The 69631-nt window shown below is 45.7% G+C and overlaps 3 protein-coding genes across 4 annotated transcripts; 2 read left to right on the top strand and 1 right to left on the bottom strand.

Moving 5' to 3' along the window:
- Positions 1-17326: 17326 nt before the first annotated feature.
- HIF1AN (hypoxia inducible factor 1 subunit alpha inhibitor) lies at positions 17327-26916 on the bottom strand. The gene is made up of 8 exons (XM_077183132.1): positions 26631-26916; positions 25436-25686; positions 24064-24212; positions 22254-22399; positions 21663-21769; positions 21202-21265; positions 20865-20975; positions 17327-19740 (listed from the first exon to the last, which is right to left on the bottom strand). The coding sequence occupies exons 1-8, from the start codon at positions 26859-26861 to the stop codon at positions 19696-19698; spliced, it is 1104 nt and encodes a 367-aa protein (XP_077039247.1). The 5' UTR covers positions 26862-26916; the 3' UTR covers positions 17327-19695.
- Positions 26917-28857: 1941 nt separating this feature from the next.
- Positions 28858-31564, top strand: NDUFB8 (NADH:ubiquinone oxidoreductase subunit B8). Its single transcript, XM_054637071.2, has 5 exons — positions 28858-29015; positions 29185-29311; positions 29937-30036; positions 30494-30649; positions 31339-31564. The coding sequence occupies exons 1-5, from the start codon at positions 28916-28918 to the stop codon at positions 31429-31431; spliced, it is 576 nt and encodes a 191-aa protein (XP_054493046.2). The 5' UTR covers positions 28858-28915; the 3' UTR covers positions 31432-31564.
- Positions 31565-33599: 2035 nt separating this feature from the next.
- On the top strand, positions 33600-67599 carry SEC31B (SEC31 homolog B, COPII component). Of its 2 annotated transcripts, XM_077183131.1 has the most exons (27): positions 33600-33699; positions 37996-38084; positions 40076-40199; positions 40983-41178; positions 41925-42020; positions 43099-43239; positions 43726-43868; positions 44105-44204; positions 46117-46278; positions 48097-48249; positions 48987-49217; positions 50639-50713; positions 51259-51339; positions 52269-52377; positions 52762-52940; positions 53588-53714; positions 54781-54926; positions 55258-55431; positions 56054-56236; positions 56942-57158; positions 57528-57851; positions 58892-58930; positions 61755-61810; positions 63035-63181; positions 63601-63717; positions 65120-65191; positions 65731-67599. In XM_077183131.1, exons 2-27 carry the CDS (start codon positions 38006-38008, stop codon positions 65908-65910), a joined length of 3651 nt encoding a protein of 1216 aa, XP_077039246.1. In that variant the 5' UTR covers positions 33600-33699; positions 37996-38005; the 3' UTR covers positions 65911-67599. The 2 variants fall into 2 exon arrangements, with proteins under 2 accessions (XP_077039246.1, XP_054493296.1); XM_054637321.2 differs by lacking the exon at positions 58892-58930.
- Positions 67600-69631: the final 2032 nt, after the last annotated feature.

Here is a 69631-nt window from a genome sequence, read left to right as displayed (position 1 = left end):
GTTATGCTGGCAATCTGGTCATATCATCAAAAAATATTTTGTGAGCTTAAACTGAATAAACAACTTAGCACCCCTCAGCTTATTTTTAAGCAGGAGGTTTCTTTTTAAAAATTTGGGGAAGGGAGAATAAAAATCCTCATGAATTGAGTATTTTTTCTTATTACAGAAAATGAAAGAAAACCAGGTGAAAATTTTGTAGAAGCAGAGGGATCTGGAGCAAAAAGAATGCCAGGATCTGGGGCAGAGCAAAGCAGAGGGCTCGCTGCTGGTTGGGGCTGGTGGGGTTCTCCCCCAGCACCGTGAGCCTTTGGGGAAGGAGCTGCTCAGGCTCCATGGAGAATCCTCCCTTGCTGATTTCCAGCTGAGCAGCTTTCCACACTCAATGGCCGTCCCTGCTGCTTTCATGCAGGGATGTACTGTAGCTCGGAAGAGAGTGGTTCTGTTTAGATAGCCCCCAATCCTAGCTTTACCTCATCCCTTCCAGCAGAGTCACTGTAATTAAGATTTGTTAAGGTTTGGAAGAAATCTCATTAATCAGATAAGATCTGAACTTTATTTTCTTTTTAAAGACCCAATTTGATCTCTCTTGCTTGTGGTAATTGCTCTCCTCTTCTGACATGGAAATTCATTTTCCAGGCACATAAAACACAATAGATTTCCATTGTCAACAGCAGCAACCCCAGGAGACTTGAAAATATTCCTCCAAAGGCTAAAAAGAGTATTGGGAGCAAATCCAGACACAGGCGGGGAGAGGGAACATGAGGCAGGGTGCTGTCAGAGAGATTTGGGGCAGAAGAAAGGGGTTTGTATGGCCCAAACAGGACAAGGGATACACCAGGGGCAGGAGGGCAGCAGGACCCCCCCTGTGACCCTCCGTAAGTCAGGCTGAGCTGGCAGGTCCTACCAAGGGACCTGCACAGAGAGGAGAAAAGTTGTTCCCCCTCCTGGTTCCTGACCTGGGTTGGTAAAAGCACCTTTCTCCTGAGTTTATCAGAAACTCAGTACTTCAAAGAGCGATCAGAAAAGCCTCCTGGACGGCTGACATTTCACATGAGGCAGCACCAGGATAAATGACACAGTGTGAAATATACTCCACCACATCAAATCCTATCCATCAGCAGGATTCCTGGTTTCTAAATGTCAGGTATAGAACGGGAACTCCTCAGGAACATCTGAATCAGAGGGTGGATTCCTTCCCTGCCACCTACTCCCCAGCTCCCCAACTTCTCTTGGCCTCTACCATGCTTTGGTGGGCTCTGCCTTCCCATCCAGGCCAAGCCCAGGCAGCCGGGTGCTGCTGCCAGGCTGGGAGATGTGTATGGATAAGGCACACACCCTGAACAGGGCTGGGTGTACAGGTAGCACTTCTCACTTGGGAGACTGCAGTCCTCAGGAGAGACAGCACAGGGGCACATGGCAGCCTGCTGCCAAATCCTTCAGCTGGGCACAGCATGTCAGCCCAGTGTGTGGCCATCAAAACTGGCATCACCATTTTCCCCCTGCCCGGGGCCCTGTACCCTGCTGCCCCTCTGTCACACTGGTCCCCCCCAGACCATGCCCTGCTATCTCCGACTTTGACCTGGAGCAGGAGGGGCTGAGCCCCAGCTGCACACTGAGCCCAGTGGCTACAAGCAGCCTCCCTTGCCCTGAACTCTCACGGTGAGAATAAAGCTGAGCCACAGTTTTCCAGCACTTTCAGGGGGCCACAAAATCCTGCAGCAGCAGCAGTCCCTGTCACAGCTCAGCCTGGCCACCTTCCGGAGATGCTGAAACTTTGGTGGAGCACACAGAGACAGAAACCACTACCAGGCACATTGTGGACTCCCAGAAATGGGCAGTCCTGGGCAGCTGGCTCACAAGGATGGCTGTGGGTGACCAGGGTGGCCAGAGCAGGGAGAATCCCCTGCACTGCTCCTGCACATGGAGGCAGAGCCTGGGCACGGTGAGTGCTTGCAGAGGTACTAATAGAGACCTAGGGCGAGCGTCCCAGCCCTGCCTGCCTCTCTCATTCTCTTTGCAGAGAGAATCTGCAAACATATTAATCTCATCTCACACACAAACCCTCCGTCCTGATCCCAGAATCCATATATTAGGAGATTTACATAAATTACCAGCTATCAATAGGGCACATGAGGTGCAGGGGCTGAGAGCCAGCACCCTTGCCAAGAATACAGTACAAGAGGATTGGAAAGAAAGGAATGGGAGGGGGCTCCAGAGGAGGGCTAGAAGCACAGACCTGGTGAGCAGAGGTCTGGAGTGGCAGTGTCTGGCTGTGCTCTCTGGGTCTCTGAGTCACACACTGCAGCCACTGTATGGCTTGGCTGCAGTGGTAGGTACATAACTAGCAGGGGGAAAGCTATGAGCTCTTCACAGCATTGCTTTGCTTTATTCAGAGCTTTGCATTTGTAGCCTAGGTCAGAGCTCACCTTAGCTACTGGCATCCCCAGGTCTCAGGAGCATTGGGGACTCAGAGCTGTGTGGCTCACTGCAGAATTCAGCAGAACTCCCTTGTTTCCACCTGAGGGGTTTTTCCTCTGCCGAGAGAGGAGGAAGGTGTGAGTTCAGCCCCTGACCACACTACCTGGCCAGAGTCAGAATGCTCTCTCCTTAGTTGCACTGAAAACAGCATTCAGGCGTCTCTGAGCCCTGAGAAATACAGATGATCCTTGGTGAGCATTGTGAGAGCTCTGGCATGCAGATGCAGAGAAAACCACCAAAACAGATTTCCTTCCAATGTGTTTCCTGGGACAGACCTCCTCTGCACAGGAGGTGATGGCCAAGCATAGGGCAGACCCAGAAGTGCTCCAGCTGGCACCAGGGTGAGGACACAGCCGTGTAATGCTGTGCTTTTCTAGATCCATCGCCTTGGCATCTGCCTGGGGCACAGCCCCATTCCCATGACCCGAAGTCTCAGACCCTGGGGGGAGCCCTGGTTCCAGGAGGTGGATCCTTTCTTCCCCAGACAGGCAGCGTGCCTAACCTGTTCCGCAGCATCTTCTGAGCGTCCCAGGCAGCAGTCCCGGACCCCCCTGCCTGTGAGGAGCCCCGAGTCGGGTCCCTTTTGTCCCCAGCCCGGGGACACCTCGGGCTGAGCCCGCTTCTCCCGCAGTGTTCTGCTGCCCTCGTGGGTCCAGAGCGCTCATTGCAGCCCCGCACCCGCACCGGCCCCGCGGCTCCCCCCCGCACCTTCCCTGCGGAGAGCCAAGGCACAGGTTGTTCCCTTCCCTGGCAGGAGGAAGAGCAAGGCGAAAAAGGCAGGCAGCTCCCCGTTTTGGGTCTGGACCGAGGGAGGTGGGACGGGGAGCACTGAGAGGGGCCCCAGGACCCGGTCCCAATCCTGCTGGTGGTGTAAAACAGGGTGCACAACAAGAACCCCCTGCACCGGCAACAGTGATCACAGTAGTCAGAGCAACACCTCTTCGGAAGGGGCATCGTGTGTCATCTGTCCCTCCACCTTTCCTGTGGACAGACAGACATCACAGCTGAGGCCAGGGTACCCACAGGCTGCTGGGCTGTTCCATAGCTGTGAGTACAGAGACATACTGGAAGCTTCTTCTAAGCTGAGGTGAGGTACACCCCAGTGTTATTTCCAGTGCACAGAAAGATAGAAAAGTAGCCAGTGGGGCAAAGAAAAAAGCAATGCAAGCCATGGAAAACAGGTCTGGATTTGATTTATCTGCTAGAGAATCGGATTAAACTGGGGGGAATTTGTCTTTTGTTTTAAGATAGTGGGGCAGGGGGGGTGGAATGAGGAAAATGGGAGTAACCAAAATTAGAGTTCACATATACCAAAATTAGAGTTCATATATACAAGATCTCCTGGCAGTGTGACTAGAGTACACACAGACCTCAGCAGGTTTGTTTTGTGTTGGTATATGACAACATATGTGGCACAATGAAAATATGACTTGCACCATATGCTTGTACTTGTACAGCATCTAGCACAGCAGACAGCATCCTTCCTAATGCCAGTGTTCAGTGTAGGCGCCTGGTCTCATGTACATCCGCAGAAACTCTAGGTATGGTCGAGAAGAGGCAAGTCCAACCCAGGTCTATCAGATAGGTTCCAAACTGAGGCTGAAACTGTATTCAGATTCATGCCTGGTGTATCTGACGCGAGGGCTCTGTGCCAGAGATGAATATTTCCATGGGAAAAATGCTCCTAAGGTCTCTCAGCTCAGAATTAGGTTTTTGACCCTGCTGACGGCTCAGGTGCAGCCCCTGCAGCCCCTCCGCAGGCCGGGAGCATCCCCGCTGCCGCTGGCGCGGTGCCCGCGGCAGCCCCGGCAGCGCCGCGCGGAGCGCGGGCTCCACGCCGTGGCCGCGCCGGGCAGCGCACGGCGGCTCCAGCGGCCCTGCCCGGCCGGCGGCTCCGGCTGTGCCCGCGGGTCACTGTCCCACCGCGCGTCACTGCCACGTGCCCCTAGAGCCGCCCGTTCCCATCCCTGCCCTCGCCGTCTTTTCTTTCCTACAAGGGAAGGGGCTGGTTTTGTCTGTCTGCCTTGCTTTTAGCCGGGCCTTTTCATTGCTCTCCCCCTGCACTTAGACGCCTTCCTCAACACCATTGTCCCCGAATTAGATCACAGTCCATACACTTCAAAACCCGGCCCCTTTGGGTCTGAGCTCTCCTCTTCCTGGCGCACAGGATGGCTCTCAATATATTCACCAGCCGATTATTTGTCTGCCTTAAAGCACTTGAAAAACACTGCCACTGTCAGATCCCAGGGCTTTCATTTTCCACCACAGCCACCCCCTTTCACTGTAACCGTCGTGCAGGGCCATAACACATAAGGGAATTTGCTTACCCACCGCTGCTTTTTTGTAGTCTCAGTGTGAATGGGCACTTGCAGACACATCCAGCATCAGGTAGATACACTTTGAACAGTGCCTGGAAATGGCTGGGCAGTGTTTGTCTGGCTGTGCCTTGGATGCAAGATCAGTATTTGACAGAACCTTTCACGGGCAACATCTAATATACCAGCAACCACCATCCAGTCTCTTGGATGCAGGAGGCAATCCCAGCATCAGCAGGCATCAGCACCAGCTCTGTCCTGCTGGGGAAGGAGCAAGGGAGTTTGAGAGCTGTACAGCAACTGCCAGAGGTGACAGCAATGCCTTGGCCGCTGCACCAAGAGAGAGCTCATCACAGCTGCTCCTGAGGAGCAGAGTCCTCCCTTGCAGACCTGGAGAGTCACTTTGGGAAAGCAGGTTGTCATCACAGCATCAGGGACTGCAGGTATGGAAAAGGCAGGAGCTGGCCTGATGGCAAATTCTCCTGCAGGACAGGCCAGGCCAACCAGCAAGGTGCAGCTGCTGATCAGCAAGGGCATCTGCAGCCCAAATAAACCAAAAATCAGTGCAGCAGCTGGAGCAGCACTCAGAGGTCAAAGGCAGCTTGAGTATTGGGGGCCAGGGGAGTGTAACCCTTTCCATACAAGTTTCAGATGCTGACAGAAAAAAAAAAGGACCTACAGTAAATGCAGACAAATTTCAGTCAAAAATTCCCATTTTCAGTGATGGGTTTTATATGAAGTGATGGGAGCCTTTCACCTCTGCAGCAAAGTCTTCAGAGCAACAGTACATTTTCTGTCCCAGTGCCTTCAAACCCTGACAGGAACCCCTTTGGGAAGGAGGGGTTTAGACAAAAGAAACAAGGAGAATTCCCTCAGTTATCTACCAGCTTACACCAAGTGACTGAACAGCTGCTTTTTGACTTAAAAATCTCTCCCTGGCTGTGCTTGAGCTGCACAGCTCTTTCAGGTGTGACAGGCAGACCTGCCTCAAGTACCATAGCCTCCATGTGGGTGGGGACAGTGGGACAAGTGACTCAGGTGGTTTCATAATCTGTCATATCAATAGCCAGCACATGCACTCTATCAACCCTACCATCTCTAGTTTGCCTGTTGTGCATCAAACCACCTGCTACAGCAAGCAAGTAAAGTTTGCTGAGGAGTATTTTTCTGTTCTTGACCTGCGTTAAGGGCACACCATCAGTTGCCTGTCTCAGAGAGGTGTTTGAGTCACAGGAACAGTGAAGGTGACTGTACCTACTCAAAGAGAGCAGTCTTCTGCTTCAGCAGCTAATTAGAAATTCTCTCACACAACTGCCATGAGACACAAAAGTCTCATGGACTTTCTCCCCTCCTGGGGTCATAAGACAGAAGGCAGATCCATGTGTCATTCTTCAAAGGACCTTCACCAGGGTGACAGCAACAGTACTGTAATCCTTGGGCACAGAAGCAGCTGCCAGTGCAGGTAGGACCTTCAGGGTGAGGGCAGATACCAGCTGCCCACAGGGAACCATAAAGCCCTCCCTCTCTTGGTATTCCTCAGAAGAACCTCCCCTTGTAAAGCAGCTCAGCAAAGGCTCTCCCGACTAAGCCAACATTTTCCCAGCAATTCCCTGGGGAAACTGGTGCACATCAGCTCACAAGTGCGGGGTCCTGCCTCAGCCTGTAGTTCATTTGCTCATGCTGAAGGGAAGTTCCATGACTGAGAGCTCACCTAGAAGCCTCCTCTGATGCCAGAGACCTCTATCTAGGCCAAGGCATGCCTCAGACAAACACACCATAATAAATACTTCCAAGAAAATCCAGCCATCACACATTTACTTCCATCTGCACTGGAATCTGCTCAACCCTGGATCACAGCTCTGTTTCCTTCATCCAGAGGCTTCATGCCTGATCTGACCCCAGGGCAGGATGAGTGAAATTACCTCTGATGCATCTGAAATCCATCTGAAGCAGACACTAACCAGAGTGGGGAGCTTTGAGTAGTCCACAGATCCTGAGGATGAGTTTTTATCTAGCACCATGCATGCAAGGTTCACAAGAGGATTTATGGGTGGACAGAGAAGAGGGCAGAGAGTAGCAGGGTCTCATGATACCAGTGTACCCAGAAAGGGAAAGCCTTACTGTTCTTTAGTCCTGCCCTTCCCTGTGGAAATTGGGTGTTAGATCTGCACCCAAAAGCCAGCAGATGTGATCCTCTCTCTCAGCTGCAGGGGGTAAGAGCTGCTGTTCTCAGCAGAAAGCTGACGTAGGTAGGTAGGTAAAGACTTTGTTGCTCTGGACACCACAGGTACATGGTCTAGGAGACCTCTGCCTCCAGATCTGTGCAGACTGATGACATCAAGCTGGCAAAGGACAGGGATTAGTAACCTTTCATCTGAGGGAGGGAGGGAGGGAGGGAGGGAGGGAGACTCAAATCCACTGGGTTTAGTGCTGCAGGAGCATGGAAACACCCAGAGAAAATAGGAAGGTAGCAACAAGCTACAGCCCATAGGTAATAAAGCAGAGAGTAGAACAGGCAGGGAGCTAGTTCATGCAAATGCAGAGCCTTTGAAAAGAGACAAGTCTTGAGAAAAATTTCACATTCAAAACTGACCACAGCAGAGAACTTTGTGAGTTTCCTGGACAATCTTTGGAGGGCTGGCTTCATCTGGTTGTTATAAAGACAGGGGAATTCTGTAGGTAAATGTATCTGTACTCAGTAGTGCTAGACATGCCTCATCAGCTTGATTTCCTAGTTGTACAACCTCCCTATGGTACTTATATATCAGAAAGAACAAGAATGCTTAGAGATGTAAACACCACAACTGCCTAAACCAGCAGGTGACACAAGGCAAGAAATACAAGCTTTCTTTCTAATATACCACATTTAAAGAGATTAGATTAAAAGCAAGAATTTCTTAAATAGATAAAAACATATACTGAAAATAAACTTTATTTAATAACAATTCATTAAAAGCTTCTCCCACCATTATTTTCACCAATTTTATACAGAGTTGAATATGCAAGTGAGGCAGGCATGTTGTCTTACCAAAATCCAGCCCTAGGCAGTCTGTTGGATGAAGCTGAGGACACCATCACATGCCTGCCTGTAATCTCACCAAAGTTACACTATGTTAATGATCCAGGTACTTGGGTCTCCATTTCCAGGATTGAATACAGGAAAAGGCATGTTCTCAGGGTGATATATGAACCAGTCTGAAAATTTAAGAACCTGTGCAGAAACCTGAAGAGAACCTACTGCTCTACTTGCAACAGCTTTGGGCCCCACTGTGTTCCTTGAATTCCTGGAAAGCAGCCACTTATGGTCAAGAAACACTGATTTTGTTTATTTTTATTTCACTTGGGCAGATCTTACTCACAGGTTAGTTTGAGAAGATTTCTCCCCAGAGAGCATTGGAATCAGCCAGGCTTTGCTGGGCCAAACTGCCAATAGCCTTCGTTTTCCTAGCTGGTGCCCTCTTTACTCTTTCAGAAGCTGTTCTCCCATTAACTGCTGTGCAGTTTTGTCTCCCAGATCCAGGATCTCAAGGCAGTCAGTAGAGCCATCAAAACTATATTCCTTCTAGTATTCAAGCTACTTTCCTATGTCCTTTGGGAAAGGTACAGCCAAGTGACACTGGCAAAGTGCTTTCCTCCCCCTACTCACAGGTAACTTTTTTCCTGTGAGAAAAAGGGGAGTCAGCATATGGCAAGAAAAGAAAAACACCTTTCTGGTACTCCTGTCACTCAGGAAAAAATCATTTTCACAGGCTGGCATGTTCACTGTAAGTGGTAGGATCAAAGCAACGGGTTTGGAGACAGACACCTTGCTCAGGCAGTGATTCCCATGGTTTTAGATGTGCAAGATCCAAGTGCAGTTCCAGCAGATGACAGAGCTCCTTGGCAAGGTGCAAAATAGTTGCCCTGAGGAAGGATTTGGGCTGCTGTGTTTTCTGCAGTAGCTGGAAAGGTGCTATCCTGGGCAGCAAAAGCAGATGGAGCCTGAAGGCACAGGAGATGAACAAGACCCAGCTCTCCCTTTCTGGGAGGCCAAGGCAGCCACTGACCTGCAGTGCCTTCACAGCTCCCAACCTGAGCCAGGCCTGATCCACCTCGCCCATCAGTTCTGCCTCATTGACCACACACAAGCTCTTCCAAATGCTGCTGTAAACAGCAGGCTCTTGGAGGGGGCTGGAAGGTGGCAATGGTAAGGTTCATGAGCCACCTCCTGGCTCTCTCCTCTCCAAGCACAGCCACATTGCCATGTGGAGGAAACCTTTGGCAGCTGTTTTGTGCTGGGAGACAGGGCTTGTTGAGCTTGGCTGAGTAATCCCAGCCACTCCCGTCACTGCAGCTGCATGCATCCTTGTTCTCCCAACCCAAGGATCGCTGCCTCGCTGAATCACCCCATTAAATTGCTAATATCTTATTGTTCTTTAAGATTTTGAAACTTGCTGCGAAACGTTTACAGATAATTTTTTTTTTGCCTGCAGTCACTGTGCCTAATGCCCAGTCATTGAGTGCCATATGTGTTTATATGCACTGCAATTTTCCACTTGATTACATTTTACCACAAACACTTTCATCCACTCCGCAAAGACAGCAGCAACACATCCATAATGTTCAGAGCAGCCCAGACAGACAGAGCTCAGACACAAATGTCTCCACTGGATGGACACTGCAAAATGTGAGATTCTTAAAACCAACTGACCCGGTCTCCAATTTTGAAGTCTCCAAGGGCACAAACACCTCAGTCACCTAAGAGAATGTGCAAAGTTAACGTCATGCTCCAGCTTTCCCATTAAGCAGCAGGTGCTGCTTGTAAGTCTGGAACAGCTACACAACATGGACATGCTTGCCAATACCCAAGGATATCTCAGATTTTCCAGGAGACAGAGGATGACCCAGGCTGCTACAAGGTTGATTAGCACCTGAACCTGAAAAAAATCCATTGGGACAGCAACAGCACAGCATGCAGCACAGACAAGTTCTGAAATTAGATCCCGAACCCCGAAAAGTGAAGGCAAGTTCTCATTTAGTCTTCAACTAACTGGACATAGTCCAGCTTGTCTTATTGTGGGGGATTTCAACTCCTGATGGCTAAACCTTCCCATTTGCAACTAGGCAAGTCACATTGTCAACCAGGTCAGTCTTCCAGGAGAGGAGAGGCAACATGATCTACACAGCAACACTGGCATCCCCATGTGAGCTTGTTCTTTTCACCAGTTCAGCACAGCACAGAGCAGAGAATGCTGGCTCAGCTGCAGCAGTGAGCCAAGCCTCAATACTGTGCTGGTGTGGCAATAGTGCTTTTGCTTCTACAGTCCTTGCCCTGCAATGTCCCACCCTTTCCACTGCCTGGTGTGGACACTCACTGTGGGGAAGTGGCAAACATCTGTCATGATCAACAGCTCTCATTCCATCACCATCTGCCTGAGCTGGCACTGCTGACCAGCTCTGCTGACAGACATAAGGCTAGTTTGGTGAGGAAGCTCTTCATGACTCTGGAGACCAAAGAACATAGCCTACAACATCCACAAAAGATTTTACATAGAGAAATAGAATCACCTGATACTTCCCTTACATCCTGGGTTATCTGGGATAACATCTGCCTTCCGATCTATGTTCTGCCTTCAGACTGTTTCTTGTGTTATGCCCAAGAAAGAAATGTTACTACCTCTTACTGGATGCAAACTGAGCAGGGACGGGGCAGTTTGCATGTCTGCTGCTAATGAACATCCTTGACTGAACTCATGGGAGCAAACATAACCACCCTACACAGGAGAAGAGGCACTAAAGCTGTTAGTGGTCACTAGTCAGGCAGTCCAAAGCCAGCGTTCCTCACCCTGGACCCATGAGCACAAGTGTGCAGAAAACAAGGCAAATGAGAGAGTCTAGCTGCCAAGAAGGGCCACCACTGTTCTGCCAAGCATTTACAGCCTCTCTTTCAACAACACTGATTAGCACCACCAGCACAAAATCAATATTTACTTGAGAGAAATGCTGGTTGAGAGAAACCCAGCAGTGACCCTGGCAGAGGCCACTCCCAAGACATGGGGCAGCATGTCTGTCAGAGGGAGCACACACTGCCTGCTGGAAAATGCCTGTTAACTCCTCTTTTGTTGGAGACTTCCTACCTTCCAGACATCTGATGCAGTCAGCCCTCAAGGGGCACAGGTGTTTATTCCAGATGAGTTCATTGCCCTCCCTTGGGACTCAGGTTGTATCAGTTTTTAGGTCTGTACCTAAAAGGCAACTTTTTTGAGGAGGAAACAAACAACAAGAGGTGTAGGAGCGAGATTGTGTTTTTTTCCTTGGCTGCTTCACTGAGCCCATTCAGCCTGCTGCTAGAACTCTCATGCCTTTCATGTAGGGCAAGAACTCAAGCTCACATGGCAAATAGTAAGAGGGTCTGAGCTTCCTAGACTCAGTTGGGAGCTATCACCTGCCTGGCTGCATCTCACGAAGGAGAAGCTGCATTGAGCTTTGGGGTTTGGCCCTGTGTTGTTGCCTCCCTCTCACTGCAAGATGTGGCAACTTGAAAGCACAGCTCATTCTATCCACCATGCTCCTTGGTCTAATAGAGTTGGAGCAGTCTCATGCTAGAGCCTTTTATCTGGGATAAGACTATTAACTCTCTTCTAAGCTCAACTCAAGGCTTATTTACTGTTTTAATGCACGAAGCCAGAGAGGATCCCTTGAGTCTCTGTATTCAGTCTCCCACCTTATGATACTTGACCACCTTGTCCTAGATCTTTACATCACATTCCATCTGACCTCTAGCACATCACCTACATCTTCTTTCTCTCCTTCACAACCTCTTCTGTAAATGTTAGTTACAGTCCAGTGCCCTGCACAAAGGGGCCCTAGAGATCCCCAGAGCCCCTAAGGAGAATGGTTATTATTACTTCTCATTCACACTGTGGAGGATATCAGCTTTCATCCATGAGAGGGAAGAGAATTCTATATGTATAGCATTCCTCGGTTCCATGCTGATGGGACAGTGGGTACTGTAAAGCTTGGTAACAGCAGATGATAAAATCCTTTTGGGACTATCACACATCTGATGTACCCCATTTTCATCCTAGTTAGGTGACAGGGCATTTGCAAGAGCAGGTACTGTGGCCCAAGAGGTTCTCAGGCTGCAGGTGAATAGAAAGCATCCTTATGACAACATGACAAGTCCAGGTGAACCATGACAGAGACTCAGAAGCAACTTCCTTCCTGCACATGACAAAAGGGAGTTTCCCAGGAAGACTTCCACATCCATCTGCAAAATCATCCTCATTCTTTTTCTCTTGATGATCTCTGCCTGCTCTTCTTTCTCTTCTGACAGCTTTTCCCTCCAGCCACTCTGTTGGAGGCTGATATGTTCCTGAGAAGCCCAATTTCTTCTCAACTGCCTTTGCACTGAAACCAAGATTTGAAGGGGAGCCTCAGGAGAGGGAGGGAGCAAGTATGACATATTCAAGCTATAGTGAAATGACATATTCATCACAGCTAATGGGGGCCCACATGGCACCCCAACTGGATGCTGCCCCACTGCCCATTTCCCAGCTGACCCTGCTGGAGTTTCCCCCCTGCTCCCCTCTCCATGTTCCTGACGGAGTCACTCCAAGCGAAGTGGCTGATCTGATTGGCAAGGGAACACGAGGGGTGGCAGAGAAGGTGCTCACAGACATTTCTTGGCTGCCTCAAGGAAATAAAGGCCATCGCTGAGCCTGTCAAAATGATTAATCGCTTACAGAGAATGAGGGGGAGGAGGGAGGGAAAAGGAACGGGAGGAAGGAGAAGAGAAAGACAGATGGGATGGGGAGAGCTATAAACAAATAGCAAAAGCAGGAGACACAGGATTGCTTCTGTGCTGGGGAGGAATTGGAAGCAAGAGGCCCCAGGCTGTGCTTGGAGTGAACTGGTGGCAGATGAATGGGTCCTTCACAGCCCCCAATTCCACTTGGAGATTTCTTCCTCAGGTGTGCACCACTCCCAAACACAGGCTCAAAGAGCACTAAGGCCTGCTCCACCAGAGCAGTGTCAGACCTGACAGCCCAAGTAACATGGTCCTGTGACACCTCAGTTCTACAAACCTCTGCAGTTCCCGTGAGCTGACAGACCAGAAGCTTATTACCTCAAACACCAAGCAAGGCCTTGCCTCCAGCTCCACAGCCTGTATTGACTGGCATTTGACCCAAATACCACCAGCACCAGTAATTCTTTGCTGCCAGAAGGATTTTAACCCAATGAAACACAGATGGTTGGGAGCAGCTTCGAAATATCAGAGGTCCTGGCAAGGGAACTTGCAGCAGAATCAGCCCATTGCCGGTGCTACTAATCTCTTCTACAGAAACTATCCCCTTGGATGCTATTATCAGCCCATGTGCCCTCTCTGTGGACATGGAGAATGTCCTTTTATAGAAGCAAACTATTTGACCTCACCCCTTTAGCTGCTTTCAGCTCAGCTTGAGCCCTCACACAGCTCACTGCATGAGGCCAGTACTGCTTAAGCAGCTCAAGGGGCACAGAGCATGCAGCAGATCTGGTAACACAGATTACCTACACACAGGAGAGCCTCCCTTCCTGGCTTCCCAAGAGGTTAAGTCACATCCAAAGGTCCTCCCCATCAAGGCATTCAATGGCAAATCCTGACTATTCAGGAAAAAAAAACCAAAAACACAGCTGACACTGGGACAAAAGTCACACTTGTGCTCCTGCCATCCAGTAGAGTGACATTTCTTACAGAAAGGGCAATGCCCTGCCATGTCAAAGTCTGATTGCTCAGGGTTTACTGCAAGTTTGTTAAGTGAATTCTGACCCTGCTACCTACTACAGCACAACCTACCTTCCCCCTCTACAAAGAGCACAAGGTGCACTCCAAATGTAAGCACACATTAAAAGTGTTGTAAATGAGGAGCAGCCTTCCTCTTGTGTTCAAGAGGGAATAAAAGTCACTACCTGACATATCTTCCTATCGTAAGCAATGTGACCAGTGATTCTCCTAACTGCTGTCATGATGAGCTCTGGATGAAAAACCCTGTTAGATCATTGCTTGATCCTGTCCTGAGATCTACTGTTCTCTCTTTCATTTGAGTTCCTGTGGTGAACACTAGCCATGGGAAGAGGTTGAAAATCTAAGCTGCTCTCATTTGTCTGAGCTCAGAGCCAGCAGGGAATGAGACAACATGGCTTCAGCTCTCCCCTTTTGTTCTGGTTTAGGGCAAATTTGGGAGAAAACCTCTAAAGGGGTTCCTCTAGAAAGCAGATTCAAGCAAGCCCCTCCCCTAACTGGTCTGGGAAAATAGTTCCTTGGAGAAAAGTGGAAAAAAACTGTTTATTTAGCAAGCAAAGCATTCACCAGCACAAAAATGAACAATACTAAACAACAAAACCTCTTGCTGCTCGGAAGAGATGACAAATTCGGAAAGTCCTCTTTGTGGGTTGTAGCTCAGCTCACTCAGTCTGTTATCAGTCCCTCTCTGCTGGAATGCAGCGTCCTGGGCCCAGTGGGCCACAGGTATGAGCTCCCACTGTTTTGCCTTTGTATCTGCTTTGATTTCCAGTCGCAGAAAGAATAATCACCCTGATGGAGACCTTCACCTCAAGTAAATGACCCAGCCTTGCAAAGACAGGAACTGCCACTGAAATCAATGGATCCAGTAAGCTTAAGTGTTCAGATGAACCAACCAACACTGTATGCCACAAACGGTCTGTCATGCCCCCTCCCAGGTTAGAACTGCTGATTTAATCAGAGGCAATGCCTCTTCATGCAAACTACACCAAAGTGTTTAACCTGACAAGACCATGAATGACAGCTGTAGGAAAACCAGGTAACATAGATTCCATATGTATGATAATTTGATCAAAGCCAACAAAACCCAAACAAAAGCATATAGTGGATTGTGCATGAGTGGATGATGAGGCAAGACAGCAAATGACAGACACAGAGAAGTCACCACTGCCTTCTTTTCTTTACCTGTCATGCAGTCCATCAGGTTCTTCATTGCTCTTGTAGAAAATGACATTATCAGGAAAAGAGCCTGAGACTGCTTTCATGTTGCCTATCCTAAGCTTGCTGCATGCCAGTCAAGGCCCCTGCCTGCTCTCTTCCACACCACAAACTGCATGCAAAATGTGGAGAAAGGAGACAGAAAATTTAAGACCTTGTTTCTGTGGTTTTTGCTGTCAGTTTGTGGCCAGGCATCGAGATGGAAGTGCAAGGTGTCAGTGGGGGAAGGACTGGTCTCCCAGATATGCTCTCTCCCTTACTAAGTAGGACTGGAAGGATATTGCCTCACTGCCTTCCTCCCCAAGCTTTCCAAGCCTCACAAAACCCTCTTTGCTGCTCTGTACCTAGGCAGAGATGGCTCCGTGGAGCAACAGGAGCACTTAGTTATGCATCTTGTGGACTTCACGGTGGCTCTAGTGGCTGCCTCCATTGTTTGTGGGATATTCTCCCCCCCTTCCCTCCTTCTAACAAAGATTCTGATTAATGATCGCTCATTCCTAATTGTCAAATTTCTTTTCCTTCATCCTGTGTCTAATCACCAGTGACAGAAGCCATTACGCAAATGAGAGCAGACGACTTCCCACAACTGTTCTCGTTGGTAAAAGCCTTGTAATTTAAAGCTCTGATTTGTAGAGGAAAGCTGCGTTTCCCCAAGGCGTCCGGGCATCTGTTCCACTTTCACTCCAAGAGCCTCGACTTCCGCTCCCTCCCCCCACAATTAGTCCTCTGCTTGCAACAAATATTTGACTTTTCGAGGCAGTAATTAGAACTTACTTTGCATGTGTTTGTCACAGTAACAGCATCTTTCCCTTTCAGTCTAGGCAGCAGCAATGCAGAGAAGTGCCCAGGGAAGATGGTGGCTTCAGAGCTTCTGAGGACATTGATGGAAGATTGCTTTCTGTTCTGAAACAGCAACAGAAGATGAAGACCAGAAGCAAGAGTGCAAGGAAGCTTCTCACACACACGAGGCAGAAATGCATTTCTCTAAGTGTAGAAACACATGAGCAAAGGCAATACCTCTGCTGCAATTGCTGCTCTGCTTCCAGAGCTGAGACCATGCATTAACAAAGGCCTGCCAGGAGATTACTGAGACCCTGAGAGCACTACCCCCATTCTAGGGCTTTAAAGGACAGTTGGCTGTGTTCAAGGTCAGCTTGGCCATTGATAAGAGCCGTTGCAAACAAAAGAAGTCTCTGCCCAGGCCTGCCCCTCTCTCTCTCTCTCAAGAGCTGCTTTGATGCCAAGGGTGACCCCTTGCCCCCAGCTGAGTCAGAGTGCACTGCAGCTGTGTCTGATACCTCCTCAGCCCAGGCCTGATCCTCACCTCTTGGCTTCGCCTTGGACCTGATTTATCACTCCAAATATACCTAAGCTGAGCATGACCCTGATCAACAAGGGGGTGAACAAGTGGATCAGCTAAAAAATCCATGTGCTTCTCCTTACACAGGAAAGATTCTGCAGCTATGATTTACAAGGATTAAGACTTCTCCTCAGAAGAATCCCTCTTTTCAAGGAACAGGGAAATGAGGAGAAAAAAAAAGGGAGAATAAAGGTATTAAGGAACCTAAGTTAATAAAATAAAACAAGAAAAAGACTATAAGTACAAGTGAAAAATCTTGGCCTCTGACCTAGTTTTCAAATGACACAGTTCTCATCTCAGTTTCCTCTGCTCTTTGCACAACCAAAACATTTCTGAGCTTTATGATGCCACCTGTACGTTATCCAAGAGGCAATGCAGAGCTGAAAGGATCAGACATAGTAGATCACAAAGTTCAGTGGAGCACAAGCAAGGGTGTTCAAAGATGATGATCCCAGCAGGCACAGCAGGGAAGGGTGAGCACCCAGAGTCAGACTTCTGCACTTGGCTTTCCTACTCCCTTCACATTCACCCTGTCCCCCAAGGGTGTGAGGAGAGTGCCATTTGCGGTGGCCCAGGCTGAGGCATCTCGCTCTCCCACAATGCCAACATCCTTCACCTACTATTCGACTCTTCCATATTTTACTACATCTTAGCCATTTGTTCAGAATTAGTCAGCGTTTCACCAATGGTTACATTTCAAGATTGCTGTGGAGTTAATATTACTGTAAAATAACTTCTGTTTACTAGGTAGAGAGGACTCCATCTCCCAAGGCTGCTAACATACAGCACAGGTACACACAATAAGCTTCCCCCCAAAATCTCCAGGACAATTAATTGAGTTCATCAGGCCTGCTTGTGTAGTTTGCTCCATCATCCAGTCAGAGTATGGTGACACCATTCAGGTCAGCAGGGAAGGGAATTTTTCCCTGCCCACCAACACTTCTTGTTGACAGGGTACAAGCACACTATCTTATTCTCAGTTTTCCTTTCAGGCTTCTGGCAGTAGTATGGTGAAAGTTGTGAAGACTCATAATAATGCAATTGGTATTGCTGTTTTGAAGGCAGTTCTGGAGACCAACAGCCTTCACCAGTGAAGAACACAAGTGGAGTTGTCAGACTGAAAGGTAGATTTAGACACACGTCCTTATAGAGCCCTTCTACACAGCCACTCACAAAATAAAAGCCACACCATTCTGTTGTTCAACATTGGTTGTATTTAAGAACTACACTTCAGAAGGTACCATGTGTTTGTCACACCCCACCCCCTGTACACACACCCCTAGCAGAGAACACACAGCTTCCCAATACCATGGCAAGGGGCATTGAAAGCACAAGGTGAAAAGGGAAGGGGGAGGGAGTCAGTCCATCAGTGCATTGTAAATGAGCTTTCACAAAGTCAAGTGCAGCAAAACCTGTTCAGACACTTTAAAAGTTAGACCTTTGGCAAATAAAAGAAAAAAAAAGGATCCTAAAAGTTCTGTAAGTACCATTCTCTCTCCACATGGGATATGAACTCCCACCCTGAGCTTCAAGAGTTGATGGTGTCTAACAAGCAGTACTGAAGACTACCATGTGCTGAATAAATAGCACAGAATGGGATTTAATTTGAGCATCTTTCAACAAAGGGCATGTGCCCAAGATTCCTGGGAAGGCCTTGCTTTTGGCCAGTCAAAAGGTTCTTCCCCAGTTGTCCAAAGGCTGAGCATTGATAAGCATCCAGCTGAGTGACCTTCGTCTGGATCTAACCACAGCTCTGGAGAGCCTGCAACATGGCAGTCAGACTACTCAGTGACACACATTTCTTCAACAAGGACCCTGTAGCTGCCAATTAAACTTCATTTATTCTGACCAGTAAAGCAGCCAGAAAACTTGCCTCAGGACCTCCTGTTTCCTCCTGTTTGAGAAGCCTTTCACTTTTGTGAAAGACAAGCCCACTGCAAGTGGTGCATGAACTGTCCCAGAAAAAGATGGGACCTGAGACCAAAGATGGAGCACTTCTCAAGTAGCATGTTACACTTTTATCAGAACCCACATCAGAACAAGCCCAGCACAACAGGGGAAACACTGGGAGGTCTCAACAAAACAAATTCTACTTTCTGGGATGAGATACATTGGCTATGAAACAGCTTCTCCCACCTCTAGCTTTTGGAACCCATTACAACCACATCACAAGTACAAGATCTTTGCACCGCTCCCCAAACCAGGGACAGCAGTGCAGCACACCTCAGGGAATAAAAAGCCAGCTTCCACATGAGCCTAAGGCTTCTGCATGGAAGAGGAGAAGCAGAAAAGCAAAGTTACTTTTCAGAGTGATTACTGAGGACTCAAACAGAGGCTCTTCTGGTTCCTGTGCTCTGGTCTTGTCACTTCCAGTCTGCCATGTCAAGTCCCGGAACACAAAAAGGATCAAGATAAACTTAATCACATTTAAACAAAACGCCCTGAACTCTTTCACATGACTGTACAAGGAAGAGAACCACACACTGGCATGGATTTAACTGATGGACAGGAGCCACACAAAATCACACAAATGTGCGCACCTGTGCGCAGCCACACACACTTGAGTTCTTGCAGTTTCAGTAAAAAGGGCACTTTCCTGTGCTAGTCTCAGGAGCCAGCACCCTGCTGGGGAGAAGTGAGGCTCTGTACCTATCTCACACTGTTTTGTGACAGTTGAGCTCAGCATCCCTTGGAAATTTAATTTAAAAATGTGGCTTAATCATTCATGACTTGGAGAGTGCCCTGGCATTTATGCATCTCCCTTCATAATGCTACATCTCCTTTGAACCATACTGCAGCTTCAAAAGAGCAGGAGAGAAGCCTTCACTCCCCAGAAAAAGCTGTCAGAAAGGAGATTTATCTAGACTCATACAAGACAGATGTTATTTGGACAGCATAGGATTTGGTGCTCACACACTAGATAAATTCATTCTGATCTCTACCCTGTACTACATCCAAAGCATAGATGTCTTAGGTTGAAGGAACTGAATCATTTGTCCAGTTGCTCAATACACACAGGCCATCTCACATGTTCGTTTCCATTAATACAAAAAGGTGCCAGAGTTGAGCAGGGACAGGTCCTCTAACAACAGAGGACTGTGAAACCTAACATTTCCCGCCTTATATCCACTGCTGCCACCAACACACAAACCCAGCCAAGAGGTCCAAACCCCACGAGGCTGAGGAAACAATATTGCTCCTGGTTATCCTCCAAGCTCTTCTTCATATGCCTGAAAATCCTGAAGTAACACATCCGAGTGCCAGAAGCCATGCTCCTTGTTGTGGCAAACAGGGCAGAGGGAAGAAAATAAACAAGTTAGTGAGCATGAATCCAGCTTCCAGTAAGTGCAGACTCTTTCTTGGGAGGTTCAGTTAGATGAGAGTGGAGGATGAATAGGGTACTAATGGTTTTGCAGTTCCAGTAGCCCCTTTATTGTAGTGGGGGCAGGACAGGCCAGGAAACCCATCAGTCTGTTAAGTGCTGCGTGCAATACTAGCGCTCAGTATCTTCCATTGCTTGTGAACAAAGCAGCTCCAACATCAGCCAGGGCCACCAGGCATTAGTCATACCGGCCCTTAATCATCATATTCAACAAGGGACCCACCTGTTCAAAGCAAAAACAAGTCATTAGCCAGGACACTTACACAGAAATGGCAGCACAGAGCCTGCTCCCTCTGCATCACAGAGCCCAAGATACACCTAATCACTTTCAAAGTATTTTCTAGAAAAACACTGGGGCGCACATGAACACATTCTTAAAATACCCTACCGAAACTGCAGTTCTCTGTCAACACCTGACTTCAGGTGACACCAAAACATTCCATCCAGAGTGGAAACATGCCCGAAACATTTTCACTTCCCACCTAACCTTTGTGATTTCTAAGTAGATGCTATTAAAGAGAATCAATAGTCATCACGGGTTGCTCTTTTCAGGGAGAGAAGGAACATTCTCACTCATTGAATCCTCTCTGGTCCCTGGGATCACTAAGGGGGGGGGGGGGGGGGGGGCTACAGGTTTTTTTTTCAGTCAAGACCACTCCCACATCTCAGGACTGCCTAATCATGGAGGGAAGTTCAGAATGCTACGGCAGTAAAAAAATCTCAGGGGAAAGGCTAAAGAGGAGTTTCTCCACAGTGGTAAGGATTACAGACCATGAAAGTATTTCTATCCTTGACCTGCATTTCCACTTTCAGATGATCAGATCTTCAAAGGCATACTCTTAGTACCTCTGTCTTTTTAGACTTAGTACCTCAGTGTATTTTTTTTGATATACCAGATAGTTAAGACTGCAAAGAATTCAGACACAAGCAAGAGACATGTTAAAGAGCACAGGACTTAATAGAGGAAATTTCTGTTATTTAAGAGACTTGGATTCAACAGGTGAAACAGTTTCAAATTTTTTTGTAAATGGGTATCATTGCTGCACGGAAGACTAAGGAGTTTTTGGGAACAACACTTTCCTGAAGTGCCCAAAGTCAAAGTACACTTTTTCCCACATACAAGAACAACAAACATTGTTTGTAGGGGTCCTTTCCATAATTGTAATTTTAAGAGCTTGCAGTTTTGTAAGCAAATGACCTTCTGAAGACTGCAGGAAGAATCAGCAAAGAGCAATCCTGCTTTCCCACCCTCACTCTGGCACCTAGAGAGCCAAGTAGCTGTCATCTCAAGTTTTGCATTATGCCTTAATGATTTCAACAGCAGTGACCACATGGTTCTTTCCATACCTCTTGTGGATTTCCTAAGGCTTCTCCCAGCATCTTCTCAATGTTCCTCATTATTGCCACTTTCTGATGAGCCTTTAAGGGATACTCAATTCTCTTTGGGGTTGGGGCACCCTGAAATATCAAAAAGAGGTCATTTGCACGCTTCCTGTATTGGCAGCTTATTCCACTGTACCCAGTCACCCAGTTCTTCACACACACAACTCTGAAGAGGAAAAAGTAGCTTCCAGAAGCAAAGGACTTGGTGCCACGAAGTTCTCATATCGACAACGTGTCCCAATACATCTCTACCTGAAAAAATCATCTGAGATGGGGCGAACCAAGCTGTGCTTGTACTCACCTTGTACCAGAAGTTCACAGTGATGGTAATCCCCCCATTCAGGAGAGACTCAATGTGGTGCCACCTGCATGGAAATCACATAAAAAAAAGAAAAGAAACTATTTTGCTGTAGCTTATAGTGAAATACCTTGGATGATGAGTTCAGACAGCACTAGACAAGCCTGGCCCTATACCTCCTGCATCAAGAACCTCAAAACTTCTGGAAAGCTCTCCTTATTTAAATATAGATCCTTTTCTCACACGTTAGTAAGTACATGTACAATTAAAGTGGTGTCAGGGAGAATTACTATTCCCATCCAACAGATAGGAATTAGAAGCATGCTGGCCCAAGATATCACAGAAAATATCACAGTTGCTGGAGAAGTAAAAACAAAATACTCTTAAGAGCCAACCCAACACTAAGTAGAAAACATTTTAAACCTCTGTTTTTTATCACAGTGCAGTCCAGCCATCCTTCTTACCAGTACATAGGTATGTACAGCACATCCCCAGGACCCACCACCGTCTCATAGCCAACCACATTCCGGAAGTTTGGAAACTTCTCATAGTCAGGATTGTCAAAGTCCACCTAATAGGAGAAAACATTAAGAAACTCAGAAGAATCTCCTGCAATGACAATCCTCATTATTGGCTCTCAGTGTCAAATCATCCTGGTCTCCCCTTACATGACTTTTACATTTCCATTTGTATCTTAACTTTACTGTGAGGTCCTGCAGTACCCTCCAAGTGCAATATAGGTAGGAATCTTGCAATTTGTCTGTCAACAAATCTGTGTTTGACCAGTGATCAGTGAAAGAGAACAGAGGACGTAGCAACTGCAGACCCACTGTGTATCAGTAAGGAGGTTTTTATGGCCCTAGCACTTGCAAGTCGGAACCAGACACAAACAGAAAACCACCAATGCATTCCCCACTTAACAAAACTGAGCAGAGGTTTTGCAAAAGCTCAGCAAGTGTTTTGCAGCTTTAACTCCAGTGCAGCTTCCTCCCACCTAGCATCTTTACAAATGCCCATTTTTGGCAAGGAGCAGAGAACAGATCTGCTACTCTCACCTGGCTCTGTCTGTCACATGGATGGTGCACAGGATAAGGGTAGAGGCATTCAAACTGATCAGGAGGAAACAGGATACACCTCTTGTAACCCTTAATCTGAGCAAAGAAGTTCTGTTGCTCGTCATAATGAGCTGGTGTCACATTCCCTACACAGAGAGAAAAGAAAATCAAGACGCTCTCAGGTATGAAAGGGATGCAAGTTATATTCCTTGCTGAAGACAGAAAATATACTCCCACATATTCAGAAACTAAACAAGGAAAATGACAATAGGAATGTTACAAACACCCTATCATCAGCCTTTATTGAGGAGCTGCTACTCCACTTAATTTCCATTCTAAATCCATACTCAGCAACTTATGCTCTACAGGGTTAGGAATTCCAGCTTGTTCCAATGAACAGCAGATGCTGAATGTTGATAGGCAGCTTTTTCATAAAACACTTTGCTTAAATCACAAGTTGTGGAACAGACTGTCAAAGATTATTAGTCTAGAGAAAAGGAGTTCAGTGGTTGGATTTGAAAAAAAGTCCCAGAAGTTTTTCAAGAAAACAACTAAACAATCTCTGTCAATGGAGCTCCCAATAGCACCCGCTCAAATCTGATTAACAGTGCTTGACTGTTGCCACTAGATCTGAAATTTAATCAAATCTTTAAATGCAGGGGGTTGTTTTGTACCCCTCACAACCTTTTTTCAGGCTGTTTGCCAATTCAGATATTACTCTCTTGGCCTGCAAGAATTAAGATAACAGTTAACCCCATAATTTCATTAAATAGATCATATGATCACATGCTGCTCTAAAGAGATTCTTTTTTCTAGCACATGATGGCTCAAGACAATTCCTTGGTTCTTGTACTAACATGTTAATAAGATTTTAGTGACTATATAGCCTGTAAGGAAGTGTTGGTCCACTGATTTTATATTATGTTTTCTCAGCTAGTAAAACAAGTGGCAAAGACAAACTACTGTAGGTTGAGTAGGACTTGGTGCAAAGGGGAAAAAACCATCCAAGTTGTGTAACTGAACAATTATAATTGGATATACTGGCCATGTTGATTACTGGCTCTCCCACTTCACAGAACAGTGTACATGTCTTCCCCAGTTATCGAGATTACTTTCTAAAAGAATGTTCTCCTTGTCAACAGTCTAGTGGTTTCTCTGTCTTCTAAGGCACTTGCCTCTTAGTCAGGCTCCACATGAATTTGGAATTCTATTCTATCCAAATACTTTTAGAATTTACCCATCTTCAAGTTTCCCACTGTCCTATAGGCTCTCAAGAAAAAAAAATCAGGTCTTAATCAAAAGAGAATTCCTCCTCACAGTGTACTAGCTCAAATAAGAATAAAGGCTTCACAAAATAATCAGACTTCCTCCTGGGCAGACATTGGACATACTCAGAAAAGCCCAGAAGTCTAACACTGTTCAAGTTGCAAACCTTTCTGCACTTCGAATCTGCAGGCTTCGAGCTTTTTAAATCTACAGTGCCTGAAGCATGCAAACAGAAAACAGATCCCAGGATATCATTAGCAGTTACTAGAAACACAGTCCCACCAGCATCACACAGAGCCTTTCCATGAGCACATTACATTCAGGCATTCACAGTACATCCCTGGCAAAATACAGACTATTCCTTTCCTTGTTTCCCAAGTCAAGGTGTGACAACAGTCTCCTCCCAGCAAAGCTTTACACTACCTCCTCTAAAGGAACACACAGATCTAGGGGAAAATCCATTTGAAAGACGTTCTGGAACTGAAATACAGAACTGCTGATGCAATCTTCTCCCTTTCTCCTTCAGTCTGAGGAAGCTATTTACCTTCCATGCCAATAAGAAGCAAGTTAGAAGTCAGTTGACCCCAGCCACGTTTCCCTTGCTGCTTGTTAATCCAGTTCCAGTTGAAGCCAAGGAAATCCACTACAATCTTCCTTCCAACTGTGTCATTCAGTGTTTGCTGTAGATATAGCCTGAATTGTCCAAGAGAGAAAGCAGAAATCAAGTATTAAACTTTGTCATGAGCACAGACATACTCTGTCTCTTCAGAAAGATTTCAAAACAGAGAAGTACTTCCTAGAGATTCTGTTCTGTCACTACACAGCTTCAATACCTGTGGAAGAAAACAGTTTCAAAAAGTCCACAAACTTTGCTGTAAGGTTTCCCAGTACACAAGAGAACAGATCTTGGTTCAACTTGAACAATGACAAGGGAAAAAGATAATTTTAAGGAAGAACAACCCTCTCGCAGGGCAGGAGGAAGAAACTCTAAACAGACTGGCCATTATCAAATATCAAATAAATCCCTAGATGAATGCCACCCCTCTAACTCACCTGCAATATCAGTTACCTCTTCTAGCAGAACTACATGAGGGAAAAAGAGGGCTCAGGAGAGCCTGCACATTTCAGTATCAAGTTACTTAAAGCCATGAGTACATTTAGACATAGAGGATCAGAGGAATCTAACCTCTGTACCAACAATCAGAGTATTACAGACTGCTGTCTGCAATGCTGGAAAAAAATGCATTTCCAAGAGCAAGGACTGACTTCTCTCTTGGAAAAAGCACACCCAAAGCTGAGAAAGAAGAGAAAGGCACAGATGACAAGTGGGCAGTGTTGCTTCCAATTAAGACACAATTAAATATCTGTAATTCCTTTTAGAGGGCTGTGACTGAAAACACTAAGGGTTAAGCTGCTGACAGTTCTATTCCATGTCCAATTGAAGCTCCTCTCAGTGACCCACAGCTCTGTTAGTGGCACAGGCCATCACCCCCAGTACACAGCACGTGCACAACCTGGTCTATATTCCCAAAGAGGGTTAGCTCTAGCTGCCTTGGGATTCTGTGGGAAAGCCTGAATGCCATAGCCTATACCTTTACATCAGACAACAAGCTTCTCTACCAATACCACAGTCTGCCAAAAAAAAGCGAAGCTTAATTCTTTCTCTATACAAACAGAGGGGGGAAAAATAAATAAATTCCTACAGCCAGTGTGAACAGTTTGTTTGGTTTGACTTTTCTAATAAGGTAACAAGGCTGCTGTCAACTAGAAGCCCTGCAGGAAAAGCAGGGTCATTAAGAAGAAACAAATAAAAATTCTGAAAAGTTCATGACACTTTAATCATCAACACCCACTGAAGAGAAACTTAGCTCCTACTTAGGTCTGAAGAAACAGAGAAACATCCACACTCCACTTACCTCTCAGCACTCCCTTTTTGTTGTATTTCTTTGAGTCTGTCCACAAACTCGGCAAACTTCATTTCTTCCCTACTTGACTTGGGTTTGAAGTTCTTAAAATTGGCCATTTTTTTCTCATCATAGTACAAAAACTTGTGTGTGCTGGCACTATACACTGAGAAGTCCCCGTTGCCAATGTTTTCCTGGAGGTAGTCCAGGTCCCATTTCAGAGCAGGATAAACCAGATTTGTATCTGTCAGCACCACTGGCTCCTGGAGAGAAACAGGAAGTTTATTGATTCAAAGACCTCTTGAACTTAAGAACAAACACATTCATTATTGCACCCACAAAAACTCCCTTTCAAAATGGGGAATTGGAAAAGGCATTTGAAGTAATCGTATATTTGTTCTGGGGAGAAAACCAAGCAAGACATGATAGGAAATTCTAAGAAAATGGTGGCCTGGGCCTACAGTAAGCTCCTGGTAGCAATGGACAACAGATTGCACTATCTACTTAGCCAGTCTCCATCAGCAAGGTTAGACAAACACTAGCTGGCAACACTTCTGGGCCTGCTTGGTCCTGACACGTAGCCAGGAGACACGGTAGATTCTGGCAGGTCACTTCCAGCCTCAGCTGTGAAGGGTATGTGCCAGCAAAAAGATCCCTCTGAATCCAGAAACAGAACTCATCTCTTTTCTCAGAGGACTGCAGATAACCACCATCCAAAAACGGACCATCTCTTCTACAGCAAAAAAAGAACCTCTACAAAAGGAAGACAAAGTACATCACCTATCTCATCTAACAGTAAGCAACCTAACCAAGGCAGCACTGTGTTCCCAAGCTGTGCATACACAACTTCTTGCAGACTTTCCTTAAAAAACCCAACTACCGAACCTACCAAAAGGAGACTGAGCTGGCAGAAAACCAGTACGAGAGCCACCACTGTAAAGGAACTTTTACATCTGTGGTCGCTGGCACTTAGAAAACAATCAATATGTGCCCAGGGGTTTACACAACGTTCCCACAACTTCCATCCCGACAACAAAGGGCTTAAAACAAACGTTTGCTGCCAATTTCACAACTCAACGCTGTAGCACCGAAGAAAAATGCCCACCACAGCAGAGAGGAATGGGACAGCGGCTACAGCAGAGCCCGCGCGGTGCTCAGGGCGGACAGGGCCGGGATGAGGCGGTGACTGCGCCCGGGACCCCCTCACCTCGTTCTCGATGAGCTCCTCGGCGCGGGGGTCGCTGTGGCTGAGCCGCGGGATGGGCCGCGTCTCGAACGAGTAGCGGCGGAACTGGGAGTCGCTCCAGCCGGGCCCTGCCGCCACCGCCGGACCCTCCCGGCAACCCGCGGCGGCCGCCGAGGAGGAGCAGGAGGAAGAGGAGGAGGAGGAGGAAGAAGAAGAGGAAGAGGAGGAGGAGGAGGACGAGGCCGCCGCCATCGCCGCCTCCACCGGAGAACCCGTCCCAAGGAAGGCGGAAGCGGAAGCTGCGCACCCATGGCAACGCCGGAAGCGGAGGGCAGGGGCGGAGGGCAGAGGACATGGAGAGGGAGGAGAGAGGGGGCGGAGGCGGCGGCGGCAGCGCCCCCGCGCGGGCGGAGGCTGCAGGGGCTCCGCTGTCCCGGGCCTCGGTCCCTTCCCGAGGCTCCCAGGCCCCGCTGGGCGCTGGGAGCGCAGCAGGGGCAGAAAACAGCAGGATCGGCTCTGCAGCCTCCTGGCCGGGCCCCGGCCGCCCCTTCCCCTGAAAGGCGGCGGAGCGGGCGCCAGCGCTGCCCTCGGGCATTTCCATTGCCCATGGAAACAGCAGCGCCCGCTGCCTCTGCCCGGCCGCGGGAAATGCGCTGCGGAGCTCTGCGCCTGAAAACGAGATCCTTAATTAACACCGGCTACAAAAAACAGGCTACAAAAAACAATGTAGCACTGCCTGGTGCAACTAACACCCAGCCTGTGGTGGCGGCTACATCATTTTAGCAGGATTTCATGAACTGTGTGACTGAAGCTGAGCCGTTGAATTATTTTCTTGTATGTTTATTGAGACAAAGTCTACATTTGGGTTTTAATCTGCAAACAGCAAGAATGATGATCGCTATTTCCCAAGAATGCACGCCACGTTAGGCATCAGCTCTGGAGATTTTGGCCTCTGGCATACAGTGGTTTTCATCTTACACTGGCTGGGATTTGTTCTGCCTGCACAGAACTTTGCCTTCATGAGAATAATGCCATTTCCCTTTGTCCTTCCAAAATTTATTAATAGACTTAGTTTCTGGGAAAATGAGTGTCTTCTCACGTTTTAAACCTACAACATTTCTGCTGTACAGTTTAACAACATTTTTTACAGTGTATTTGCAAATATATTTGGGTGCTTAGGAATCTTGAAACACAGCTGTGGAAAACTCAAACATAGCTCAGAAAATAAATACCCAGTGGTGAAGAGCTGATGTAAGAAGCAGCTGAACACAATCCAAGCCTGAGCCCAAGTCAATGGATAGCACTGCCAGTGCTATCCCCACACTGCTGTCCCCACAGCTCTCTGGGCTGCAGAGGTGGGAGAGGCTCCAAATGCTGCTCCATGGAAAACAGCAGCAGCATCTGCACTGGAACTTTGGGCTCTGAGTTAATAACTTTATTAGATAACTGAGTAACTTCAGTGCACACTTGTTTGTAAGGGAGTTGGCTGAATTAAAGTGACATCAATAGGCCTTTCTTTGCGATAGGTAAAGGGTCCTGTTCTTTATCTGCAACAAAGCCCCCATCTCAGGCATGCTGTATCTCAGATATAGTTTTATGGTTCATCACTATCTTCATTCAATTATTAGGTTTAAAATTAATGTTGTTATTAGAAGGAATGGCTTTAATGACAAACTGTCTGTGATAGTTTTTGAGCTGCAAAGCTTTATAATGTAAATCGTTATAGAGACATTACCCATTATGGCTGATGTGAATAACTGAAGGAAAATGAGTTCAACTACCACAGAGTTTACATAATGAAGTAAACTGCAAAATCCTTTAATGCTCATATTGATTTTATTTACAATAATTCATTGCTTACATTTGAAGAATCACATTGCTAAATTAACATGCCATTTCTGCGGTCCACCTTCTTCTGGCTCCATGGAGATAAGACGATTACATTTGGGTATTGAATTTAATAATATTGATACTGATACAAAGAAGGCGATTTGCATAACGCCGCCGGGCACGGCATCGATCCGATTGAGCATCGATCCGCAGGAGGCTCCCCGCGTCTGGAAGGCAGTTCCTGCCACACATTCCCGCTGCCCCGCTTCAGACGGTGACAGCCAAAGCGAAATATCGCACCGCTGCCTTTTCCGTCCATTGCCCCCGTGTCAGTATTGCACCCGCGGCCGATCAATCCCAGCTCCGGCGGGGGCCGGTACCGGCAGCGGCCCGGCCCCAAGCACCGCCCCGAGCTCCTGAGGGCTGGCTCGGTCCCACCCCGTGCTTCCCGCGGCCGCGCCTGCGCGCTGGGGGTGATGGCGGCGGGCGCTCTCCGCGGTGTCCTCTGGCCCCGGGCGGCCGCCGGGCTCAGGGCGGCCCGGGCCGCCTTGGCGGCGCCTTTGGGGGCGCGGGCGGGTGAGCGGGGAGGCGGAGGCTGGAGCGAGGGGCCGGCGGCGGGGTCGGGGTGTCTGGGGCGACGGGCCGGTGGTTGCGGGGTCGGAGCGGGAGGGCGGCGCGACCTCCCCGGGCCGGCTGCGGCTGCCGGCGGGGCCCGCGCCCACTCTGCCGCGTTCCTTTCCCGCAGCCTCGGAGATGTCCAAGGACATGCTGCCTGGGCCGTATCCGCGGACTCCGGAGGAGCGGGCGGCCGCTGCGAAGAAGTACAACATGCGGGTGGAGGACTATCAGCCCTACCCCGACGATGGCTTGGGGTGAGCTGTGTGGTGCCGTTGTTCCGCAGCCGGGAGCGGGCCGGGGCCAGTAGCTCCTGGCTTTGTGGGGACGTGCTGTAGGCTCGTATTTCCTGGTGAATGCCTGCCTTTGCTCTACTGTGAGCTTAGAGATTTGAAGACACTTCAGTGTTTTAAAATAGGAACGAATGGAATGAGTTAGAGGCTTGTGTGAATAAAACACGAGAGACTTCGTGAGAGAAACTTGAGAGACTCCATATGCTGCTGTACTACAAGGCTAAGTGGGATGAACTGAAAGCCATGTCTAGAATAAAGGTTTCAGGAGATGTTTAAATGTTGGGGAATACTTCTACATATGCCAACATAACTAGGTTTCCATATTTTGGTTAAGCTGCATTTTCTTTCAACTAGTAGAGCCCAATAAGGCCAGTTTGGGGAATGCCATTTGTTATGGTGACTGGTGTCGAGGTAATTATTGTTGTGCTAGTTGTTTTAATGCATTTCAAAAATCTATATGCATAAAAGCTATAAAAACAAAGTAGTATTTAATACTATTTCCTTAGGCCTGTCTTATACTGTCTCTTACAAATTATATCTAAATTAGTACAAATTTCTTTATGTTTCGTCTTTTGTTTGTTTCTCATAGGTATGGTGACTATCCCATGCTCCCTAATAAGTCTCAATACGAGAGGGACCCCTGGTACCAGTGGGACCAGCCAGACATGAGGCACAACTGGGGTGAGCCGGTAGGAACACCATTTCCACTTCTCAAGTTGCTCACCAATGCTCCTGTTACTAAATTCTAACATGCACCTCTTGTTAGTGCTTCCTGGTGAATCCTTTGTGTAATTTCATCACCAGTGTGTGTTGCCTGTGCAAGCAGGGACAGTCAGTTCAAGGCAAAGTTAGGCTTTAGCCATCTGTAAAATACTGTAAAAGTACTTAGGACAGTTAACTTATGTTACATATGAGAAGGGAGACTTAACAAACATAACTTTCCCTGCAGGAGTAATTTTATTTGCCTGATAAGACTCAGTATGAGAGCCGGGTTCAGAATTGTTTAGCAAAGAAGCCACCATTTGAATAAAGTCCTTTTAGTGCAGCATCTTGCAGCTTTGTGAATGCTGTAATGTGCTGCTTCCCTTGAGAGAAGCGGCTTGACCACTGTTGGTAAATGTGCAATTGTTTTCCTTTGTTCTTTAGATGCACTGGGATTTTGACATGTACATTCGGAACCGGGTTGATACATCCCCCACTGTTGTTCCCTGGCACACCATGAGCAAACACTTCCTTCTCTTTTTGAGCATAATGCTGATCATGTTTGGTCTTGGAGAGATCTACCCATCCTACAGGCCTGTGGTGAGTGAAGCCTGAGGGTAAAGGGAGAAGAAGTAGCTGTATTTCTTGTTATTGCCAATGCCCATAAGAGTGGTTTTGCTGAAGATGAGTGATGGGTGTGAATGCAAAACTGCTGCTGGCAGTGGATGGGCCCACAGATGTCCTGTGGCCTCACCTCGCCTGAGTTTTTCTCTGGGCTGGTCTGGCTCAGCTCACAGATGCTGCTTCATAGTGTGCAGTTCCTGTTCACAGGGAACTAATTTCAGCTATGCTTCTTTGGTCTAGGTATTCAACTTCCCTGTGTGTGCATCTACTCAAGTGAGATGCTTTAACTCTTCTCTTGCCCTGTGTTTTTAACTATATCTCATGAGCTGTATCATTTGGGAAATGTACTCTTGAAAAATGTGTCTGAATACACAAGCAGCTTTTGCAATATGTTATCCTCATGCTGTGAGATAAAATGTTGATTATGATTAAAAGCAAGACCGCCTTGATGTTTCTGTTAAAAAAAAATAATTTATGCAAGGAACCCTATATTTCTGAATTTACTTTCCTCATACTCTAATATTCTAGCTGAAGCACTTAAGAAATAGAAATTTAGGTCATAAATTACAAGCCTTCATTTGGGTAGGGGTGGGATGGTATGAGACATTTTCCTCTTACCCCTTAATTTGCTTGGTGAATTTGCCACTGTTTGTCTTTCCTTGCAGGGACCGAAGCAATATCCCTTCAATGACCTGTATCTGGAGAGAGGAGGAGACCCCAATAAAAAGCCACCAGCGGTGATACACTATGAAATTTGAAAGTTGTTCAAGTCCTACATTTCCGTCAGTTCTGCTGGGGAAGAAATCTTGTCTAGTGTTCACTGGCATATGTTAACACTTGTTCTTCAATGCTCAGCTGCTAACTGCAGTGAAATATATCAATGATGCCTACTGTGCTAGTTGTCATCTGTTGGTTTGAGAAGGCTGAATTATAGCTAATCAAATGGTGTGACCTTTGCCGTTTTTCTAAAGGAGATAGTATCTAGGGGGCAAAATTATGAGTGCTGACCTAGGACTGCTGGTCATTTATGTATCTTGTGCACAAACATTCCTCACCTGTGCCTGTTTATGTAGGCAATACTGCCTGTAACCAAGGCATTTAATGCAGGTGCTGCTGGCAGTTGAACTGGAGTGTCACTGTATACTGTAAAACGACAGGCAGAAACAGATTGGCAAGCGCCAGTCCTTGGGAGTCTTATACTGTGTCTGCCTTTACTGGGAGTTGACTTTGATCTCTTCCAGGTCTAGATGCACTCTCAAGTGAAGTTTGCATAACCAGTAGGAAGCACCTGTGAGGCACAGAGCCTTGCAGTGTGTAGCTTGAAGCTGACAGCAGAGGTGTGTGGATAGCAGCAGTATGGAAAGGCTAATGAGCAAGTTCAGCTCTGGCCAGATCTGCTTTGATACAAGTGTACAGGTGCCCGTAATTTTTCCTTTATGGCCTGAGTTCATCCACCTGGCCTGGAGTTCCATCTGACCCATGACATCTGCCTGTTTTACTGCAAACCACTGGTCTTGGACCTCCTATAGCTTCAGCAACAGTTTGCTTGAGAAAGTTATACATACAATTATATTAAGCTCCTAAATTTGGCCAGGTACACTCTAACATAATTTTTTTTCCTCTTGTTGCTGGAGGAGACAGTACCTTTAGTACTAATTTATAGTGAATCTTCTCTCAACTGTGCTGTGCTATGCCTTAACCCCACTGTTTAGTTGCAGGAGTGGGTGATCACAGAAGGCAGAAGGCTTGGTCCGCTCTAGGTGCTTCCTATAAACTGGGTGCTGTGCTCTGCTCTCAGTACCCTGTCACAACTTGTAGTTTTGTGCTTTAAGAGAAGCAGGTATATAAAGACAGTGATTCACAGTTTTTCCATCTGTACAGATTTTAAACCCCAAATTCTAAAGAGACTGTTAGCTAGGTTTTTGTGTAAGGGTTTTTTTAAGGATATATGTTAAAGGAAATTATAGGATTGAATGCTAGGACATAGTTTTATTTGCACCTAAATATTTATAACTCCTTTGGAGGTGCTGAACAATCAACATTCCTCATAGATTTTGTTAGCTGTCACCTTCTCATTACAGAAATGCTTGCTTTTAGATTATAGTCAATGATGTTTTATCTCAGAAGGGTGTTCAAGTGTTTTTTTATGAGCTATGGGACCTTAAAACTGAATTCTGTTTTGCAGGGCAAAACACTCCTTAGGGATACTTGAGTTGAGAATTACCATTCCACAGCACTTACATGCAGCACTGTATAAAATGTTATGAGAGCTGTAAGAGTCTCAAGTAAAATGAAGGTGATCAGAGCAGTAATGGGAGCTTTGGTGTGTGTGATAGTGTAGCACTTGTATTGAGGCAGGGCTAGGCCCATCCAGCTCATTGTGCAGCATTCCAGTGCTGTTTGCTGCTGCCCGCTTTGGGGGCTTCCAATCCCAGTTTGTTCTAAACAGTAGCTTAATTATGGTTTTCATCCATGGGGATGGCATAATGGGTTGGGCAGATATGGCTCAGAAATCCTAAAAAATGGAGTTTGTAATGTAGGCAATTTTTTTCTTAAAGCAGGAGAGATGTACGGGAAGAAGGCCTGGGTCCTTCTGCATATTGTTTCCTGGCAATTAAAATACTTTTAGAAAAATACATTCCTTTCCTTTCTGCACACGCTCAGGATGCGTTACATGTATAGCTAAGGCAAAGTTCTGAGGGGGTATGGCAGCCGCATATGAGCCGTATGGCAGGCTCTGCTGCGGTTAGACCACCGCGGTCCAGCAGTGGTGTCCTTGGCCTCCGGCCGCACCATCCGGTACCGACGGATGGAGCCGATTCAGGTATCCTACTGAGGGGGAAGGAGCCCGGGGGTGTCGGGCCCGGCCGCGGCCGCTGCTGCGGGGCGGCGGGTCGGGCCGTGTTCCGGGGCCGGCCCCGCGCAGGCGCGGCGGGGCGGGGCGGGCGGCGCTCTGGGCTCCCCGCGGCCACCGTCGGAGCGCCGGGCTGCGGGAGCGAGCGGCGCGGGAAGCACGCAGGCAGCCGGTAAGGGCAGCCAGCCGGTAAGGGCCGCCCGCCCCCCGACCCGGCCCGGCCAGGCCGCGCCCCTCGGACACCGAGCCGGGGCTGGCCCTGCCCCGCCGCGCCCCTGTCCCCCCAGCCCTGGGCTGCTGTGCTGCCCTGCCCGCCTCTGTCGAGACTCCGCTCCCAGGTCCCGTGGCCCCGTCCTTGTCCCGGGAGCCTCGGCTCCTGTCTCCTGTCTCTCCTCCGCCGGCTGGCGGCGGGCGGGGAGCGGCCGGGGATCTCAACTGTGTGACCTGGGCCGCGGAGAGGCCTCTGGCGTAGCCCGGAGCCTGTGTGTGACACAGTGTCCGAGGTCAATGCTTTCCTCCTAGACCCCTGCTCTTTTTCACCATCCCACGGAGTAATGCTGTTGTGCAGACAAGCACACTTGGGACGTGTGTGCAGCGCCGTGCAATGGGCAACAGCTTCTGAAACTGCGCAGAGCACAAGAAGTTTCTTTAAATACCATTGGAGCTGTCATGGAGGAATGTGCTGAGCCCTGCCCTGCAACAACCCCACCTTGCACACACCAGTGATTAGCTGAGATTAGCTGAGTGTGTCTCTGCCTTCTGTAATCGGGGTTTATAATAAGCACATACGAGAACAGCCTGGCTGTGGGGAGCTGCGGAAGGAGCGTGTCATGTCAGGACAGTGCTAAGGGAAAAGGGGCGGTACAGAGATTTTAAATCAATGCTGGGATGTGGAAACTCTAGGGACAGTTTGTGTCTTAACCATTGTGTCATGGCTGGGGGATGTTTTTCAGGTTTTAGGGTGTCTACTTGTCACCCGGGTGACCTTGGACAAATCTTTTCTGCTCAAGTTTCACTTTTTAGCTAAGTGTGGGGAGTTCAGCCTGTCAGGTCCTTTGTGTGCAGTGCTGGAAGTCCAGTATCAGTAGGAACAGAGGGGAATGGTTGGGTGCCCAGTGGCAGGAGGAGGACTGGGAAAGTCAGTGGGAGGGGATTTCTGATTGACAGTATTGGGGTGGTGCAGAAGAGAGAGCACCTCGCTAGGGTGCTATCAGGGATAATTATTATGACAGCTTTGAGGGTCAATTAATTCATACAACAACAACCATGGTCTTATTATAGTGTACTGTAAAGCCATAAGTATTTCAGGTTAGCAAAGGTGAGAAATTTTTGCCTCTGACAGCATTGTTTGCATGGTCTAATGTAATTTGGGAATGCTCACTGTTTAGCAGCATGCTCTCTATTTCTCAGTGGTGAGGTGTGCTCTGACCTGTCAGGTTTTGCTTTGTTACCCTTTAAGGTCTGTGCAGGAAGTCATGTCTGAGGAAAGTTGTGGGGAATTGCTGCTTCTGTCCACTCCCTTTGGGGCTGAGATTCATTCATATATTAGATCTGTAGAGGAAGGGTGAGGAATTGTCATGATTAATTAATTAGAAGTCCTGAGAAAAGCATGAGCTTTCTTGCAAGTCTTAGATGCTATTTTGAGAGATGACAGCAGGTGGCAACCTCTCCCTAAAAATTTTACTGTGGGAGAGTTAAATTCTTGCAAATTTTTCTCAGGGAGCCAGAAGAGTTTGCTAAAGAAGAGTTTTTTTCCTTCTTTAAGAATTATGAGTCCTCTCCTGGGTACAGATAGTGTATAGAAGGATCACTTAATCAGGCTTTTTTTTCCCCTTTGAAACTCAGAGCTCACTGACTTAAGGAGGGGGTGCTGCTGTATCTCTGCAGATCCTCAGCTGCAGTGGAGCTGAACTGCTCAGACGTTCCTAAGAGACAGTGTGATACTGTGATCTTTTAGCTTCTTATGCATCCTCTGGGGGCCTCCTCAAGTCTGTGGAACCACTGCTGGTTTGCCTTTAGGACCAGAGACACAGTGAACCTCTTCAGTACCTATGATCCAGCACTTCTGCAGTTGTTCTGTTGGCGTTGAGCCACTCTAAATGGAGTGTTGTTTGCTTTCCTCCATTTGGGTGGGTTACCATGACCAAGACACTTTACCTTCACATTCTGTCCTGACTTAAGTTTGTGAAAAGAGAACACTAATGATGCAGTAATTGACTTTCTTATGTAAAACGCTCTATTGACAAGAAAAGCCAAACAATTGATCAATACTGTTCTGCACAATTTTTGCAGCTTATCTTTATTTGCACATTAAACGTAAATTATTTCAGCAGTGTAGTTGGGCCAGCACAGAGGTAATGAGTGGGAGCTTGTACCATTTACCCAACCAAGTCTGTGATAGTTGTATTCTTCACTGATTCCTTATCAGTTAATTTCCTGTAGGGAAGAGGTCTCTTGGCCATTGTCTATTAATGTTCACAGGGAAGTTGCCTTCTCAAAAGCCAAGAAGCAGTGAGGCCTGAGTGTACAGCCAGCTCCTACAACTGATAGATTGTAACTGGAGGAGGAAGAGGCGAGAACGGGACTTGTAAGGTGCACACCAGCTGTCCTGTCCCCCATAGTGGTGGTGTCAGCTAGAGCCTTGTGCAATAGACTGTTGCTAGAAGATTCACCAAAGTACTGTGGATATTTTCACTCGCCTCTGCCAATGAAGGGAGAAGACCTGGGCAGGGTTTCTGCAGTAGTATGGGAGACATGAGTAGGTACTGGAACATCTTGAGAGATGCACCACAGAGAGAGTGTGGTAGACCTTTAACGAGTACCCCACAAAGTGTGTACTGGAAGATTGGAAAGTAAGCTTTAGAGATTTGTTATGGTAATGAGGAGATGACCTTTCCACCTCTATTCATAGGGGGCATGAAGAAATAGTTGCACTTTTTTTAATTGTACAAGAGTTCTGTTCAGATTCTGTTGGGCCTCACCTAAGTTGGGATAAGCTTAATGTGCAAATAGCAGTTGGCAGTGTGAGCTTTGGGAGATACTGCTGCAGACTAATGCTAAAAAGCATTAAATAGATTCTAGTCAATCAGCATATCCTAATAGTGCATGGGAGAGACAGAGAAAAAGAGAGGATGTCCTTAACTTCTGACTCCTGAGGCAGAGGAAACCCTAAAAAGAGGTGTAGAATTATTAGCTGGGAGGTCCAAGCCCAAGAAGTAATGCTTCCCCCTTGTGCGGGCCCCGGGAGACCACAGTTTCTCATAAGCTCTGCATCTGAGCGGAGGGCCATGTGATGCAGGTTGTGGTTTACACAAACAGTGTCAAGGAACCAGGAGAGGTTAATCACAGCAAACTGACAAGATGCAGAGGGTTTTGCTGTGCTGCCTGCTGACAGTTTTACTTTATTCAGCATGATATCATCTAAGCATACAGTTCGGTTTAGCTGAAGTTAAAAGACTGCAGTGCATCCGAGCTTGAAAAGTTTAGGCAGTGCTCATGAGAGTGACCCCACTAACCTGTGAATGTGCACACATCATTTATGATCTTTAGAAGGCCTGTTTGTGGTCAGGAATGGAGTGCAGGGTGATTTCTCCTTAGTAAGAATGGGATCCTACTCGGAACAATAATTATTTGTATTGTATTCAGTTGTCTTTATATTCAGTTTTGCACCCTGCTACTTGCCTGCTGTTGATGTTTGATTTTCAATTAACCTGCTACATTGTTGCCCAACTAATCTTTCTCCAGAGACATGGGGAAATTTGGTTCCCGTTTTACAGGTGTCGCTCAATCTATCCTGAGTAAATAAAGAGTTGCTATCAGTGCTGAGATTGAAACCCAGTAGTTACTTGTGGATTACTTCTTCTCACCTTCTGCCATTTCCTAGCTCAAAGAGAAAGTCAAATGATTTTTTTTTCCTTTTGCTTTTTGGAGGAGCAAGAACAAAGTACATTAACTGAATTGGCACACGATAGCATTGCACTTTGTTTTCTGTTGCCACGTCACTTTTCTGCTTGGAATTTAGCCTGCCCTGAGATTCCTTCTGCTCCCTTTTTGCTTATGTATATACTGACATTAGCTTGTTTGGAGAGAGCAACTAGTGCTAGATCAAAATACATTTGTTTAAATTAATTTCTGCAGCTGATTTAAACCAGCCTGCAGTGAAGACTTGAGTATGTTAATTTAGACCCCCTTCTTTTTTTTCTGAAACTCTCCTGTAATTGGGACATATCAAAAAGAGAGCTATATATGAAAGAAAATCTGGGGACAGACAGTGGGATTTTGCGGGGGGGGTTGGGGCAGGTTTAATGAATTGTCAAATATCCTGATTTATTCCAGTATTCACTGCCTCAGGAAGTAGCAATTAACTTCACTGTTTTGAGAGCAGGGTGTTCTCATCATGTTTCTGATGTGAATATTTTCACATCAACTGTGTCTCTCTGTTCTAAACTCTGTGTGAAATTTCTTTCAGAGTCTAGAAAATGAAGCTAAAAGAAATTGAGCGAACAGCTGTGCAGGCATGGAGTCCAGCAAACAACCACCCTATTTACCTAGCAACAGGTAAAGTTCTTCACAATTTGTGAATATTAGAGTATGAATCACAGAAAAATATTATGTGGAGTTGTATGGGTTTTAGCTTTCAACAGTTTCCACCTTGATAGGCCCTGGAAAACTTACAACCAATATACCAAAAACACTACAGCTTTTATGTTTAAAGTAACTGGTAGAGAATTACTTCTGTGACCAACTTTGACATTTTAAATGTGAGTGATTTTTCAAAGGTTGAATACATGATTTTTTTGATTTCTAATTAAGACTCCAACACTGCTTGATGTTCTGCATTACACACGTCCTATGCCTGTGGGGGAAAAAGTTAATTCAAGTAATGTTTGTTTAAGGTCACTTGTACTTCTCTGTCTTCAGTCATAATCATGTAGCTTGACAATCAAATACTATAAACCTCTTATCTGTAAAGTTGCCTGTTTTGGTTAACATTCTATTTTTGGTACTTTTGTAAAACCTTAAATTTTATTTTGTTGATTTTATTAATTAATCACTATTCTTATAGTAATTTTATTTCCTGAAACAGAAAGTGAGACTATTCACTGAGTTGGCAGCAGGCAAGTTTGTCTGTGGAGCTGACAGCTCTGGTGGTTTTGTTGGGTTTGCATGGTAAGGCTTTGGTAGCTGGGGTGGCTCCTGTAAGAAGCTGTCAGGAGCTCCTGCTGTGCCTGCTGCCACTGGTGCCAGCCACCTTCCAGATGGACCCATCCCTGTCCCAGGGCGAGCCTGGCAGTGGGAGTGCCTCTGGGGTAACATTGTTAACAAGAGGGAGAAAAAATGCCATGTGTAACTGAAGCACAAGAGAGGAGTGAGAATATGGGAGAGAAACAATGCTGCAGTCACTGAGTTCCATGCAGAAGGATGGGCTGGGGGCGTGTCAGGTGCCAGAGCAGAGATTCCCCTGCAGCCCCTGGTGAAGACCTTAGTGAGGCAGGCTCTTGCTCCCACAGCCCATGGAGGTCTGTGGTGGAACAGATACCCAGCTACAATCCACCATGCTGGAGCAGGTGCATGCCAAAGGATGCTGTGGCCCTGTGGAAAGCCCACTCTGGAGCAGGCTCTTGGTAGGGCCTGTGGCCCCATGGAGACAGGAGCCCATGCTGGAACAGGTTTGCTGGCAGGACTCGTGACCCTATGGGGAACTGAGGTTGGAGCAATCTGTTCTGAAAGACCACCCCATGGAGGGGACCCACACTGGATCCTCTGTGAAGAGCTGCAGCCTCTGGGAAGGATTTACATTGGGGAAGTTTGCAGACAACAAGGCCAGGGTTTTGATTGAACCAAAGGTCTTGGCTTCAGTTTGCTTTAGATCAGAAGCTGTGTGGTTTCATAAATTGTACTGCTTTTTAATAGTCCTTTGGGCACTTTCTATGCTGTAAGCATCCCTGTGGTAACTGGGGGACAGTTTGCCTGGCAGTGTCCCACTAGGCAATGTTAAATCAACCTGTAGCTTTTATTCCATATGAATAAGGAGAAAGAAGGAACCTACCAGTTTGTGACTGCTAGTGTCTGTGGGTTGTTGAGGCATGTTTAGTAGGTTACAGCTGAAGAACTTAGTCTGTAGAGTAGCTTTACAAGGTCTGATTAAGACATGTCATGATCGAGGAGCAGTATGCAGAATACTTGGGATCATAATTGTAGCTGGATTTCATTATGTCAGTGCCTTCGTAATTTAGAGAAGAATTAATATCAAAAGCCATAGTTACTTGGAGGAAGGTGCATGAGTTGCACCTATCCCAAGAAAGAAAGTTATCTGTGTAACAGTAACTTTGGTGATCAAGTTCCTGAAGAACTTTTAATTTCTTTCAAAGTTTGTCATAATTGTTGATTCTTTTTTCTGAGGTGTTCAAACATGTCCTCTTTTGAACTGTTACAAGAGCAAGGTTGTGTTGACTATGAAGAATAGGTTTTCAGTGCCTTACTCTTTTTGTATGTTGTGCTTTTGATAAAAATGTCCACTTGCATCGCTCTTGTATTTCTTGTACTAGGAACATCTGCCCAACAACTGGATGCGTCCTTCAGTACAAATGCCACCTTGGAAATATTTGAGGCTGACTTCAGGGATCCCTCCCTGGATATGAAGCAGAAAGGAGCACTTCCTGCCTCAAACAGGTACTAGAGGTTCATACTGATGTATCAATCAATGAAAATGAAAAAGGTTTTCTGGTGTGAGAAAGGAGAGCAGGAGAATGTTTACAGCATATAAAGTGATGTTTTGAATTAACTGACCTCTCTTCAAAAACAGAACATTTTTTTTGATAGAGATCATATTGGTTATAAAAGTAGAGCAGGTAGACTATTAGAGAAGTCTGAAATTACTTGTGTGGTAGTCAGTCAGTAGAGACATTATGTATAGTGTGAATTTGCTGGGGCTAACAATTTGCCCTGAAGAGAGAGTGAAACTTACTTTCCAGCTCTTTAAAGCAAGATGATTTCTTAGGCTTATCAGTGTAGATGTTGTCTGCCCCTTGTGAAACACAGCCTGGATTTCTAACTAGCAGATTTTAAATGGTGTAAACATATTTTTCAGATAACAGGTCTGCAAATGAAGGCACATAGATCTCTTAACTAATTTTCAGTAAAGTGTAGGCTAGAGGATTGTATTCACCAAATCCCATGTGAGGTCCTAAAAGTTTTAAACAAACAACAAAACAGCCGAAAAATTGAAGACAAGCTCTTCCCTTTTAAATTCCATTGAAAAGTCATTGGAAGGAAGCTTATTTCTTTTTTTGTATGCAAGAGCCACAGTCCTCTTACAAGGGAGATGATTGTTTAAAGTGCAATGGATATGTTTGATAGGTTGAAACAGGGATGTGAGTTTTGGTAATGAAGAGGGTGTCTTGATTTCCACCAAACATCATGGCCTATGCCAGCTTTATTTTCTTCTTTTTTTAGGTTTCATAAGCTGATCTGGGGGAACTTTGGCAATGGGTCTGCAGAGTCCTCTGGAGTGCTCATTGGTGGGGGGGATAACGGAGTGCTGACCATGTACAGCGTGCACCGCGTCCTGGCTTCCAAGGGCGACCCCGTCATTGCGCAGGCAGAGAAGCACTCAGGGCCTGTTCGAGCCCTTGACTTCAACCCTTTCCAGGTGAGTAACATAAAGATACCAAAGGAAAGTGAATCTCCATGTTAGAAAATATGTTCCTTTGTGTATAGATTCATAAAGTGAAGGGACAAGTTTTAACTTAAGAGGCACAGTAGTTGTCACACAAGACTGGTTTGAGACTCAGATTTGGGTTCTTTTCACAGCTTTGCCTCTGAATTCTCCTGTGATCTTGTTCAAATCACATACCTCTCTATAAAAACATGTCTTGTAATATTGTTACATGTCAAACCATTGTCCTTTCAAAATAAAAACTTTTATTTTTTTATTTGTTCAGTTGGTGTTTAATTCAGTGGGGCTCTGATCACATTTGAAAGGACTGCAACATAAATGAGGAGTGAACAGAACATGTTTCTTGTGGTAGCACAAAGGCAAATGGAAAGTTGTCTGCAGTCAGTTGTGAGAAACTTGCATCTTCTCAGAAGAAATGTCCTTGATGCCAGGCAAAGGCTCAGCTGGCCAGAGACGGTGGCTTCAAGGCTTGTGGCAGAATTGCGTCGTGATTAACAGCAGCCATTTTTTAAATGTGTCTGTACTATGCTGCAGTGGATAGCACGGAGGCCAGAGATGTGCTTGGTTTATAATCCAGTTAGTATCTTTATGCATGCCAGTGGCTGTGAAATACAGCTCTCATCTCACTATAGAAGATTTTGGGGTTTTTGCTTCCATTTATTTTTAAGAAATCTGTGAGCAGGAATCGCAACTGAGCATTTCCTTTTTTTTCCCTACAGAATAATCTCTTGGCTTCTGGAGCCAATGATTCTGAAATTTTCATCTGGGACTTGAATAATTTCAGTGTGCCTATGACTCCAGGGACTAAATCACAGGTAAATGAGTTTTCCTCTGGGCAATACTTGTGCAGTTTTGTATCTCAGTAGGCGAGACAAACAGATGTGTGTGGAGAATCCTAGCCTAGTCAGTCAGTCTGTGAAAGGGGATGACTTTGAAGTCTGTCAGGAGAGAGATGAATCAGAAGAGACTGATTGATTTCATTCTTGGGGGTGGAAGAAGTGTTGTAAAGGGAGGGGAGGTAGACTGGCAAGCTCTGGAAGGATGCACTTTGCATGGATGGGTAAGCTCTTTGTGGATTTGAATCAAGTAACTGACCAGTTTATCTTGTGATCCAGCTGGGGCATGTGTGATGGATTAAGAAGGTTTATTGGACCTTCTCTGAGGAATGAATTTATTTCAGGCTTCAGCTGAGGCTTTTCATATCTCATGAAAGTCATATCCCTAGCAGAGCCAGTGAGCCATTAAATGCATCTTGCCTATTGCTCCCAGATAATATTTCCTGAGTTTGAAGAGGAAGAAGTTTCTGATCTTCTGATGCTTATTATATTATTCAGGGCAATCAACTCCTGAAATAGAAAAATCATAGTAAACTTCAGTAAAAGCAGTCCAGGTTTTTCCTCCAGTAAGTCTCCTGTTTGTTTCCTTGCCTATCTCCTGCATTGCAGTAGATACAATATCAGCAATTAGGCATGAATACTTCATTGTTTTCCATTTCAATGCACTCCTGAAATGTTGCACAAGGTCATCTTTCCATTTAAGTTCATCTGAGAAGTTGGGGTAGAAACATATATGTGTGCTTTGCTGCAGTTCTGTCTGGAGTGATTTGTAACACATTTGGCCAATGTAGAATCCAGTACCTGTTCATCAAATGCAGAGGTACTTTTCCAGGTGACATTCCCCTATAGAATTTTAGTGTCCACTGTACTCTGAGTAAAGGACTTTCCCTAGTCTTTTTTTAGTGCTGCTGGTATTTCCAGTTAGTTGATCAGCAGTTGAAGAGAGGAATCTATGTATCATCAAGTCCCTAATCCTTCAGTTAAACTATTGACAGACTCCCGTGAGTGTTCCCTCAGCTTGGGAATAATGGATGTGTGGCCTTTCCTGTCTTGGCAGCCGCATGAAGACATCAGTGTGGTGTCCTGGAATCGACAGGTGCAGCATATCCTGTCCTCCGCTCACCCCAGTGGCAAGGCTGTGGTCTGGGACCTCAGGAAGAATGAGCCCATCATCAAAGTCAGTGACCACAGCAACAGAGTGAGTGGAGAAAAGGTTGCATCTCTATCTAGCTTACAACATGCCACATGGGACTACATAGTGGCACAGACTCTTGGGACAAGTGGTTTTATTCTAGGAGCTGTTGGAACTTGTTCTCTTGGAGATGTAGCATCAAGGCACCTCTTTTTCTTCTTTCCTGAATGAAATGGGGAAACAAGGCCTCTTAGTGTTCTTAAAATTCATGCACTCTTGCATTCAGTTTCTGTGTTCACAACTCATTTATGAGAAGCCTCCCAGCTTTCTTCCTAGGTCAGCTTTGGGCTTTGATTTCTATGTGGTTAGTGGGGTTGTTTTTGCTGTGAAGAGATGGTAGAAATGCTTGCTGCCTGGAGCAAGACATTACTAGACTTGGTTTATGTCAAGCATTCTAGGCGAGTTCAGTACAGAATGGCATGGCTTTGGCCCATTTGTGCTGTTGCCAACTTGCATTGCTGAATTTTCAGCCTGTGCTATTTTTGTCCCTAGATGCATTGCTCAGGAATGGCCTGGCATCCAGAAGTTGCAACCCAGCTAATCCTTTCCTCTGAGGATGACCGTTTGCCAGTGATCCAAATATGGGACTTACGCTTTGCTACCTCTCCTCTTAGCCAGCTGGAAGGGCACACCAGGTGAGGACTTGCATGTTGTGTTACATCTTTTCAAGGCAGACAGCTGGGAGACTGGACTTAGGGGAACTATGATTTTCTCCTGGGCCTGCTTTCTTTCCCAGATGAATCTGATTGAAGGCAGAGATGAGAACTTGCATTTCTGAGCCAAGGTGCTGGTGCATGGTGCTTTCTTAGCGACTGGATGGCAGAACAAACTGTACAGGAAATATGACTGATTTCTTTCTGATCTATTTTAGGGGAGTTCTCTCTGTTTCTTGGTGCCAGGCTGACCCTGAACTGCTGTTGAGTAGTGCCAAAGACAACCGAATCTTGTGCTGGAACCCAAGTATGGGAGAGGTACGTAACCACAGCTATCAGTACACAGGGTCTGCTTTATACTGTGTGCTTTGCTCTGTGTGTGTCCTTCCCTTTATCCTTGTGGAGTGCCAATGTAATTCCCTCAAGCATGTCTTATGCACTCTTTCTGAAGTGAATGAGTGTGGTCCATATCCAGACTGAAATAGATACATCTTTGTCCAGAGATCAGAGAGGGAAGAAAACTTTAACTTAAAATTTAGTTTCAATTACTTATGATTACTCTTGCTATGCTAACACTTTAGAGTTCTCTCTTTCCATGTGTTTCTTTTTCCTCCTCCTAGAATAGTAAGTTTATTTGGGAAGAAATTTGAAGGAGACCAAGGAGCACATGTTGGAGAGGGTTACTGAGAAGGGAACAGTGTAGTTAAACAATGCATGTAAACTTTATAGCAAAATGGTTTCACATGTATGTGCTTATCTAGTCATGTATCTCAGAATTACCATACTTGGTATATTTAGGTATCACCTGAATTAAAGTGGGGCTGTTTAAAATTTTTTATGCACACCCATTCATTCAATGTGGAGATCCTGGATAAAACTGAACTTTGGACATTGATCTTGATGATAGCATGGGGAAAGTGTTCTAACAATACTGAGCAAAGTCCAGATGGGAGCCCCAGGGTAGATTAATTTCATGAGACAATATCACTCACTGGCCACTTTTGCCTTGGAGACAAGGAAAAAAATGAATCTGTTTTCCTAAAATGCATGCAATGCTGCTTTTGTAGTTTCATGGGATTTGATGCTCACTTTGTCTAGATATCTAGTGGTTAGAAGAGATTCAGACTCTGAAACGTTCCTGATGTCTAATTTTTACAAAAATATTTTCACTGTCTTTTAGTGGAAAACTTAAAAAAAAATACTGTGGCTGGCATGCATGCTGCTGTAGATGTGCACAGTCCAAGTTCAAATTAGACTTCTGTGTATAAACTACTGTTAGGGGGCTCTTTTTGACTTGGTACCAATGAACAGCAAATTTTCAAGTAAAAAGGTTGGGAAGTTTTGCAGTATTAAGAATTAATACAGTTATACAGAATGGCTGATCTCGTAAGTTTGAAGGAAGTATTGGTTTCTTTGGGTTTGGGGGATGTTTGGTTTCTTGGGATTTGTTTGTTAGTTTTTCTGTTTGGCAATCTAGATTTTAATATAAGCAAATTATTAATTTGCTTCTATCTCGAACAGAAAACACAGATCATGTTCCCACAGAAGATGAAGCTGTGATTGTCTATACTTTGTTTCTGTAAACCATAGAAGAAATATGTTCATTTTACAAATGGGAGGTTTAAAGTCAAGGCTGTGTTAGTGAGTTGCCCAACATCAGGCAGGAAGTCTGTGAATTGAACTTTGGCTTTTTGAATGCTGAGCCATAAACTTGTTGGCTGCAATGCCCTTCATAGTTCATGTGCAGCTATTACCTTCCTCTCTTCTTATTCTATTTTTTTTTCTTTAGGCTCTTTATTTTCCTTGTCACATTTGTTACTCCACACTATTCTTTCTGTTTGTGTTCTTGCTCATGACACATTCTTGCCTCTTGACTTCTGGTTTTATTGTGTTGTTTTCTGGTGTCTCTCCCTCAGTTAACAGCAAATGTGACAATGCTATAATACTCTGATGAAGTAGTACTCAGGAAGCAGAGCAAAAGTGACTTCTCAATTTTGGATTTTATTCTACAGTCAGAATCCAGTTTAATGTGAGTTTTCTGTGACTTTCAGCTGTTTGGACTCGAGGTGCTATAATTTGGTTGCAAATGCACCCTTCAAGAAGCAAAAATAAGAGATTTGTATGCAATGATGACATGTAAATAAAGTGACAGGCTTGCTGTGGGCAAGTAATTTGGGGAAAGCAGGAGGCTATTTGTGTTGTGCTTCCATCTTCTCTCTTTCTGTGATAGGTGGTGTATGAGTTGCCCATTCGGAGTCAGTGGTGCTTTGATGTCCAGTGGTGTCCTAGGAATCCTTCAGTCTTCTCTGCTGCCACTTTTGATGGGTGGATCAACGTTTATTCTGTTATGGGTGGGAACTTAGAAGCTCAGCAGAAGACACAGGCTGACAAGGTAAAGTCCTGTGACCGTGTTAGACCTTGACAGACTGGCAGTTTCTCTCATGACTTCTCAGAGTGCTGGAAGCACACGTGTGTAACAGGGTCACTTTGAAGCAATACAATCTTTCCCACACACCTGGACCTATGGCTGTATGGTGTGGGAACCAGAAGCTGCCTGTATGAGGGTTTAATAATCCCACCAGATCCCAAAGAGAGACCACATTGCCTCTGACAAGGTGTGTAAAGAAAACCGAGAGCGAGCGCAGTTGTGATGTTAAGATATATTTTATTGTTATTACTATTAGCCTAAAAATAAAGCAGTACACAAGCTTTTCTTGTTATTAGGTTAACATTAAATACATTGATACTAATTAATAGGATATGTTATTCTTCATTAGTTTAGAAGGTAATTTTATAAAGTGGCTTATAAAGCACTATTATCAATTTTCCTCAAGTCTTTTGACTACAACTTTGAGCGTGTTAATATTTTTGATACTGAAACCCATTACTTAGCCAATGAATAGATGAGCAAATTCTGAACAGATTAAATGTCACTACTGTCTAAAATTTTAATTTTAATCTGGTGTCTAGTCTTTTAATTCCCTCCCTCTGTCCCAGCCAACAAATACCTTACAATACAGGTTTTAAGAGAATACGTATGAACTGGCTTAAGTGTTATTTATATAGTCATTTACAGCTGACTGAGTTCAGTTTCATAGGATTTGCAAGAGACAGAAAATACTTTATCAAGCAACAGCTGCGGGAGATTAAGGATTTATTTAACCCATGGAGAATTTTCTTTCTCTGCATTCTTCATGTGTATGCATCACACTTCCACTGTTCAAAATTGGGGAACAGTAGTGTTGAATAATTCCTGAATAAATTGAATATCAAGTAAGAGCACAAGCAGGAGATAATAACAGTTATGGTGACAGGGAGTTTGTGACCAAGAGGTCTTTCTCTTATGAATTCAACAGTCTTAGGACAGAAACTCTATTGCAGACCTGGTTATGTATATTTATTTCTTTAAGGTTTAGGGTGTTTTGTCTCTTGGATATAAGCTGTTCCTCAAGAACTATTCTTTCTTTGGAATTGGTTTCCTCTGAAGAAAGACAAAATATTGCTTGTGATTCTAAGATTTGGCAGCCTTAGCTTGATCAGCCTGATGTTGCTTCCTTTTGGGCATGCTGGTTAGCTGAGTTATAAAGCTGTTCCCTACGGTCCAAACTTGAACAGGATTATCTTTAGCAAACAACAAATCTATGTGAACAATGTTAAAAATGAAAAGTGCTTGTGAACAACATTGTATGTATGTTCACTGACTCCCTAAATGTAAGAAATCTGGCTCAGGGGCCACTTTTGTCACTGTCTTGTCTAGACAAGAAAGTTTTATTTCTTCAGTCTCATTGAAGCCAAAAAAGCTTGAGACAGTCCTTGAAACTAACCCAACTGAAAGATTCCAGCAACAAAAAGGGAGTCAGAATTCCTCTGTGGGAAAAACAAGAAATAAGTTGGACAACTTTTGACCATATGTTGTCATTGTCTTGCAAAAAACAAGTAGTTTTGCAACTCCTCTGTTTGAGCTGTGTGCTAGGGCTAGCAGTGCTTTATTAGGAAATTTGCATCTTGCTAAGGGAAAACTACTTGAAAATCTCTTAGGGTAAAACTTCCTTGAGAAATGATTGCTGGAACTGTTTTGGAATGCCATTTCTCTTGTATAGGGACTCAGTGGTATTCCAGAAAGAGGTGCTGTACTTGCTTCATTTTTCATGCTTACTCCATACAGAGAGGAATTGAATTACATTTTCTTCCTATTTCCATCTGATTCTAGATCTCTTCCTCCTTCAACAACCTGGATCCCTTTGGCACAGGACAGAGCCTTCCTCCTCTGCAGGTGCCAGAGCAAGTAACTCAGACCACCTTGATTCCACCATTAAAAAAACCACCCAAGTGGATTCGCAGGCCTGTGGGGGTTTCATTTGCAGTAAGTGAATGGAGCATCCTTAGCTGAAAATGCAATAGATGTGTTGTCTTGTGACACAATCCTTTGCTTTGACTGGAGGAACCTGTTGTTATTTGTCTTAATGCCTGTTTAAGGTGCATTGTAGTGTCCCATGAAGTGAAGTTTGTTTACTCTCAATATTCAGATATATTTTCAACAAGACAGTCCTGTAGCAGAGAATGGGAGATTATAAGTAGAAGTCAATATAATCTAAGAAAAATTTGTAAAAGCTGTCCTTGCAGGCTGGCATGCATTCCCATTCTCCTCTGTCTCTTTCCTATCCAGGCATTTAATTTTCCTCACATCTGTCCTCCTAAATTGGATGGCTGAATTAGTCTTTTAGCCTGTTGCTTGACTTGTTCTTTGTCTGTGTAGTGCCTGTTCTTCACCTGATAGTTTTTATCATGGCAGTCTGCCTCTCCATGTAACAAAAGAACTAACAGTTCTGTTCAAGGGTACTTTTTCCTCTGTGCCTCTCTGGCACTTGCAATTGGCTAGGCTGATCGGATATGCACAAGTGTCAAGTTTATCAGTGTTCAGTTCAGCTGAAGGGCTAGTAATGAGAGCTCCCTCAGTGCTCATACCATCCATGCACACTAAATTCTTGGGTTCCTTGTGATTGCTGCTGGAGCTTGGGTCTGTCTTGCTAAATGAAGAACTGAGTAGCTTTCACCTTTGTTTATAAGAATACTTACTGTGTCTTCCTCTGTCATTCTCAGTTTGGAGGAAAACTGATTACCTTTGGTCTAACCAAAGCTCCTGGACAGCAAATGCAGCAGACTTATCCACACCAGGTATTCATCAGTCAAGTCACTACTGAAACTGAATTTTTACTCCGATCCAAAGAACTGCAGATGGCCTTGCAGTCAGGGAACCTCCTTGATTACTGCCAGGGCAAGATCCAGACAGCCAAGTTGCCATTTGATGAGAACCTCTGGAACTTCTTGAAGGTAGGAAGGCTGTGGTGAAATACAGAGGTCAGTTCTTCTGTGGTCCTGGGGTGGAATATGGTCCTCTCTAGCCCTTTATATTCCTGTTCTTTAAAATATAAAATGGAATTGAATGAATATACTTCTTATTTTTCTACAGAAAGTTGAGGTCTTGGAGGTTATCTTGGTTTTCATTAGGAATGGTCTTTTCAGTGGACTTGTTTGGGCTTCCTGAAACAGGATCTTTTCAACTCAACACATTGCCAAGCTCTATCTGCCTGCAGCCTGTGGAGCTGTACATTGTTATTTTTCAAGGTGAAGTCCAAATGGACAATGAGATACCCCAGAACAAAGGAGAGAGCTGTGGTGGCATGAGGACTGACTAGCGTTTGTGGACAATTTGGTAGCATGAGAGTTTGGTAATAGGAAGAGGTCATCCTTCTGAAGAGGCAGGGCTTAGTCTTGGCAGTGGTTTACAGACACTTGTAGCAGACTGTGTGAAGGGCAAAATATTGAGATATTTGCCACAGTATTATATTTGTGTGAGGAATCTTGAACAGGATGGCCAGCTGTTAATCTAGGTGATGAAAGTGGTCTCCATTGCAACAATGTCTTCAGTTGCATTAAATGAGACACATCAAACTGTCATTTTGAGTCACTTTTTATAATCCATCTGGTGTGTGGTCCTGAGAGACCACTCCAGCACATAAAGGATATATTACAATTGATTGTCTTAAACTACAAACTAGGGTTCTGTACAAAAGTGTCCTGCAGCACCATTCCTGCTTCTGCAGGAACAGTTTCTGAAATTGACTGCTTACAAGTATTTTACACATGTAAGTTTGATCATTTGTGTAGAAGAAGCAGCACGGGAGTTAACTGAGACGGACAGATTCTCATTGCAGAATGTAAATCATGCATTAAAGCATATAAATAGTGCCTGTCAATTAGGCTATGTGCAGCCTGTGGGAATTTTTGGGAGTGTCTGATATCCTCAGCCAGGGAGCTTCTGTAACAGTTAACTAATTCTTGTGAATTAGCTAGCAATTCCACCAGCTAGCAGTTCAGGCAACCACCTTGTTTCAGTTTCATCCAGATTCAAATCAGTCAGTTTTCTTTGTGAAGAGATTAACTTGGCAATTCCTAGATTATCCAGAAAATTAATGACCAAGTACACTAGGTATGTATACAGTTGTGATCTTGATACACAGTTATACCTCAGTTGTAACTGTGGCAAACTTGAGTTTTGCCCTTTTATCATGATTATAACTTAAATTCCATACATCTTTACACAATAGTTATTAGGTGGACTTTTCATAGTTCAATTCTTTATCTATAAACTGAGCTCTGAACTTTGCTGCTGCCAGAAGCAGCTATTATCAGTGTGTAGATGTCTATGATATTACATATTTTTTGTCTTTTTAATATCCATTGGGACTCAGGTGAATTTGGAGCAAGAGTCCAGGACTAAACTTCTCAAGCTTCTGGGCTACAGTAAAGAGGATCTGCAAAAAAAGGTAAGGGGTATTTCCAATAAATAGAAACCTTTACAGGACTAAAGCTGCTGCAGGAGGGTTGTGGGGTCCTACTGGAACTGAGCAAGTGATCTCACAACACACAAATGACCAAAGTGTGTGAAATTTCAGCTGGGAGTCACATGAAGTATACCCCACTAAAAAGCAAATGCAGCACTTGTAAGGGTGCGGCCAAAGGGATCTTGAGCCCAGTTATCTTGGTTTCAGTTGTTGGTGCACTGGGGATGGTTCAACAACTGTGCAGTTGTGAGAGCTTCTTTTAGCATTCAGCTCTCTGCGTCTCAGGGGATTCTTCAAACAGGAAGAAGGTGACAGGTGGAGACAGTCTGGCATAGCACTGATGGATAATGCTCTGAAAAGGATAAATAGTCACTGATAGACAGCCAGCCAGGAATAGGGTGAGGTGGAAGTATTCAAACAGGTGAAAGAGTTGGGGGAATTGTGTCTGGGGCTTGCCAGTCTCTTGGTAGTTTTGCTGTCCAGGTGCTTACTTTGCTTTACTCTGTGTGTGTCTGTTACTTTTCTAGATTGCCTCATGTTTGAGTAATGGGATCCCAGATAAACAGCCCCTTCCTGAGGCAGGTGATACAAATGCTGCACCAGATCAGGTATGTCCTGTACATCTTGCCAGCTTGGGAGAGCAGAGGAGGGCAGAATGAACTGGAAGGCCTAATTCCAACCACAGCTTGTTGGGCTCAATGCTGGCATTGCAGAGGGCAGTTCACAGGCCTATCAAACCCTCACAGGGTCAGACTAAATGATAATAACTTTCCCTTCTGGCTTTAAAACTAACCAGTGAGCAATGAAGGACTCCTGGCTATTATTCCTGCAAGAAGGTTTGCTTCACCTGTGTTGATTTCTTCAGTGGTAGAATTAGCCTCACCCCAGCTTAACTTGAGGCTACTGTTCTGGATTTCCTCTGTGAAGCTTCTGCTGTGGTATTTCTTTCTTTTTCACCTCTATCCTCTGAAATGTATTTTCGCATAATTTTGAGATGTCCATCTTCAGATGCCTTCCAAGGCCTGGTTCACTGTAAACTTTTCTCCTCTGAGGTATCTAAAACTTATATCCTCTGATTAGTAATCACCTTCACAAGCCTCAAACACTGGCTGAGATATTCTAGGAGTAGCAATTGTGTCCTGCATTTCAGTAAAGCACCACACATGGCTGTGATCCAACCTGTTATTTACAGATTTTACTTGTTGTTCTTATCTCTGTTCCATCCAAAATAGTTCAGCTTGCTCAAGGGCTGACACTTGAGTTGATGAATGCTGCCCAGCAGTGCTGTTGGCATTGCATGTCTTGCACCATCAATCTCCTAAGCTTTGCCAATTGCAGCACTGCTCTTGCTGCTTCCCTTGTGAAACTGTGCAGATTGATTGCACAGTGACAGGAGTTTCCAAATTGAAATTAGATTTATATGAGCATGCACAACCAAATGGAGAGCAGCCCCATCCCACCCTGTAATCCACTAAACTGTTTTCAGTAGAATATGTGTGTGCAGTGAATTAAATAAGCTCTTGCACTTTTTGCACAGCTTTTGATGAATTCCAGCGATGATGTAGCTGCTGTTTCTTCCTCTTCAGCCTTTTTTGATAACCTCATCCCACAGAATATGAGCACATTGGAGATTCCTGTCACAGAAGGTATGTTACATAAAGAGTGTTTCTGCCCTCTTAGGAAAAGGGGAGAGGAGGGAAAACCAGAAAATTCAGATAGACCAGGAAGAATCTAGTTCACACCAGCAGATGGATACTTTTAAAACATATGACCCATTCAAGTGTTACGCAGCATATCACATTGAACATAGAAATACTTCTTCCAGATGAGAGACCCATTAAAAATTTAGAAGATTCTTCTAGATGATGGAAGACCTAGAGTCAATTCAGTGGGTTTTTTTGAGTTTCCAAATTTTCTTTTAGGTGGGCTTTTAGCTGTTACTGCTTTTTACTGCCTGCTCTTTAAGACAAGCACCATCAATGCATCTGAGTGATGACTCCTTGGGTTGACTCTGCTTCTCACCTCTGTAGATACAGATGGGCTCATCAGCCAAGCCCTTTTGTTGGGGAATTTTGAGGGTGCAGTGGAGCTGTGCATGCGAGCAGAACGCTTTGCTGATGCCATCATCTTAGCCATAGCTGGTGGAGATAACCTCCTGAAGGAAACCCAGAAGCGCTACTTTGCCAAGCGGAAAACAAATCTCTCCGTGGTGAGTGATGGTTTTGTGTACACACTGAGCAGGGGAAGGTGTGCACTGGCTTGCCAAATGTTTCTCTGAATATATGTGGAAATGCTTTCTCTTCAATGAAGGAAGTAGAATGTCAGCAGAATCTCTTCATCTCCTATTGCATTTATGCTAATATCTTGGTAGTTTTATGGTAATTTTACATAGTATGTCTGTGTTCTCTATTCCTTTTTTTTTGGTAATGGTTTCTGTCTCAGCCTCTCATGCTTGTAACCTGTGGTGCATACTGCCCCTTAACAGCTCAACTAGGAAGTTCCTAGCTTATTAATTTACAAATGGGGAAGTGTAACAGAGGTTTGGATATCTTAACACTGTGCTTCCAGTCATTGATACCAGCTGCTCTGAAACAAGATATGTGTTAGATCTTTAATCTTGTCTAGTGTGGCTGTTTCCATATTCTTTAAAGTGCTTTGTTGGGCTTTTTTACTTTTCTTAGAGGCATCAGGTTCCAATTACTGTTAAGGTAGGGATGCTGAGATTGTTGGACCTTAATATACAGTGAGTGTAGTAGTCTCTGCATGGTGGAAAGCGTGTTTCAAAGTGAGCTGTTACTTAGACTGTCAGCTTATCTTTTTCTTCAGTGAGTGACAGGCCTTCTGCTTCCCTTACAGCTGCTTTCCTCCATTGTGCAGCAGAAGTGGCAAGATATTGTTTGCACTTGTGATCTACAGAGCTGGAAGGAGGCACTGGCCATCTTGTTAACATACTCAAAGCACGAAGACTACACTCAGCTCTGTGGTATGCAGTGCACTATGTTTTGATACAATTTCCCTTGCAGAGGGTACCTCTGGACTGCTTACAGAAAGAAGTGGATAGAGTTAAGAAAAGGAAGCACTTCTTACTCATTACAGCTACCTGGAACTTAAATAAGTGTGGTGTGTTGAGTTAGGAGAGTGATAGGTGCACACTGTAGCTGAGAATCATGGTGTAAAGTTGTGTATGTGGGTATTTCCTGTGACCTCTAGAAGTAGCATGGAAAAAAAACCAGGATAGCTGCTATCCTTTGGCTGAGACATGAAGAGGGTGATTTTTATTCCATAGAGAAGGGTATTTAATTTACAATAAAAGGTCCAGTGGAGCTTCATTCCACCTAAAACAGGTTTCAGCACCCTACTATTGCCTGGAAATTCCCACACCTCTTTTGGAAATTAAAAAAAAAAGTGTTGGATTTTTTCACTGAATTAATCTGTCGTTTCTTTCTTTTATGTGTTTGGGCAGACATAAAAATTGGCAGATGTGCAAAAGTAGGTTTTTTTCAGGTTGTCTTTGGGTTTCCTTCCCATTTCTCTGTTATCCAACAGTTATGCATTGGAGCTAGTGAAGGGTCTAGATCCCAAGTCTTATGAGGAGCAGCTGAGAGAACTGGGGTTGTTTAGCATGGAGAAAAGGAGGATTGGAGTGACCTTACTGCTCTCTACAACCACCCAAAAGGAGGTTGTACTTCTCCAAAATAGCAATGATAGGAGAGGAAGAAACAGCCTCAAGTTGCACCAGGGGAAGTTTAAACTGGGCATTAGGAAAACCACCTATACTCAACAGGTTCTCAAGCATTGGGACAGGCTGCCCAGGGAACTGGTGGAGTCACCATCCCTGGAGTTATTTATAAAACAAGTATATGTGGCACTTAAAATCTTGGTTTAGTGGGACTTGGCAATGCTAGGTTTATAGTTAGACTCAATCTTCATGTTCTTTCCTGATCTAAATGATTCTATGATTCTAATTAGGTGCAGATTCAAAGCACTGGGGTTAATGAGCTCTTCCAAAGGGGCGTGTGTTAAATGTTGGCTGCATCTCTTCTCTCTAGACATGCTGGGTGCCCGCCTGGAGTCAGAGGGAGATGCAGCCCTGTCCAATGATGCCTGCCTCTGCTATATCTCATCAGGCAATGTGGAGAGGCTGGTGGAATGCTGGGTAAAAAACCATGAGACTTCATCACCACTTGCCCTACAGGTACTAGGAAGCTTCTATTGTTACAGGCGATCAACTTGGAAGAGGAAGGCTTAAAACCATACCAAGAGAAATTCACTATTTTTTTTCCCTTACTATTAAAGTAGCAATGTCAGGATTTGCTTCCTGGTTCCTCTTTTTCTCCATGTGCATCTGAGGAAATGGTCATCAGTGATAGTATTTGGTGCAGAGGGGAGTAACTTCTGTCCACATTGGCCCTGATGTCAACTGAAAGTGGGAAGAGCTATCTGGTATTGTCTCAGCATGAGATAGACCAGTAAAACCAGTCAGATTCTGAGTAGTCTGATTTCTTCCTTCCCCCTGTATTATTCAGGATCTTATAGAGAAGGTGATGGTGCTGAGCAGGTCCATTGAGATGCTCCGAGGCACTGCAGGACCAGCACCAGGCCCTGTCTTGGCAGAACGAATCACCCAGTATGCCAATCTCCTGGCATCACAAGGATGCTTGGCAGCTGCAATGAATTACTTACCCAGCAGCTCTAAAGAGGTGAGTGAGCAGCAAGCTGTTGTGGGAAAGAGAAGTATGGGGGGGAGATTGTATGAGAGAAAGCTGGGGTTTTGTCATGCATCAGGACCTAAAGTTTCACCTTAGTTATGCTAACTTGAGAATAGAGGGTGAGAGGGGAAGGTATTCCAGGATATGGGTTTTGTCTTCATTTGCATTTTCTTTGTAGTGCCTTTGATTCAAGGAAAAGGAAAGAGTTATAGAACTGTAAAATGGTTGATGGAGAACAACATTGGGAAGCAGCTTGCCAGGGAAGCTGCCTCTCTTCTTGAAACTAGCTTGTAGAGGATGGGAATGAGGAGGTCACCTGGCAGTTTGAAATAAATCTATCTAGTGCCTAAATGTGGGTAGGGATTGGGGAGGGAATACTATAAAGACTGGGGGAAGGATTAGGGAGACTTCATCTGCCTGATAGTATGGCAGGTGATGTCCCAGATTGTCATTTACCATTTGTTGTGATTTTTTTCCTGGTGGCTGTTGGGAACATGGTTAGTTTTGCAGTTTGATTCATAGTGCTATAGGTCAGGGTCTGCTTTAAATGCCTCCCCAGCATTTTCCATCTGGGGCTCTCAAAGTGCTTCTTCTAAAGCATAGTTTGTTTCAGCTCCTGATTGAACAGCTCCGAGACCGGCTCTTTCATGCTCAAGGAGAGAGTGTGGGTGATCAGCAGCCACCCCCTTTTCCCTACGCTCGTGTCAATGTAGGGGTCATCAAACCCACAGCAGCCAAGAGTGGTTCCATCCTTGAAGGAGCAGCCCATAAAGTAGGTCCCAGACATCCAGAAAAGGTAGGCCCTAAACACAGGTGTTCATGGCTTGGGAAGAGGGAGGAAGGCTACTGGGTTGTGGAAGGCATAAGAAGTAATATGAGATGACATAAACTTCAGACACTGAGGAACTCCTCATTGATGTCCTTCACTGGAGCAAACACGAACTCTGTGGCAATCCAAAAGTCAGTGGCCTGCCGTCTTTTCACAAAGCCCTGTCCTACATGTAGATCCTGGAGGAGAATGTTACAAGTGTAGTGATCCACTGAGATCTCAAATCTTAGGGTGAAAGGGGCTGGGGTCAATTTGCTATGCTCATTTTACCGTGATATCTTAGTAGAATTAGTGTAGTACGGCTTCACAGCTTCATCTCAGTTCTTGCACAAGAAGACTGTTTAAAAAGTTTTGCTTCCAATCTCTATTATTCCATTATTGTTCCTTCATTATTTCCTCCTGGTTGTGCTTCCAGGAAGTCATTATATGGGAACTTGCTCCTGAGGACTAATCCTTTTGAGAGCTGGAGAATACTCTGAAAGAGTGTGGTGCTCATCATATTGAGCAAGTTACGTGGTGGGAAAGGCCTTTGATTGAGTGCATCCAGGGCACCAAAAACAGCAGCAGCTTCTGTTGCCTGAGAAGTTACAGAGATAGAAATTGCATCTGCTAGTATTGTGTATGCATATGACTCTGTTGGCCATTTGCAAGTTCTTTGTTTTTTGATTGCAGCCCAACTATCCATCATCATTTGCCCCTTCAGCACCATCTCAGCCTTCAGTGCCTTCCCTCTTCACACCTCAGCCAGTGCCAGCAATGCCTGTGACACCTCACCACGTTGCCCCTTCCCAGGCCAGCACAGGTCCACAAACAAGTGTCTATTCCAGAGACACATACCCATACCCACAGTACAACTTGGGCTTGAATCCAGCAACTGTCTCAGGGCCAGGTAAGCATTGTCTGATAGTTGTGTCTATTTCTAGGTTTTCTGAGACTAAAGCCTTCAATGTGGGTGGCCACTCTAGTTTTTTACTCACAGGCCTATTGTACTGAGGAAGAACAAGTCAGCTGTCTAAGAGGCTTCTCAGTGCTTCTGACAGATTTAGTTGTAGTAACTGTTGCTGCATGTGTGCTGATAGGGGTGGAAAAGCCACAGCTGGCTTGGTGGCAGTTTCACTGATGTAGCCAGGGCTAGGGGGGCAGGAATATTAAAGGATATGGCTTGAAGAAGGGAAGGCTTATTACCAAGAAGGATAGTGTCATGAGAAGTTGGCACATGAAACAAGTGATGCTGATACACTCCCTTTGTTGTCTGTAGCTGTGTCACAGTCTCAGCCATTTGGACCGGTGGGAGTCAGACCTGTTGGTCCTGCTCCTTTCTCCAGTCAGCCCTCTCTGCCAGGACAGTTGATGCCCATGACACCTCCTGGTGTTCCACCACCCAGACCTGCCCTCTTCACTCCAGCCTCAGCCCCATCATCTCAGCTTCCTGCAGCCTGTCCTCTCCCTGTGGCAAGCCAGTCTCCTCTAGACTTCTCTTCAGCACCTTTCAACTGCCCCATGAACATGGGTTATCCTCAGGGAGGTCCCGGAGCTCCATCTACTAAACCACTGCCAGCAGCCATTCCTCCTCCTCCCACAGGTAAGTACTGCTTGTGTGACTTGTGTGCCCAGGACAAGCCCAGGTGGGGTTTGCAGTGTGTAATGGACATGGATCTTCTGAGGTCTGGTCTGTCTCCATAAAGAGTGGATGTGGTGTTGAGGCAGACCTTAAAGGCAGAGAGTGCTGAGTCTTGCTGTGGTGGTGGAACACAACAATGCTGACAGTTTCTTTCAGCCTGCTCAGTTGTTCTGTCTCCCAGGTTGTGGTTGCAAGGTGATGTCTCTTCAGGTCCTCAGTGCACCCTGAATAGTCATCTACTCCAAAGGCATCTGCTGTGATGGAAAGGGTCATGGTTCCCATGGAATGCCTGATGGAAGGTTTGCTCATCTCACCCTTGCTCATGCAACTTACATGAGAAGCGTATTTGAAATGGTGGGAGAGCTTCCCTGTCCATGAGATACTCCTTATTTAGCCTCAGGACTAAATTCCTCTGTCTGCTGTGCTCTAGGGCTACCATTTTCTTCCTGTTGTCATAAAGTACTTGTCTGGGAATCACTTCCGGATTCCTCTCTGCAGTGTTTTAGACCCCTCTGGGTCTATAGTTTGAATCCAGTCTATTGTGTGAAGTCCTTGCTAGCATGATGAATAGAAAGAGTGTTGTTGGACCTAGTTCCCCATTCATGGGCATTCCTTCTATTTCCCAGAATATCTGGTGTTTATTAATTCTCTGTTTGCTGTCTCAAGGGACAGGCTTAACCAGGCTGTGGAGATCCCTAACAACAAGGCTGACAATCCATAGATTTTTGAGCAGATGCTTCTCCAAGCCCCATGTATGCTGAGAGTGAAGGATCTGAGGCTATGATGTTTGCCTTCACCTGAAATTCTTTGCTGACCTGTGTTTATCCAAGGATAGCAAATCCCACTGTGTGAAGTCTGTGGGGACTACACACCAAAGGCTCTAAGCTACAGCTGGACAGATTCCTTCCTGAAAAGCTTTTTGGCATAGTACTCCAGTGAAATTACTCACTGAATTAAAGCTGTTGGTGATTATGCCTTTTCCACCCTGCCTTGATTTTCAGGTTTCTTCCCTTGGCTAGATCCCCACACGGATCATGCAGGTAGTACCCAGAGAAACCTCCAGACCTGTGGGGCAGGCAATGTTGCTGCTTCCAGTGAAATGCATGTTTTGATGTGTGTGCATGTGTGCATGCTCACTGCTGTTTGTTGTTCCCTTGCATGCCTGGGGAGCTGTCCAGGTGGGGTAGGGAACATACCTGTCCTGAGGACTAGTAAGTGACAGCTGGGGATATTGGAAGTGAAATAAAAGTTCTATGCTATCACTCATGAGGTTGGATACAGAAAATAATGTCTCCTGCTTCTTCCTTCTCTATTTCCCTCCAGTTCTGGAGGTATTAGACCTTTTTCAGTTTCTGTCTTTTCAAGCAGTTGCTGGGCCAGCAGGATAGGGAAGCAGACAGTTTTCCTGTCTTGGTTCTCTAGGTGAGGAACAGGCCAGTGGTTGTAATTCATCTTTCCCTGTTACTCTCCCAGCCTTGTGCATGGTTTTGCTTGTGCTTTCCTCCTGTGGTTTGGATGAGGTGGAGTCCCAGTAGAAGCAGTGGTGGAGTAGAGCTTCCCAAGCAGAATTTGGGGGCTCTCTTCCAAGGGGAACTGGAAATCCCTATTGGCTTTAGTTAAAGAGTGAGGTTTGGCTTTGAATCTTACTTTGACTGTGGGGGAAAATTTGGACCCAAGGGGTTTTCTGACTGATACTTTGTACTGATTTCTCTCCTTGGTATTTATTGGTGTTGGAAGGTAGTCATATTCTAATCTACACTGTCAGTGGGGTAAGGCTCAATGTCTTTGTGGGCTGTCACTGTTCTGATTGCTGCTCTTTGGCAGGACCATCTATCTACCAGGCACAAATATCACAGCTTCATTTAGGAAATCCAAGTACTTGCAGGCACTTAGATCCCCAAGCAGTCTGACTGCATGGAGTGGGACTCCAGAGAAGGAGGTGTCCCTTCAGCAGAGAAACAAAATACCTCCGTTTCTCCGTGTTAAGGGAAGATGATTTCAAGCACTTCTTTAGGCTGAAGATGCCCTTCAGGAATTCACTACTGAGAAATTCCCTTCTCCGTGGTAGCATTTGCCCCTGGTTTTAATGGCAGCGTATGGCATGCTTGGTTCAGCAGTGCAAACTGGCTTCCTTGAGAGTGCTTTCTTGCCTGCTATTATTGTTCTGGTTTTGATTTGTATTTCTCTTAATCTGAAAAGGGACTGTAAAATCACTCAATCTGACTGGCCAAAATTGTTTGCTCTGGACATTCCTGAACATAGTATCTACAGCTCATGAACATTATTACTAACACAATGAACAGACACCTCCACCTGCAGAAATCCCAAGTTCCTGAGAGTGTCAGGGACAGGGAGAAAGACAGCAACATGTTGGCTCATCTCCTTGCTGGCCAGGATAATCCCTGATTCCAGCCTCTGATGGTCTTGTTTTTTCTAGGACAGGCATTGCTGGAGACTGCTGACATGGGGCACTCCTTTCAGGGATGGTGAGAAATTCTATTTCACAAGTAGCGTAGGGAAGATAGTATTTCACCCCAGCAAAATGCACCAGGGTCTGTTGTCTCTCATGTCTGATGATTAAATGCCTGGCTTAAAGGGTATAATTTAAATAGCTGTTTCCAGTGAGGATACAGAGTGCCACTGGGTTGGAATAGTGCCAAGGACTGCTGGGCCACAGACTCTGTGGGGGCCAGCAGAGTTCTAGGGCACAGAATCCCCAAGCTAGAAATAGGTGCCAACTTAATTAAACTTCTGATCCAAACTCATCAGAGAGCAAGTCTTGAAATCATGGGAAAAAGGAGGGCAAAAAGAGGCTGCCAGGATTTTAATAATAAAGGTAATTAAAGTAATGAAGCACCTTTTGCATCTTTCCCCTGCGATTTTTAAAGCTCAGTTCAGGATCAGTAGCTCATTAAGTGTGGCTCTGAGCTCCAGCAATTCTGATATTGCCCCCTTAGAATTCCTCTGTTTTCTCACAGATTATTCCTGTCTCATGGGCTTGAGGTTATTAATACTGGGGTTTTGTCTAAAGATGCAGGTACCTTTACAGGACAGCAGCAGACAAGGTAGTTGCAATTTGACCTTTGCAGAACAAAGAGTGGATGCAAGTCTTTTGATGTCATGTTGTCTGATGGATTTTAAATTACCTGGAGTGAGGTTAGAGTACCGCAGAAGCATCTGCTGAGACACCCTTCTGCTCCCAAAGCATTTACTGGTTAAGTCTATTCCCTTCTATTTGGCAGTCAGCAAATTTTGCTAAGCTTTGGTTCTGAACGTGATTTTGGAAGGGAACCCACCCCTAAATCATTCTGCCTTTATCAGAACAGCCTGTATTGCTTTGAACTGCCACCATGAGCATTCCTGTGAGTACTGGTGAGAAGCCCTCTCACCTGTAGCATGGCTCTTGCTGTGCTACCACAGTGCCATATTCTCTGGGGAACCCCAAGAACTTCCTGAAATGTGAGGCGCACACTTAGCAGGTCCCCACCAAGGTTCAGGCCTGACTCTGAGGCTGACTTCTGCAGCTTATACAGAATCCAGAAAGCTTCAGGTAGTTAGAAAAAAAGTTTCCTGTGTGGGAGTGGGTATGTGCCAGTTCAGTCTGATCAGACATCACCTCATTAAGGCTATGCACACACTAGGATCCTAAGAATGAAATTAAGAATGGGAAGGGGAAGCAAGAGCATCTCATGGGCCTGTGAGCTGGGTTTGAAATTCCTCAGCTGAAAAAGTCTAAAAGTGCAATGACAAGGGAATTGGAGCCAAAGGGCCATCTCCTGAAGGAAGTTCTAAATTGTGCATGAATTGTTGCTGCAGCCAGCTTCTCACAGTCTGAGGTTTGTGTCTTGTCCTCTGTCCTGGCAGCTCAGGAATCTTGGAGTGATCCCTCTACTGGAAGAGGAGGCCTTCAAAAGAAAAAGGTAAGTTTTCAGCTACAGTATGTGTTGGTTGTCTTTTAGCCAGGGAGTTCCATGTGACAGATACATTCCTATAAATGCTTGCTGTCAAACTCCACAGGTCTCTATCCCTGTTGCTCTGTCTAGGTCTGCACTGCCTTCATGGCTAGGAATAGAGTCCAAGCAATCTTGACTCTTTGCCATCCAAAGTCACATGCTGTTCTGCAGGGTGGCTGTTTTGTAATATGGTTATCAGCTCTAGTGTTGCATCCTCTGTCAGTACTTCCCAGGCTGCCTACAATAATTTGTTGTTAAAAATACAGATTTAATCTTATGCCCTTGCCTACACAATTTTTTTGATAGCGGCTGAGGAGGTCACATTCTCTTCACACCTGACAGCTAGGGGCAGCATTTTCCCTCACAACAGTGATTCTCCTCAGATGCTGATACCAAATGATAAGGCACTTGTGCTGAGAAGCTGGAACAGGTGTAGCTGTGAGCTGCCTGCTGTGCTGGTCCTGCAGCTCTCTGCCTTGTCGTGATTGCACTGGAGGGCCTGTGAGCTGAGCTCTTCTGCAACAAATGCTCTCAGTACCCTGTTTCTATCACTGGTGCTTGCTGGCAGGTGTGATGAGAAGCATCTTTGGCATCCTTCCCACCCCCCACCCCTCTTCTTTAGCTTGGAACAGACTTCTCGCCCTTTTTTTCTGGCAGCATAGCTGGGAACCTGCTTCAGGCTGTGCTCACTACAACAGGATTAGCCTCTTGTTAAAGCCATCTCCTTTTGATCTAGCCCTGTTGGAGAGAATCTGTCATGACTCTCTGGCTTAGCAGGGGCATGATGAAGTGTTTGCAAGAGGAATCTCCCCCCATGTCGTGGGATTTTCCCCAATACTTGCTCAGTTGGACACTTTACTGCTGCTAATCTCTACATTCAGGACTCGTGCCGTTGCAGAGACCAAGCGGCTTTCTGAGGACCAGTGCTCTCAGGAGTAACGGATCTGTTTGATTGAGCAATTCCAGAAGGGTTTTCTTGCTGTCGCTTTGACTGTTCATCTAGGATGGAAGAGGAAGGGCCCTATTCTCTGAGTCAGGGGCTGAAAGAACAGGGATATGTTCTTTCATCATCTTGAGAACTGGAGACTCTTCAAGTTAGAAAGGATGTTGAATTTTTCTGTGGAGAAGCAACCAGCCCTTCTTCCTTCGACTTGGTTTTCTTGATTTTTTTTTTTCTTTCTTTGCTGACAGTTGCCTGAGAAATTTACTCCTCTGGCCCCCATCACAGCTCCAGTAATGGGCGTGCCTGCTGAAACCCAAGGGATCCATCCTCAGCTATCCAGGTTGCAAGAATCTGGCCAGTCACCCCCAGGAGCACCCAAGGAAGGCAGCCTACAGGTACCAGGGAAAGTGGGGCATTCCCCAGCCACCAGCATCCTGTCAAGTAGAAAAACAGCTCAGCTTTTGAGGTTCTTACTACTTGGCAGCTGCAGAGGGCTTATGCTGCTCCCTAGCCCCTACAAGGCATCTCTGCTGAGCATTAGAGGAATTGCCAGGTTGGAAAAATGACACCTGGGTATGGGTGGGAGAGAGCGAGGGAGACCAGGCAGGCTGTCAGCCTGCTGGGAGTTGAGAATCCAGAGAGGCTGGGAACTGTATCACAGTCTGAAGATAACCTAACTCTGTGCTTCCAGATATTCTCTAGGTTTGTGAAGGGGTGGAATTCTTTCTGTTCTCTTGTTTGAAGAGGGGAATCTACCTGCTCCAGCCTTTCATGCTCCTGTTGCATTCATTCAGCTGCATTTTTTTTCTGTCAGTATCACCAGCTACCTAGGGAAAGCATTGAGAGGAAGGAGCTGCCCCCTGAGCACCAGGCTTTGAAGGCTACATTTGAAGGGCTGGTACAACGCTGCTCAGCTGTTGCCACTGATCCAGTAAGTCCTCCCTTCTCTGATATTGGATTTTTCCCCTTATAGATGTTTGACTGGTGCTTCCTTCTTTTGTTTGGGTAAAGAAAGGAAAAGTCTTGTCCCTATAACCAAGTTAATGTCCATTTGCCTCCTTCCTTTAGGCTGCAGGCTTGTTCATCTTTGGGAACTGAGATGCATTCTCTAACTTTTATCCCCTGCTTCTCATTGCCTTTTTGGAGCAATGATTCTTTCCTCCTGGCTCTTTCTTTTAAGGAAAGTAGAAGAATTTACCCAGCTAATTCACTGGTTTGATCTGCAGACAGTTCCTGCAGAGCTGGTATTACCAGCTATCTTTAGACTTAAAGAAAAAAGGCTGAGATATCCCAGGTGGAAGAGAAAGCCAATCAATCTTTCTGTCCAAGTAAATGTAATTTCTCCACCCTGGTTCCTGAAATGCTATTGGTACCTGTCACATTGGGTCAATGTGTCAGGCCAGACTATCTGAAAGCAGAAAAGCAGTGTTTGCACATTGTGTTAGGTTGCTAAGTCTTCCCAGGGCTTGGGGCCACTAAGAAGCCTTCCAGAATACTATCTGGTTGATAGGTGTTATGATGAACACTGAGCCCAGACTGCTATGCCAGAGTCAGGCAATTAGAGCAGCATCTTCAGTGTGTTTGCTCTGTGCTTTCTGTGAGTGCAGCATAGCAATTTCTGCAGCATAATCTAAAGGTTCCCTCTATGGACAGAAAGGCCTGTTGGTTTGGGCTTAAGCACTTAGCTCAGGTGGTGGTTGCATAGCTGGCTCTGTACAGCAGTGCAAGGCACCTGAACTCCTGTGGCTTTCAGGCCTGTTCCAGCAGTGCCCGGAGCCAGGCATTTGTGTTAGTGGAATAAGTTACCTGTGAGTGGATTATTCAAGATGGGCTTAATGAGGTCAGTCTCATCAGAGCTTCAGTACTCACTTCACACACTTTCCTTGGTGGTTATCTAGAGTGGGAAAGATATTCCCTCTTTTCCCTAAGAAGACCAGGAAGAAGCTCTTTCTTGGGCCAGTCAGGGTGAGGCTGTCTGAACACCCCATGGGTTAACTAGTGGATGTTTCTCACACTTAGGAAGTCATCAGTCTATCTTGTGGTCTGCAAGTACTGGCAGAAGGGAGGAGTGCCTCGGCTGGGAGATGGGAAAAGGGACAATCCATCTTTCTGTGTTGGGGAGAGAATGTGTATACATGTACATGTATGTATATGTGCAGAATAAGAGCATGGTTGGCTTGTATCACAGACCCTGGCTGTCAGAGGCTGAGATGCAGCTGAATGGTAAGGTGCTGTGGAAAGGCAGAGGAAGGGAGGGACTGAGTGAGAGCACTTTGGCTCTGGAGAGGTGCCTTTGAAGCTCTGGCAGACAAGCAATACCTGTTTTGCTTCAGAAAACGCGACGGAAGCTGGAGGACGCGCTGCAGCGGCTGGAGTGTTTGTACGAGAAGCTGCGTGAGCAGGCCGTAAGTAGATGCCAACATTCCTTGTGGTCCTGCTGGGTCCCTGAGCACACCTTGGCACTGGGCTGTGGGTCTTGATGTCTGTACCTGTGTAACTGGCACATATTCTCTTGGAAGACATGGGAAGTGCCAAACCTTGTAATGACCATTAATCCAGCCTGCCTTGTATCTTCTATCTTAACTTTGGCCCAGACATCGTGTAAGGAGAAGTTGAGGAAGTATCTGAAAGGTGCTTTTACCCTTCGAGAAGTATACTGGCACATAGATCCTGGATGGGAAGGGGCAATTGGGAGTGGTTAAGTGTGAACATAGTGTAACTAGCTTAGAAAACTCTGAAGTTGCTGATGCCAGTTGCTGATGCCAGCTGGCAGTTGTAGTCTGGGAAAGCAGGGGGAGAAGCAGCTGTCCTTCCTGCCAGTGCTTGACTGTATAGGTGCTGTTTGGTGAAAATGAAGTGGAGAAGAGTAATGAAGGGTGTGGAGGGAGAGAGACCTGTGTTATATCACAGAACATGCTGACTCATTTCTTCTCCCTCTCCACAGCTCTCTCCAAACATCCTCATGGGTCTCCACGAAATTGCCCGATGCATTGAGGCTAAGAACTACCCACAGGGTCTCCTGGTTCACACCCAAGTTGTGAGCAGCAGCAGTTTCAGTGAGGTGTCTGGTTTCATGCCCATCCTGAAAGTCCTCATGACCATAGCAGGCAAGCTGAATGTGTAAAGTGTGGAGCAGCTGGACCAGTGCACACCAGGAGCTGGTGGACTGCCTCACCTGTTGATGTGCTGCAGACTCTCCTTCTGACTCTGGAGAAATAGGTCTGTGCCAGTGCCTGGAACTGTGCTAAGCCTGCACGCCTGGCCCCATCCACTTTCCAGACAGCCCACTGGTGCCTGCAGCTCCTGGAGACTGTTTTTTCTGTCTTCTTTCTTACTAGTCTGAGGCCACTTTTCAGCCCTGGGATCTCAATTTCAGGCTGTCCAGGTTGCACAGAGGTCCTTCTTCTTCCCTATATCCCCAGCACAAAGGGGAAAATCTTTCCCTTCTAGGCTGGCATTGCTTTCTATTTTTCAGGAAACAAACAGGGCTGGTACCTGCAGCACCACCACAGAAGAGCCTCAAGCTCTATTCCCCGCTGCAGAGTAAACTTCCTGAGTGGTAGCTGGGCTGCCTTGGGAACCTAGGCTGGTGTGTCCTCACTCTGCTGGGCTGCAGCAAGAATCTCTCCCGGCTCCTTCTTTCTCTTCATTCTCATCCTTGACTCGCCCTTTCACCCCTCTGCACCCATATCCTGCTACAGCTAAGGGACTAACTACTAGTCTACTCTGGGACAGCTTTGGTTCTCTTCTTCACCCAGCTCTCTTGTTTTTAGAAGTCAAGTCTCCTGTTTACCCTCCATCCACCTTCCTTTATATCTTTTTCCCCCATCATCTGCAGGCTCAAGCCCACAGTGTTTCAGATCCAGGGCTAATTTTCCTTTCCAGTTCCTGTGACTCTCCCATTCAGGAACATTGGCAGGTTGTGCTCTGTGCACTTCTCCCCAGAGCCAGTCACATCCTGTCTTGGGGCTAAAACCTGCCCTTTCTGGCTCCTGGCCATTTTCACTTCTTTTACTTTAGCACAGCTGGACTTTTCACCTACTGGTATTATCTAAAAGCCACCTACTTCAGGTTTTTCAGATGGCCTAGGGGCTTTAAGAGCAGAAGGGATTGTTTAAGTCCCATAAAGATCTCCCTTGAGCTACCCTGACCAGCCCAGACTTGAGCAGGGAGAGACAGCTCCTTGCTACAGGTATGGTGCATTCATACTATCTACAGATAGATGCAAAGGTGGTTCTCAAAGGCCCATTGGCACTATGGTGGTAGGAATATGCTGCAGGAGGTGATCTTGTCAGGACTTGAAGATACAGATTGTGCTGAGACTTGTCATCACTGTGGCAATTCCTCTGGAAGTAGATGAATGAAGCATATCTGTCCTGAGGAAGAAATCTGGGAAGGTAGATGGGATTTTAGGGCACATCTTTGTGTGTGTTTATTTCCCTCTCTTCCTCCCTCCCTGCCTGCTCTCTCAACATCCTTGTTATTAACCAGGCAGCACAATCATTGATCCATAGCTGAGAGCAAGGCTTATTCCCAAGATTTGGATGTAGCCAGTCCCTATTTGCTCTGCTTGCTGCTTGAGTGATAATGCTATCGTGGGCCTGTGGTTCAGTGACATACACAAATCAACCTAGTCTACCATGAGACTTAGGAGGGAGGAGAATCAGAGAAGGGAGGAAGAGGACCTGTCTCATTCACTCCTTTCCAGGTCAAAGTGCCTCCTTGTTGCTGCTGTGTTGTTTCTATTGCTGCGGTTTGATGCACTGAGAAATTACAGAACAGTGAAATAAAAGCTGTGTTTTGTGATGCTTTTTTTCATAGGCTTGTTACTCTGGCTGCATGAGACTTCCTCAGTCTGCATGGCCACCCACAGAGGGGGCAGTTGGGAACTGTGTGGGCAAACCAGATTTTGGGCTCTGCTGCTATGGGTGGCATCTATCCTGGTGTGGTGAGACCTCAGGTCTTATGCACTCCCTAAGGCTGCAGGGTCAGAGCATTGATCTTCTCCAGGTCACCTGCGTCAGTTGTGACTGTTCATCTGCATCAGACACAAGAAGGCCCCAGACTCAGGTTCTCTTGGGGAATCTCAGCAATGTTTGAGATTTTGCACGTGACATCAAGAGTTGGAAGTATGTGAGTAAGTAAACAGAGAGCCCTTGATGGCATTGTCTCCCATTGGAAAAAAACATTACACCACTGAAGCCATGCAGCCTGAACTAGGATAAGGATTGGACCTGTGTGGAAATTTATACCCTTGAATTGTCAGTTCTTATCGTAAGTTAATAAGTTAGGAATCTGTTGGCTGATTTCATGTAATCTTTTAAGGAGGTAAGAAGGAATTAAATTCTGAATTGAAACATAGTATTGTGATAAAGGTGGGGGAATCAAACTTCTTTTTTACAAAAGAAAGAAATTCTGATTTTTTTTTCTGTCAGTTAGCTAGTATGTATGTACAGCCCTGCCAGTCATGAAACTCTGAAATATGAAGGACTGTATTACATGGCCCAAGGTTGGAGGACTTCAAAGGAAGCAAAGGCTTGAAAAGATTGTTTGAATGGTGAAAATTTGAAGGGCTGTTGCTGAGAAGGGCCCAGGGGTTTCTGAGAGTTGTGGGTGTTAGGGACACACCACATGCATTCAAGGAAAACAAGCTTTTGTAGTTCTGCTGCTGGCAGAGGCAAATACCCAGTGTGAAGGAGTCTTAAAGAGCTTTTGGTCTGGAGCAGTTAGCAAACAGCCTGGCCTAACAGCTGTCCCCCAGCAGGGACAAGCAAAGCTGATTTTCAAAGGTAACACTGGAGCAGCATCAGAATGGGGTTATCACACAGGTAGCCCAGGTGGCATACATTTGCTTAATGAGTGTATAAATGTTCCAGCTTTCTGAGATCACTTAATAAGCCTGGCATTTCTTAGATTCTGCCTTTTTGGATTCAGTTACAGTACTCTTTGCAGTGCAGCCCTTTGCTCTCTTTAACTCAGGCCACTTCTACTGCTGAGAAATAAGCACAGACTTTCCACATACCTCTCAGATACAAATGACATTAGGTCCCTCCAGCATGTAGAGATACTGCTACTTATGGAGAGACTGGCTGTTTATCCTGCCTTTGATGTGCATCCTTCCCACCTGCCCCTCAGTTGCTAGTTTTGCTTCATGTTTACCCCTGTAAGCACCATCCCTGAAACTCTTTGCTTTGAAAGCAAGCAGAGGGGGAAGTGAGGTGACTCGCTTGAGAGGCTTGTGGCAGAGGTCCTGTCTCTGCAGCCCTGGTGTGGTATATTACCCTTCAAACTCCATTTATAGCACCATCTCTGCTGGCTGGCAATATCCCAGTCTGTGGGCAGTGAGCATTGCCCCCTCCCGTGTGGGCACATGGCTTCACAGCACCCGGGCACCAGAGAAGGCATTTCAGTTGGGTGAGAAGGCCTTTGGGTTGACAAAGAATCTGGGGGGAAGGGGGCAGCAGGGAAGGATCCCTGGGCACAGAGAACAGAGCTCTAATCCTGTGGCAGATAACATCATGTCTGCAGGCTAGGCTTGTGTGTGTTTGGGGGAGCTGGAGGGGCAGAGATTGTTAGGCAGTATTTGTTTGTAAAGCCACTTGCTCTGAAGATAATGCTTGCACTAACTTCTATTGAGGGAGCAGTGTGAGTCCCCACAAAGTCCTTTCCCAAAGTGTCTTTGAAGCCAAGAACCCATTGAAAGGAAGAAAGGCCAAGAGAGGGGATTAGTTTGTTCAGCAGCTGTGAATTTCAGTGGGAGGCTGATGAACTCCAAAGTCTTTGTTGAGATGTTTTTTGTAAGGAGCCCTGCTGGAGGGAGAGACCCACACCGGGGCCGCGGCCTT

This window comes from Agelaius phoeniceus, chromosome 9 (genome assembly GCF_051311805.1).
Source record: "Agelaius phoeniceus isolate bAgePho1 chromosome 9, bAgePho1.hap1, whole genome shotgun sequence".
Classification (NCBI taxonomy): Eukaryota; Metazoa; Chordata; class Aves; order Passeriformes; family Icteridae; genus Agelaius; species Agelaius phoeniceus.
This window is presented reverse-complemented; position numbering and strand designations above follow the sequence as displayed.

Excerpts from the sequence above, each read along its gene's own strand:
- HIF1AN (XM_077183132.1), bottom strand. The coding sequence starts at position 26,861 with ATGGCGGCGGCCTCGTCCTCCTCCTCCTCCTCTTCCTCTTCTTCTTCC. Across the intron at positions 25,687-26,630 it reads AGGAGCTCATCGAGAACGAG|GAGCCAGTGGTGCTGACAGA; the intron begins GTGAGGGGGTCC and ends GTTTCTCTCCAG. Across the intron at positions 22,400-24,063 it reads GCTTCTTATTGGCATGGAAG|GGAATGTGACACCAGCTCAT; the intron begins GTAAATAGCTTC and ends CTCTCTGTGTAG.
- NDUFB8 (XM_054637071.2), top strand. The coding sequence starts at position 28,916 with ATGGCGGCGGGCGCTCTCCGCGGTGTCCTCTGGCCCCGGGCGGCCGCC. Across the intron at positions 29,016-29,184 it reads GCCTTTGGGGGCGCGGGCGG|CCTCGGAGATGTCCAAGGAC; the intron begins GTGAGCGGGGAG and ends CCTTTCCCGCAG. Across the intron at positions 30,037-30,493 it reads GGCACAACTGGGGTGAGCCG|ATGCACTGGGATTTTGACAT; the intron begins GTAGGAACACCA and ends TTTGTTCTTTAG.
- SEC31B (XM_077183131.1), top strand. The coding sequence starts at position 38,006 with ATGAAGCTAAAAGAAATTGAGCGAACAGCTGTGCAGGCATGGAGTCCA. Across the intron at positions 50,714-51,258 it reads AAGAGGATCTGCAAAAAAAG|ATTGCCTCATGTTTGAGTAA; the intron begins GTAAGGGGTATT and ends TTACTTTTCTAG. Across the intron at positions 58,931-61,754 it reads TCCCCACACGGATCATGCAG|CTCAGGAATCTTGGAGTGAT; the intron begins GTAGTACCCAGA and ends CTGTCCTGGCAG.